Source organism: Ambystoma mexicanum, chromosome 4q, assembly GCF_040938575.1.
Source record: "Ambystoma mexicanum isolate Mex_15411 chromosome 4q, UKY_AmexF1_1, whole genome shotgun sequence".
Lineage (NCBI taxonomy): Eukaryota > Metazoa > Chordata > Amphibia > Caudata > Ambystomatidae > Ambystoma > Ambystoma mexicanum.
The window spans coordinates 582,095,466-582,167,554 of NC_090928.1; positions in this window are offsets into that span (position 1 = coordinate 582,095,466).

Consider the following 72,089-nt stretch of genomic DNA (forward strand, 5'->3'; position numbering starts at 1 on the left):
GAGTTGATGGCAGTTCACCAGGCCACCCTCACTGCTGTCCAACACCAATTCCACAAACTGGTCATAATCACCAATTTAGATTATGTCCAGAATGGGTTTGTGAAGCACCTGGTTAATTGGAAAACCAGAGGCATGCTGTTTGCCAAAAACAAACCACTCAAACATGGAAAGCTAATACAAAATATTGATGATCTGGTAACCTCTAAGGGGATGACCATCTATTGGAAGAAGATCAAGTGTCATTCTAGAATAGAGGGGCCAGACAAAACTGGAAACGACCTAGCTGATCAGCTGGCCAAAACCCGAGCCATCTAGGGGGATCTCCTCGAGGTTGAGTCCCTGTTGGGGGAAATCCAGGTCACTGAGGTCCCTAGGTCCCAGACAAATGTTCACAATGACCTCTCAACTGCCCTGTGGAGTAAGGAGACTCCAGTAAAAGGGGATCCAATTATTGGGAAATGTTATCAACACATTTAGGACCCTGAGTACTTTCCTTTGACGGATACAGATTACATTGGGAAGGAGGACCTCAGGGTTTTGATGAAGTGTCCCAAAATGTCCCAAATCCAAGACGGTTTGTTGGTAAGGAGACCCATATCTGGTTGTGACCAGTGGGTGGTCCCTACCTCATTCCGAAGTCTGATGCTAAGTCACGCCCATGATGCGGCCACAGCCGGTCATCGGGGGTTTCAGCCTACTCTAGAAATCTTGCAGGAGGTTGCATATTGGCCACACATGGGGCAGGACCTCGACCAATATTTAAAAGGGTTTTTGTGTGTGCACAATTTCAGCCAACTTCACTCACACCGAGCTCCCCTCCAGAAGAGGGGCATGACACTGCCTTGGTCAGATTTACAACTAGATTTCATTGGGCCCGTGATTTGCTCCTCTAGGGGGATCAAGTACATGTTAACAGTAACATGCTTGTTCAACAAATGGGTGGAATGTCTCCCGGCCTCAAACTACAAGGCAGAAACAGCAACTTCCCTGATGATCAAACACATCTTCTCCCGTTTTGGCCTACCCCAAAGGATTGAGTCAGACCGAGGTAGTCACTTCACCAGCGAAGCGATGACAAAATGTGGGAGATACTTGGGGTAAAAAGGAAACTTCACATCGCATACTGCTGCCATCTAGTGGGGAAGTCGAGAGGTACAAAAAAATAATTGTGAGCATTCTAAAAAGGTTTGTGGCACATTCTGGGCCAAGTTGGGACATCTGATTACCGCTTGTCCTGATGGCCATCAGATCTACACCATCTTCTGCGACAAAGATGTCTCCATTTGAGCTAATGACTGGACGAAGGATGGTTCTACCTCAGCATCTGCTCTATAGAACACAAGAGCAGACTCTGATAAACGCCACCACAACACATGAGTATGTTGAGAATCTAAGAAAACACCTTTAAAATGCTTTTGTGTACAATCAGCAGACTCTGGAAAAATCTGCCGAGGTGATGAAGACTCAATATTACTTGAAAACAACCAAAAAGGAATACCAAGTAGGAGTCAGGGTCTACTTGTAAAATTTACAAAAAAACCAGGCCAAGGAGCGGAAATTTCTACCAAGCTGGCGTGATCCTTTTGAAATTGCAGATAAAATCTGACCTGTCACCTATAGATTCTGCATTCCCAAAGGAGATTTGTCAGAAGAGAAATAGGTCCATATTAATCAGTTAAAGAGTTGTCACCCCTGACACACTTTGCGGCGGATTGAGCAGCCAAAATAAAGTCAAACAGAGGAGACATCTGGAGAATAAGAACACGAAAAAGAAGAACCAGAAGGGAACAGGTAGGTTTATAGGTATATTTATCTGACAGGGAGTCTTTTTTTTCATTGTCAGTGCAAAAGGATATCACCGAAATTTCTAGTAAAAAATAGTATTTATCTGTGTCTTGTGAGTGATTATTTGTCGTTAGTGTCTAAGTACTGTAATGATCGCAATGCATGTGTGTCCCACTGCTGTCAACCTTCTGGGAAGGGAGTCAGTGGGAAAATGTAGTAACCGGTTCTTATTTATTCACTAGATTCATACTGGTTCCGCCTTTCATAGTCCAAGGAGGACCTCACCAGGGACCTGGAAAGGAAAGATCGAAGAGAAATATGGGGGTGTCGCTCCACACCACAAAGGAATAGCTAAGGAAAAGCTGTGGGTGTCGCTCCACACTCCAACGAGAGACAACGGGAGGATCATGGCGTACTGCTCACTGATGGAAGAAGGACTCCACCCGATGAACAGCACTTTGCCCTACTGATGAGTTGGTGGGGGGGATTTGTGGGATACATTGACCCACTCATCAGAATTCCTCCCCATAACCAAGGTGCACTTCAGCAGAACCAGAAAAATGGCTGCACTGGCTCCTTTGATCAGCATTGCCTCACATCAAAACTGCATTTTAAAGCTACAAAATGATGGCTGCACTGCATTGCCAAGCACCTGTTGGGCAGGTTGGAACAGGGAGCACACCGAGAAAGACTGACACCGTGTTTTTTTGTGTGCACCAAAGAAGCGAATTGAAAAGCAGCGCTGTTCTGCTTCTTGCTAAAAAGTTCCCATTGAAAAGGGAATATTTCACATTGAAAAAGATGCTGCCCTGATGCTCTTTTCATCGGTTTAACATCACACTGCTTTTTATCAGTGAGACCCTGCCATGCCTATCCATATTTAGATGGTGCTCCAGCAAAACAGAGCATTATCCCTGAATGACAGGCTGTATCAGACAGATCTGGGAAATCAACAGAAAGTTTACTTTCAGCCGTACGGAAAAACTCTTGACTTTTGGGTTATGAAATGTCAAAAAGAAGCGCTTCAAAAGAAATCCTAGCTCTCTGGGCATATGTCAATTTCAGTGGACCTGTGTCTTAAACAGATTTCTGTATCACAAAAACTGACTAGGGCTGCAAAACAGTGTGGGGAATTCAGATGGAAGAGAAAACCTTTTGAAAGGGACATACCAGCAGACTTCACCACGTGTTAAAATGTGCTTTGGTAAATAAGAAAAATACCTGTTTTAAAAGTGTAATGTTGGATAAGGCCCTATCCTTGCTTAGCAATGTAAAGGCGGTTTTGCTGGGAATCGTATATGGGATGTTTTATTTCAACAGGCTTGCTTCTGATTCAGAACAAAATAAAGAAATAAATGTATTGGCTGTACTGGCAAATTAGCCAAACGTGGTCCCCAGTATGGCTAAAGGGACATGTGGGGGCTCACAACAGAAGTGGCCTTCCTCCAACAGGAGCCACAATGGATTTCTGGGACACCCACGTGTTAATTGTACCCTTTGAAACTCTAAATAGACCAAAAGGCATATCATACGCTTATCATACGCTCGTCAGACTTCGGTCTGTGCTCCAGGTTGACACAATAGATTCTGGGCCAACTCCAGAGCAGCCTTGGAAGTTATGCCCTTATTTGGTAGATAATGCAGGCCATCTGGCACCAAAGGCTATTTTATTAATACATTTCAAGACTATTTATCTCTGAAATTGGACAAAGCAGTAATACAAATGTTTCACAATCTAGATGCAATTTTGGTGGCTTTAATTCAAGACGTGGCAGCCTTAACTGGCAGAATGGGGGGACAGAAATGGCAGAGACTTGGATATTCTGAGGAAAGTGTATTTGGTGCCACTTTGAAATTCAATACTCACATGCCTTATGATAACATGTACACATGTATAAAGTTATAGAATTTTTGCTAAAATAATTTCATTGAAAATGATGAAAAATTATTAGACAGACGAAACGAAGTGCGACAAACTGTGTGAAATATGTAATCTGCCTATGTAATTTGCAAAAATGCCCAAACTGTATAAATGTGTGATTTATGTTAAGATTGATTTTTGGCAAAAAGGAGTGTGGGATGGCTTTGTACCTCATAAAACACAACCCAATAAATGGAGTCCCCTCCTGGAGGAGGCGACCAATATAGGCTGACCCATCCGGTTGTTGGGGGTAGGTCTAGCTTAGTTCTGCCCAACAATAAATCCTGCAATGTCACCCTCCTTATAAATAAGGGGAGGGAGCTCACAGGGGGACGGACTCTCTCCTGAATTTCCAGCGCCTGTGTATCCAGACATTCCAAATCCACCTTAGCAAGATTCCAGACTCTACTGCCAGGTCAGGGCATAGCTGACCCTATCCCAGCAAGGCAATTGATCCAGAAACCCTACTAAAAATCCCAATAAAAAGTGGGAAAAGCTGTGGTATCTTTCGGGAGTATCCTGTGACCAGATCAGCTTTTTGCCCACTACCTGCATGCCCGCTGTACCTTTGCCATCCAGTGACCAGACTTGCCCAGCTGCTTGCTGTTAGGCGAGACGCCATTCTGTGACCAGAGCCCTTTGAGTCCAAAACCTGGTCGGCTGTCCCAAATCTCAAACTCCAGCGCAGATTACGAGTATTTCCCCATCCCATAGCAACACCTAGCCTATCCAATCTTGATACTTTGTCTTTGCCCTATTCTCTAAGTGATCCTATCCATGCCCTGGTAAATTGTTAAGACTGTTACAATTCTCTGTGCATCCTGTCTTGATTTCCTGGTGTTAGCGCCATACTTTTATTCCTCCCATCTTGTAACTCCTTAGCAATGATAAATTAATTCTCCCTAAGAAAAGAGGCACACTACGTGAAGGGTTACAACTGCAGCGTAACTTTTTTATTCACGGGTGGCGTTCCCCTTTTCTGGCCATTAAATCTAGCGTAAATGAAATTTGTCTTTTTCCTTCCCAACCGATTTTCTCTTTAAACTGCTTTATTTTCCTAAACCAGAGTCTTTTTTCACCCTGAAAATCTCATCCAGTTCTTCAACTAGAGCTACTCTTTCACTTCTATATGATCCCTGTGATGTGCATCTATTCCCCAGCCTACAAACCACATTCTGATTCTGTTTATGTCACCCGTTTTTAAAAAAAAAACGTTTTGACATTTAAAACTGAAAAAAGTGTAAAATGCAACTTTTCCACGTATGATTTTGACTGCACTGGGTTCTCACTTTCAAATTGCTTTTGAACTGTATTCCTTTTGTGCTACCTTGCCTTATAGTTGCTAGTGAGATAACATCCCTGATACTGTGATAAAACATATGTACATCATTATTTAACCACACATTTAATTAATTATTTGTCAAATTCCGAGTGTCATTTTATGCAATTGCAAAGGGTTCTAATATCCCTGACTTCTTGCTGCTCCTTTCTATCTACTCAAAATTCGATTCATTTGTGTTTGAGGGAACATTGCAGGGGGAAATCTTTACCAGGTGCTATCTATCCCAATTGAAAAAGTGCTCCTATTCATTTGTGCTTTATATATGTTCTTGTAAAAGGTTAACCAAGTGTATTTCAGTAGTTTTCAGTGTAATTATCACCCCATTGGTGATTGCTGCCCCGTATAAACATTGTGTGATTTTCTTTGAAATTAAAATAAATAAATATTGTATTACCACCCACCGGCCTAGTTCATGGTCCATTGTGACCCAGGATATTTGTAAAAGGGTGTGTGAGATGGGTTGGGTACCAGCTCAATTTGTTTTGTTGAAAATAAAGAAAAAGCATTCCTATTGAGCGCTACATCCTAGGCTAAGACCAAGTGTCCTGGTCTGGTGTGTGACCCTCGATTGTAATCCTTCACACTAAAGCGACAGAAAAGGCACACCCCCCAATTCGAGAGGGACGTACATGAGGGACAAAAATGGTCTGTGACTCCAGGAACCGGAGCAGCCGTTTAGGAACATATGAGCAAAACTTACTCTGCAGGTATTATGCGCCTTGGCAGAATATATGCTAAATTGTACATCCTGAATCTCCCCTAATCTTCAGTGTGTACAATGATGTGTATTTTTCCTTGTGCTCTCCAGTCACACATTTACTATTCTTACTTTCGTTGCACTGGTCCTTTTACTGCTCAGTTACAGGTTGCTGTTAAGGTGGGTGAGACTTTGTTCAAATCCCTTTGAAATTGTTCTAAGCTCATTCTGACTGCCTGGAAGTAAAGCATCTGTAAATGCTTCTGTCAGACTACAACAAAAGCTGAGAGCAAATAATGAGTAGCAATGAAAATCCTACACCAAGAAGGAAACAGGCAATGGCAGTTTCTTTCACACTGGTGGTAATGGTTGGGTGTCCTCACAGTAACAAGTTTATCTGTAGTCACTGACATCACAGACATTCTTCACTACCCCTTTAGGTTTTGGTGCTGGACATCTGTCCAAACTGGGAGATCTTTCCTCACCGGAATCTTCACTGGAGAATTCCTCAGATAGGTCGTCTGGCAGAGGTGAGGCTCCCTTCTTGCGGGATGACTTCCAGTCCTTGAAGAGGTAAGGTCTACCTTGAGATGAAGCCGCTGTGTCCGCTGGTAAGCAATCCAGGCACGAGACTCCTTCCTCGGATAAACCAAAAACAAAGGGAAAAAGCCTTGAATGGCAGCAAAAACCCTTCAGTTGAAGTCCAGAGTAAATGTGATGTCCCTTCTAATTCCCAACGATTGGATGTGATGCAGTACGAGCAGAGAAGAATCCTTGAAAAGAAGATATATCCAAGGAATGCAACAGTGTGATCCAGAAAGCAGTAGTAAGCGGTGGAGAGAATGTAAAGTAGGGAGCCCACCGTAAATGAGAAGAGCAGGCAGAAGAAGAATGCAAGGCAATAAGAGTCAGGATGCGAGGCAAGCAGAGGCTGGAAGCGAGACAAGCTGAGGCTGGATACGAGTCGAGCAGAAGCTGGAAGTGAGACAAGCTGAGGCTGGATGCGAGTAAAGCAGAAGCTGAAAAGAGGCAAGGAAGATGCAGAAGGGACAAAATTAGGTTTGTCACATTTGGCAAAAGGGAAAGAACAATAGCGGAAGGAAACACACGGAGAGTGTGAAATTTAGCATCTTACCCAAAAAGAGAAAAAACCTGCAGGGTTGCAACGGCGTGAGCAGCTGCAGACTGGTGTTGATAAGAACGGTGGCGGCCATCTTGGAAAATTACTAGACCGGGCACAAGCGAAAAACCAGATGGAACGTCAATAGTGTCCTACATGCCAGCATTTCCATATGCTCCAGGAAGGCGTAATGTTGACAAGATCTTCCACTTGCACAATATCTTTTCGGTCCTCTTGACCCGGGAATGGAAATCTGTCATTCCCCTCAGTCTCTGGCTCAGATCTGAGATGGCCAGCCTGGAACACTCAACCAATGGCTGTTCATCCCGCTCTTGAAATGACTGATTCATTATTTAAGTTTTGGTTGGAAAAGGGCCTGATGAGGAACTTCCTGTTGAAACACCCATAGGGAACATACTACTTGGTTTTTTAACATGGCCTGCTCACATCTCACTGGTCATAATATAATCTGATGACCATTCAGAACTATTCTGTCACAAATGTGTCTTTAGAAGTGCTCCGGCCTATTTGAAAGATAGGGTGAGCATTTACCAACCTGCTAGAAAGTTGCGATCATCCGATGACTGCCTGTTAAACGTTCATCATGTCAGGCGAGCACGTGGTTACGGCGGCGTTTTTCATGTGCAGGGAGCACAGGCATGGAATGCCTTACCCGTATAGCTGCGCAGAACGGAAATTTTCTTGATTTTCAGAAAACAGCTAAAAACCACCCTATTCCAGCTGAATGAATACATCTTCCATAGTTCTCACTTCTAGCTTTTCACTCTCTGCTCTTTGGCGCCTGGAAGCCCTCGGGCAAATATAATAACATAACATAACATAACATAACAACCGTTTGCGACTATACAATGTTATTTATTTTGTGTTTACATTTGTCAAGACACCTTTATGACACACAGTTTGTTTTCTGAACAGCCTTTCTCTATTTTGGATATTACCAGTGTGGTTCTGAAATCGCAGATTGCAATCCTAATGATTGTAGGAGTTTTTTAGACATATTTTCTATCTTAACCTGCTATCTGGGAAAGGTTAAAGACGTACATCCGGACTGCTCCTCAGATCTTGTACTCTGCGGGTGATGGGCAGGTCTGGAAGCAGCAGGGCACAGAAACATCCATCCAGCTCTGCATCTCGAAGGCTGCTCTGTGTGAAGGTTTTGTGGTTACCTCCTTTGGCTTCCGTTCACAGGTGATTGCTCAGCCTGATTCCACTCATTCTCTCCCCAACCATGACTTAAAGTACTATAGGTTCTCAGTCTGATTTGCAGGTTATGTTTTTGGCAGTGGTCCACACCCCCACGTGTCATCAACTGATTGATAGGCCTCAGTGCACAACATAAAACATACAACCCAAAAATGAACAATGATTAAAAACAAACATAAAACAAAAACATCCAGCTGAATATCCATTTCCGCGTCCCCCTTCCGCTCTAGCATACAAATGTGACACCATTTACTCCATGCATGTGGAAATGCTGCAGATTCCTATGGAAGCCACCTGCTTTTTAAAATGGATTTCATTTTATTTCATTTATGTATTGAATATTTATAAGGCGCGTGTACAGCAATTGGTGTTTCAAGGCGCCATAGCAATCCATTGTGCATGGCAGTTGGTGCTTACTCAATTTGCACTGTGAAGTGCAAAAAGCAAGCATACAGGCAATTTCGCCTGCACTTAACACCTCCTATGACAAGTTTTGCACAGAGAGGACCAGTTTGCAGGTAAATGCAAATGTAGGCACTATCCACTCAATGCAAATTACAGGGACTTGCAAAATTAGCCCCCTTAAGCAGGATCATCTATATCTTAGAAAATTAAACAATTCTGCTGTTGAAAAGGTCGCTCAGATCTAGGCCACAAAGGACTACTTCCTGGAAGAATAGCATAATGTCACCCATGCATTCATATAACGCCAGCTCGACTCAGGGAAATCACTATGCATGGAATGATGCAAAATAGTCTGATACAAACTCTGCTTAGCCCCATCTCTGTATAATAACATTAATCCAAAATTCAGATCATCTTTAGATAAGGTTTGGGTCTATTTGAATTAATCACATTTGATCTTATTTATTTTACCTTATTTTTCAGTCTGAAATGCGGGGGGATACCACCCGCAACACCCACTCACTTCCCCTCTACCTAATCTATACCCTTACCCACCCCCATATATATATAATTACATTTGACCGATAAAATGGTCAAAAGAATTTGATCAAATGTTTTAGGTCCAATGTTATTAGGTCTGTAGAGGAGGTCCCAAATAAAGCCTGCACTCCAATCGCCCATTTTGAAGTACCAGGAACGTTCACATCAAAATACGTGATGTATAACTAGCAAATAAACCAGCAGAGAGCCGCAGTAGGGATCTGCCCAGTGCCTATTGGGAGAACAACACCTGTTGAAATACTGATACCTAGAAAGCCATAGACAGTAAGGTATCCATTGAGAAAACCCTACCAGCAAATAAGACGAAATGAAGATAGCCTAAACACTGTCCCAGAAGAAACCCAAAAGGCCTTAATGGAAGACGAATGGTGATGTCACGTGGTCCCAGACTAACGTGCAGAACCAAAAAATGACACACAGAGACGAAAACGCCATGAATAAGGATATTGTGAACCTAGAAGGAGAGATGATGTTGAAATACAAAGAAGCTTAAGCTGTAAAGCAGGATGAAGTCATTCAACCAGCTAAACGCCTGTACATATGCTTGAAACCGCAAGAAAGCTAAGAAAGCAGTGCGGCTTGCTATGCTTAGTAGAAGATAAACCGTGGCAAGCGCCACCTATACATGCCTACCTCAAAGAAGCACATTATATAAGTGTGAGTCCACTTTACACAAAAGCAGAATCAACTCAGGTTACTAGAGGCCAAACAGGACAAGATTCGTATTCCAGCTAAAACTAGAAGAGATGGCTGAATCGAAACTCAGCAGAGGCAACTGGCGCCAGGAAAGAGCCATGGTCAGACCAATAGAAGGAGCGACAGTAGCTTCGCGGAATTGAAACTTAAGAACAGAATAGCCTATCACAGGAAGGGCGAGATAAGGAGGCGTAGGCAGGTGGCAAGCCGAATAAGAACTAAATGCACAAATTGAGGGAAACTAGGCAGATTCACGGTGTGAGTAGCACATGGCCATCCGAGCAAGAAGAGGCACTCGTTCACACCTACGCTTGGAGCAGCCCAGACAGAGATATCATAACTTTTCCTAACAAGAAGATACAGTTTTGAGGCCAACCACAGCCAACTAATAGACACATAGCCACTAAAGTAATGATTGATTGAAGGAAGGCCGGGTGAATCGTGGGGCACCCTGCACCTGGCTGACCATTCTGCGTGCTGCTAAGTAAAGTGTACATTTATGCATGGGGTTGAAGCCAACCCAATCACAATGGACCAAATAATCTAGGGTCCTATAGATAGAAGAACCAATGGGATGTCGTACTCTTAGTGACGTCTACAAGAGTAATGTTAGAAGGAAGGGCTTAGACGCCCACCTGATAGTGTTTATCCAATCCTCTCACTCCGTTACCATATACAGATATAGTACCTATAGTAAAGTTACCTTTTCCTAACCAATGGACTGGGATGTTAACTTTTGAGTGTTACACGTCAATGATGACAAGTTTTGAGTATAAATGTTGTTGTTTGAATGAAGTTCAGGGAATCGAAGCGAGATGGGCTATCGCATCACTGTCGATTTCCATGACTCCCCGTTTTTTGTACTTGTCATTAAACAAACTCCCTTTGCCAAACCATTGAGTTGTTCTTATTGATTGGTGTTGGTGTAGAAAACCTGCACCCCATCCATCTCAAAACTGCAGCTATCTTGTCTTAAAGTACTCTTGAGTCCTCGACTCTATGGGCCGGCCGGTGGTCTCCCCAGTACACTTAGTAGCAGAGGATGGTTATCGACTATTGATTATTGACTAAAGTAAGACACCTATGACCGTCGACCTAAAGTAGCTCTAGGTCTTCGGCAATATCACAAGTCCTTTGCCATTCAGCTGAGTAGACTGTGAAGCTCCCCGTAGACAAAGGTAGCGTAAGAGGTATCTGCAGAAAGGGCCTGAAGGGACCTGTTTTCCCCACACATCCCTTCCCATTCCTATGGGCAGCTGAGTGGGCGAAAAGCTGAAGGAGGCGGTAACAAAGGCGGTGATTCCGAGGGTCCAGAGAGGAACGATGCGACCAGTGAGTGAAACAAAAAATGTAATGTTTTGGCAAATGATGCATGCCTTAAAACAAGGAAAGGAAAAGGTAACGGAGGGAGGAGGGAAAACAAAATATAGTTAGAAGTAGAGAAGACTGTATATATATATAAGGGGATAATGACTCGAGAGTAATAAAAGTAGAGAGAGGTAACCGGGGTAGTACAGATACAGAACCACCTCAAGAAAAACAAACTACTAGGACTCAGACAATCAGGCTTCCATCCTAAACACAGCACTGAGACTGTGCTAATTGACCTCAAGACACAAATGGACAACATCAAAGACAAAGACAAACTTGTACTACTCCTTCTCCTCGACCTGTCAGCTGCCTTCGACCTTGTCAGTCAAGACATCCTCTGTAAACCTCTAACCTCAGTTGCCAAATTCTCAGACAAAGCCAATGCTTGGATCCAGTCCTTTTTGAACAACAGATCCATGAGAGTTTTTGCACCCACAGCCTCTGCCAAACCTGGCCCAGTCACATGCGGTGTCCCACAGGGCTCCTGCGTTTTCCCCACACTATACAATGTATTTACATTTTTACTTTGACATACTGGACCGCTTGGGTGTCATTTACACAAACTACGCAGATGACACCCAAATACTTATCCCACTGACAGGTGACTATTCCACTGACAGCACAGTTCTCAACAACATTTACTCCATTATTCAAGAATGGATGGACAAGCATGGCCTTTGTCTCAACGATGACAAGACGGACATACTTCTCCTAGGCTCCCAACCCAGACTCAACAAACTAGACAATTCATACCAGTCATTCACCATAGACGGCAACAACATCCCCGTTTCCAATACCATCTAAACCCTTGGGTTCTACCTCGACTCATCCCTCACACTGACAAGACAGATTAATGCCATCTCATCTGCCACCGCTTACACCTGCAAGCTTATCAACGCCAGTAGACCGTACCTCTCACCTTCCAACTGCATCACACTGGCTAGAGCACTAGTTCTCTCCAAAGTCGATTACTGTAACGCTCTATATCTGGGTACCAGCCAAAAATACATTAACAAGCTGCAAGTTTATCCAAAAGAATGCACTGCGAGCAGCTCTTAACATACCTAAACATGAACATATCTCTGATACCAGACGATCTTGCCAATTGCTCTCTATACCTCAGAGAATTGAACTCAAAACACTCTCGCTCACACACAAGTGCTTATCCAACCAAGCACCCAGGTACCTATCAAACAACTTCACATACCACATCCCAGCTCGCCCAATCAGATCTGCCCAAACACACTGTCTAACGATCCCCTTATACAAATTCCAAAAAGCAGGTGGATCAAGCTTCCCCGTGCTCGCCTCTAAATTGTGGAACTCACTACCATTGGACCCTAGATCTGAACCATCCTTTCACCGGTTCAGACACAGTGCTAAATCCTGGTTACTGACCAAAGAAGTCTAAAATTCCAAATCCTACACTGTTAGCATGCCCACTTCCTGCCAACATTTACATTTTACTGTATTAAAAATTCACTTGCGTGTGCCACATCTTTGTACATTACCTGTAACTGCCTTTTGTACATTACCTGTAACTGCCTGACAATTTATAACTTTCTGTATTGCTCACACACGGACCTGTTTTATTACTCTGAAATGTTGTAATTTTTTTTCAAAGCGCCTGGATGACCCAGTGCCAGGTGGTGCTATTCAAATAATAAACTAAACTAAACTAAACACCCGAGAAGAGAGAGGTTACCCGGGTAGACACCCGAGAAGAGAGAGGTTACCGGGGCAGACACCTGAGAAGTGAGAGGATTTGCCTTATTCCTGCGCTTTAAATATAGCGGCTAGAAGAAACGTGTACCCAGAGTCCCACATAATGGGGAACAATTAGACTACCACAACGTTTAAAAATTTTGTGAAAAGGGTACGTATACACTCCATGAAGGGGTAATGATTAGAGGCAGAGATATCTGTGTCCAGCTGGTGTCCGTCTAGTCTGTCAAGCGTCTAACTTACATGTTTCTCTATTGTGAGGTCATATGGATTGACATTTTTTGAGAGAACTGATTTAAAATTTCATGCGATTTGATAGCTGAGACAAAATTGCACATTAATTGATGTTTTTTGAATAAAATGTAAGAAGCTGTTTTAAGCCGTACGAAAACATTGACAAGTGTTATATGAGAAGAAAGGGAACAGATTTAAACATGGAAGACATAACTCCATTGGCACACTTATGCAAACAGTTGTCAAAGCATGCACCCAAGCTAAAGAAATATAGTACCAAGTGGGTAAATGGTACCGCCCACAAGATGTTTATGCCGTGGCCACAAAATGGGTCTTTATCTAAAGTCGTTTTACAACATATGACGACATATTTGCATGCCTCATATGCAGGCAAGAAGTTAGAAAAATGCCTTGCTGTTCTTGAGTTGTGGAAAATGTATGAAGAGGGGAAGGAGGGAAGGGGGAAGGAGAAAGAACCATCAACAGATTGGATACTTAATGTATGCACAGAGGGGGGTGAGACGCCGACCGCGCCACCTGCCACACCCGAAGCAAAAGTCGAAGAAAGTAAGGATGATGGATTATGCCCATTGAGGAAACTCTAAGCAGCCACAGGGTACAGCAACCCCACATATGAGTCACCTACACATAGTAGTGATGAAAATCAAGGGAAGGATAAGGACAAGAATATTACCTCCACAGTACCAAGGGACAAGGGGAGACGCGATGACGAAAGAAAAGATCAGGCACAGATGGGTGCATCTCTCGCCAAAGAGAGAGAAGGGAAGAGATGGAAAGGGAGCGAAGACAGAAATGACGAGATAGCATTCGCAAAAGACGAATGGATGGGAGGACACATTTTATTAAAACTCGATGGGAAAGGCATTGATGACGCGAAACAAAAGGAGAGGTTAGATGTGACAAAGAGGAAGGAGAAAGGAAAGGAGTTAAGAGACAAAAGGATAAGAAGAAAAGACAGACAAAGGCGAGAACAGCTATATCGCGAAGAGCAAGAAAGATAGCTCGGTCACAACCCAAGAGCAGCCTATGATCAAGACAGACAGAAACAGCAAAGGTTAGAAGAAGAGCAAAGAATCAGTGAAAAGAGGATAAGGAGATGAAGAGATGAGGAAATTCGAAAGGCAGATGAATGTAGAAATAAAAACAGAAAGGAAGAAGATAGGGTCAGAGAAGAGGCGAGGAAGCGCAAAGAATTTGATGATGATATAGAACGTAAGCGAAGACAAAGAGCACGCAATCTTAAATATCTGGGGAGAGAGGTTAAAAAAACCTGCTCCAATTGTAGACTGGGAAGACATCGAGGATTTTTTCCCGCATACGATTCAGTACCAAGCATGTCTAGAACAAATACTGATGATGACTTTGACACCAGAAGCATCGGAGAAAAGATTGACTGAATATATGATGAGATGGGGCTAGAACAAATACCCCAAGGGGAGGGGGAAGATTAGCACCTGGAAAGCACGCAGCTGTATGACATTGAGGAAGTCACCCGAAGTAGTGGGGATAGAATGCTTTCCCTGGATATATTGGAAATAAGCAGGAACAAAGAGGATACGGGAAGTCTCACTTGTTGGGGACAACCAATGTCTGACTCCGAAAGGGAGGTGCATGAGGAAATGAGGAAGAGGTACGGAGCGAAAGACGACTCCCAAGAGAAAAATGAGTAAGGTGGTTAGACAATAGCAAACCTATACCGAGAACATCAGAGTCCGCCACACAGCCTGACCGATATGAAGAAGTATCTCACAGTCAGAGGGGGGTGTCTTCACTGTCCTTTACCAGGTAGACAGTGATTCAGGAATATTACCCCTTTGATAGACAGGAGAACAATGAGAGAAGAGAAAGAGGGCCACACATTCCAATATCCGTTGCTCGAGAAGGGGGGAATAAGACCACAATATATTCCATGGACACACATGGATCGAGAACATTTAAAAAACAAGCTTCCAATGTTGACATCGGGAGCCGGAAAGTGGATACATGAGTTAGAAAAGATGATAGGAGAAAACACGTTAGCTATAGGGGATATCAAATGTCTCCTGATCGCCATACTTGGTGAGAGAGCAGACTATGTGTGGGCACGAGCAGGCTACCCCGGCGTAACCACAATGAATAGAGCGCATGATGGAGCGTCTTTTAACAATTGTAGAGCCGCAGTATGGAAAGCACTACGAGTACTTTACCCACATACTTCTGATATGAGAGCTATAATGACTCGAAAAATGAAGGAGTCTGAAGATCCGTTAATTTATATACAGAATTTCCAAGACGCATGGGTGCTCGAGACTCATGAATCGGAGACAAAATCGATACCTGTGTTTTACCATATCCTGTGCCAAGGGCTGCCAGATCTGGTGCAGAAACAACTCAAGAAATTGATGGTAATCGAAGCCAAACCTTGGGCTGAAATACAGTTGACAATCGCACATTAGGAAGCGACCTGTAAGGGTGAGGAAGCGAAATTGGTGCAAAAGAAATTGTCAAAATATGCTCTTGAGGGAGCCATGATAACGTGTACAGCTGCACCAAGCATGCAGCAGGTGGCTAGTCCGCAGCAAAATAACCAGGGCAATACGGGATTTTATCCAAGGGGAAGAGGATGGCAGAGCAATCAGGGAGGTTTCCAAAAGAATTAAGGAGGCTTTCAAAATATGCAAAAATGGTAACCAAGATATGTCAAATGGACAAATGATCAGACTACCGCCAGTTTGTTGGCTGTGTGGAATGACAGGGCATTTGGCGTGCACAGGCAGAAGTCAAGGCATGATGCAGAATGGCCAAGGAACAGGAGCAGGCATGACAAATCCACCTGCAGTTTTACAGCAGGGTGGTGCACAGAATCACACGGTGCAACAACAGGCACAAGGAGTGCAGCAAGGGTTGCAATGGCAAAACATGGGTAATTTTCCACAAGGACAATCCCAACAGGCACTGCTGCAACTATCACAGACCATGGTAACAATGGGAATGGGGGAAATCCACCAGCACACAGTGGGCCGAATTTATATATAAGCTAGGACAGCTCACTGGCAACCCTGATGTGTTCTATTCTATCGGTGACACCAGACCCTTACAAGGATCCCAGGGTGGATGTCGTCACAGGGGATAAAGAATATTCCTTCCTAGTTGACACGGGTGCGACACGCTCGTGCATACGTGAAGGCAAATTTTCCTTGTCCAGCAAGGCCATAGATACTCGGAGTTCTACAGGAGTGACCAGTCGAGTTCCCTTTACAAAGGCACTTCCAGTCTCTATAGGGGATTGCAAAATGAACGTGCCCCTACTATATTCTCGACAGACCCCAGTAAATATTTTGGGTCGAGACTTAATGACAAAGTTGAACATGACAATCTCGTTTACGGAGGAGGGCATAGTATGTTCCACTCCAGGAATGCACTATTCAAATGTATGCGAAATGGTTAGAGCATACTCAGGACACGTAGCCATGAGGGCCATACCATTAGAGCCAGAAATATTTGCATATTGCATGTGTTTACTTATGGCAGGATTTGTAGAAAAAAGGGGTGCCTGGTCAACTCTGGTCCTCCAGGCTACTAACAATACCAAAATCAACAAAGTGGACCAGTAGGTTTAGGGAACAGAATAAATTATTACATTTATCTTTTTATCAAATACTAATAAATGTCACTCATTAGATTCAAATTCATTTTATTATACTCAGCATATAAAAAATAACAATTTAATAAAAAACCACAAATCACAAAATATTTATTACACCAAATCAACTCACTCTCAGTCATACCTACCATTCATTCTATCTACAATTTTAAAATTATCTAAATCACATCTACTTTCGTTAACCCCTTGGTCAACAGGTCGCCTATTCCTATATGTTAAAGTCCTCCACTTCAGTGGCAGATGGTCCTTTCTGTGTTTTAAACAGATACACAGAATATATAGTCTACATATGTTTCAGTTGACTCATCGGATATTACAAATTTGTCCTCTTGTTGACGCAACTTTCTTCAGGACTATAAATGGGGATTTCTATCAATCCCCTTCAACCAAGTAGCGTGAGTTTCAACAGCTATAAAAATAATACAACAAATTAGTGATCTATGAGATGTAACCATTCCCTAAATTATTTCAATCAGTTTACAATTAATGTAAAAATCTGAAATCTACATCAAGTAGTCAGTTATTTCTCATTTCTGCAATACTCATAATTTATAAAGCAGAGACAAGGGATAGTTGGATTTAATCCTAATCACACCCTTATTAAACGAGATTCACAAAACTCACTCCCTCCTAAGGATGCAAAAAACAGCATTATTATATTATTTAAATCGAGTACTATAACTAAAATACTTACTAGCCAAGGCGTCAAGGCAGCGTCTCTGCTATCCTTGTCATGCTTGTTTAAGAATGTCATATCTTTCATCAAGAGTAGAGGGTTTCTTCTCAGCCTGACAATTACTATTTCACATCTGGGTATCTAATTAGGGCCCATCTCTTGAAAGTCCTAGACAGGGCATAAAATAAAATCATAACTATGGGTGCCTCTATGGCCACATGTATGCTGTACACTAAAGTTCTATTGCATTAATGCTAGTACTTACATCTTCACGATTATAGCCACAGAGTGAATCTCTCCATTTTGTTGATGGCACTCCTCAGGGCACAACCTTCTGCATCTAGGGCACCTCCTTTGCCTCAAGCATACTGTGTCCATGGCTGACCTATGGTAATACACCAGAAAAATATCCTTGTTCCCTAGTGAACATTTATTTGGCATTTTTAAATTATGATTTGTATATTCCAGGGAGCCCCATCTCTCTTAGTAACACCTATTTCGCTGTTACCAACTCTTAGATTCCCATTCGTTCCCAATCGGGTTAAAAAAGGCAACATTTCCTTTATTTCGTTATATTCTTTAACAGAACCACAGCACTAATCGGGCATCCCCAGGCGCATGGTATCAACTCAATCCTGCCATTAAATGCGAGTGCCAGTTGTCCAACTAGAGATGTCAGTGCAAATACCCGCAAAGTCCCAGAGCCTGAGGTAAACCTCACAACGCTCGTATCTATCGTAACGCACACATCGCAATGCTCGTATCTATGCGGGCAAGACAACTATTTACTTACCTCTAGTTTCCTTTGTCCATATCGTCTCACATACGGTCTTCAATTATGCCGACGCCGTCGTATCTGAATGACAGACAGCGCGTTCCTCAACATCTTATGGCAGGATTGCCAGGCCTAGCAGACAGAATCATGAGAACTCCTGATGAGTTTTTATTCAGACAAAGAATACCGATGCATGAGGAGAAGGGACAAGTATTTCCCGTGATGATACACACAGCTGCGATACGAGGGAAAGTGGTCTTGGTTGATGGTTACAATGGCGAGGGCAGACAATGGTGTGTGATAATTGCCATTGAAGAAGGATATCAAGTGACTGACGTCACCAATGATGATCTGTTTGGAGAACAAGCAGAAATGGAAGAGACGATGGTGGGAGTGAGTCTCACCTTTTGGGTAAAGATGATTAAAAGAGAAGTACCATAGAGAATGATGTTGGCACTAAAATGTCCTGAATATTTTGATGACGACATAGCTAAGGTGCCTGTCTCAGTGTGGAGTACAGAACCCTAAGACGTGGGTCTCTTGAAGGGGGTTGGCGAAGTAGAGATTAAACTGAAACCAGGAGCAATTCTACCAAGAGACCGACAATATCCCATGTCCAGAGAGGCAGATGAGGGGATATTCAAGACAACTTCTGCCATGATGGACCAGGGCATCTTAGTGACATCAGAGTCACCATGTAATACGTCAGTGTATCCTGTGAAAAAAGTAAAGGGGGATCTTGGATGCTTATACAGGACCTAAGGCCAATAAACAATATTGTTGAGGCCGAGTTCCCTCTAGTCCCTAACGCGTCTACAATCCTATGTAATAAACCTGTTGCGGCAAGATATTTCACGGTGATTGACTTGAAAAATGCATTTTTCTCAATCCCGTTGCACCGAGACTCTCAAGATCTGACATCATTTACGTTCAGACAGATGCGTCTGAAAAGCACGAGGCTGCCACAGGGGTACTGTGAGTCTCCTTCTATTTTTAACAGAGTCCTGCAGATGGACTTAAGCAATGTTGCATTAAAAAGTGTCGTCCTGCAGTATGTGGATGATATCTTAATCTGCAGCACAACAGAAGAGCAGTGTAGGCACGATTCTGTTCATCTACTGACTATACTGGCTGAGAAAGGATATAAGGTTGACAAGGAAAAGTTACAATACTGTCAACAAGAAGTGCTGTACATAGGCCAGCTGATCTCACATGAAGGAAAGAAAGTGACCCCAGAAAGGGCTGAAGTCATATTGAACACGGCTAAGCCACACACGATAAAGCAGATGCAGAGCTTTTAAGGCCTATGCAACTATGTCAGGGCATGGGTCTTCGACTACAGCTCTTACAATAAGCCTTTACTTCAGGTTCTAAAGAAGGCCCAATTGATGAAAGAAAAGATCGAATGGTCTGAGGCCATGGAGAAAGGGTTTGCGGAAGCTATTTGCACAGCTCCAGTTCTAGGGATCCCCAATTATGCAGACGAATTTTACCTGTTTTCACACACAAATGGCAGCGTCATGACTGCAGTGCTCGCTCAAAGACCCTCGTTGGGGTACAAGCCCCTGGCTTATTACAGCGGGACTCTGGACCCAGTAATGGGAGGCCACTTCCCATGCAAACAAAGTTTAGCTGCTGCAGCATTCGCCATAGAGAAGCGACAACCATTGTAATAGGATGCTCAATGACATTGTACGTCGGGCACTCATTATTTGCTATTTTAGAGAAACCGAAAGGCACATTGACATCTCAGAGAGCTTCTGCTTATGAAGTGATCATATTGAATACCTCAATAATAATAGTGCGATGTAAAATAGTGAACCCAGCCATGTTCATAGCAGAGCCAGTCACTGAGGGAGAGACCATAAATGACTGTGCAAATTATGAAGAATTCTATGATGAAATCCCCAGGGTGAAGGAAAATGCCTTGGCAGGAGGAGAGATTGTCTTTATTGACGGGTCTTCAAGGATCGATCCAAATGACGGACAAAGATATACAGGCGTCACTGTAATAAAACATATAGCAAATGGGGAATTCCGAGTACTTATTAGTGCGCGAATACCACCCCATTACTCAGCACAGGCTGCAGAATTATTGGTATTAATACTCGCCATTGAGAATCACGCAGACTAGGAAGTAACGGTGTACAGTGACTCCACCTATGTGACATCAACAGTACATGCAGGCTTAACGCGCTGGAAAAGGAGGGGCTACCTCAGAGCAGACGGAACGCCAGTGTAGCACGCAGCCCTATTGGCAGGCTGATTAAGGCACTACAGCTCCCAGTGGGCATGGCGGTCGTGAAATGCGCCTACCATACGAAAGGGACAGATTTTATCTCACGAGGAAACCAAGCAGCAGACACAGGAGCCAAGTGTATGGCATCCAAAACTGAGACGATTATGGAAGTGGAAGTCGCCTGTACCAATAAAAGGATGATGGTTGCGCGAACAACAGCCGAAGCCTATAGCAGACTTGGGCAAACACAGCTAATGGAACTGCAAGGGGAGGCACCACAGGAAGAGATAAACCTGTGGAAACGTTGAGGGTGTTCTTTAAACCCCTCTGACAGCTTGTGGTGACAAGACAGCACTGGTAAACCAGTAATGCCTGTAGTCCTATTGAAAATAGCACGGGAGAAGTTACATTACCCGGCGCATATGACAAAGGAGAATCTAGCAGCAACGCTCGCAGAAGACTACTTCATACCGAATTTAGTTGAGCATGTTGCATTCTTTATGGTGAACTTCATTCCAGGCCAGGTCACAGTACATAGATATCCCTGGTATCCCCTGTTACTCTTGTGTTGTGGAACTGCATAATCTGCCAGAAATTCACCGCTGAGCACACACTAAAAGTAATGAAAGGAGTCATCCCCAGGCCAAATGAGCCTTTTCAGCACTTCTATGTTGATTACGTCGACATGATTCAAGTATGTAACGGGTACAGATACTTAATTGTTGTGGTGTGTCCATTCTCTAGATGGATAGAGGCAGGTCCATGAACACACCCAAACTCTACCTGTGCAGCCAAATTGTTTGTGAGGGAAGTGTTCCCACGGTGGGGGTTATGCAAAGTCATGAGATCAGATAATGGCCCTCACTTTGTAAATTCAATATTTGAACAGATTAGCTTGCTGGTTGGTATAAAGCACAAGTTCTCGTTGGCTTATCGTCCGAAAGGTAATGGAATCTGTGAGAAGCTCAACGTCTTCTTGAAGGAGAGAATAGCCAAATTGAAGCTTATTCTAAGGAAGGGATGGTTGCACTGACTTCCATTGGCACTGTATACACTTCGGAACCAACCAGGCTCCCACCATCATTTTACGCCACACGAAGAAGAATGAGAACTCCCCTGACAACCCGAGATAGAGCTAGATGTGATGCCAAGTCAACAGGAGAGGTTTTGGGGTCTGAAATGCAAAATTACCTGAACTGCATGTCATCCTGCCTTACTGTAATTTCATACCAGCTGCAGCAACGATGAAAAGGGTGCAGCGCAGCACAGAACACATAAGCAGACATTGCAACAGACCCAGTTCAAGGTCTACGTGTTCCACTCGTCTTCCCTGGAGATGTCGTCCTTGTGAAAAACCATACAAGTAAAAGGTGGGACGAGCCAAGATTCAACGGTCCTTTTATCGTAGAGGACTGCACTCTGTCCGCTGTGAAGCTACAGCGCAGGAGAGCATGGATTTTTCTCAGTGATATCAAACCCTACATCGGTGAAGGCCCCCTGCCTGCACCCCAATGAAAAGAATCAACGAGCGACGGGAAGAACAGCACTTGCAGACGAGATCCATGACGAGGAAGAAGGATGCATGACCAGCAAAGTAAAGACAACAACATTTTTGCAAGTTGTGGCTTAAATTGGACACTTCTTCTAAGCAAAAAAGGGGATAAGGACATAATAAACGGACACTGTGTGCATCCTAGTTGCAGGGGGAAGAAGAAAACTTGCACGCATAAACCACAATATAATCTGTTGACTTTGAACCTTGGACTGAGGCACACCTAAGCCTTGATGAGAAAAGAATATGCCAAATTCTGATCGAGGACATTTGCATTGGAAGCAAACACAGTATCCCGACTCGTTCCACATCGGAACCCTATTCGGAATCACTTATGGTGTCCCACAGTAGAAACATCACAAAGGACCTAGCCACCTATTTCGACCTAGTACTGAGGTCATACCCATCACTGGTAGGGAGGCTCACCAGTGTCACAGACTTTTTACAAGATCATGAAAACGAAAAGACAATAAGACAACTCCTCACTGTCATTGCCAAACAACTTATCCTACTCCCTGAGTACAGTGAGAAAGAATCAACTGTTCCCAACACAGGCGGAAATAAATGAGCTTGTCAACGCACTGTTCTTTCGCATAATCGAAGACTGCCCAACTCTTATTGGAAGAAAGACAGACACACTCTCATTTCTTCGAGACCCAGCAAACACTGAACATTTAAGCCATCTTTTAAATAAGATCAGAATTCTAGTCGCACTCCACGCGACTGGACAGTGCAGACATTGTTTACATCAAGGAAAAAACATACAATCCTGAACCCAGCAAGACAGGACAGATGTCCCTGTCACAAGAAGACAGCAGATTGGCACACAATGTCCTCTTTCGCCTAGTCACTGACTTTCCAGGGCTAGTAGGGAGACCTATCAATGTTGACGTCCTCACATTCATCAGAGATCCAGCTAATGTCACACAGATGGGAATGCTCCTGCACAGAATCATACTCCAAGTGGAACTTTCCAACCATCAGAGAGACTATCTGAGGAGTTTCTAAGAAAGCCTTCCGCCGAGGGACAGATCAAGGAAGCAGAGTCAAGAACTTAATTTGTTATATTTGTTGTCATTTTTTCCCTATTTCTTCATACTGATTAGTGTCCAATATGTCCTCAGGACTGAAGCAGATTCAAAGAGTGGACTGGGAGCTTACTTACTTTGAATATGCACAGTGAAGGAACTCACTGAAGCGTTATTTTATTTGATTTTTCTTCCCATAGTCTAGCAAAGGAACTGCACCCTGAAATAAGAGACAATTTGTCATTCACAAGAAAGGGGACACTTTTGAAGCACCTGGCACTCTTAAACACAGAACTTGAAAGACAATATTGGGTGAGGGAAAAATAACAGTGACATTTATTGAATGACTAAAATGGGGGTCCGGAGCAGCAACCTGGTCCTTCCACAAGCAGAGAGGCACCCCCGCCTCTCTGGAAGGAAATGCTGTCGCTAAACGCGTAGAACCATAATGTACTTATGCATCATATTTATCCTTATTTTACTGTCATTAACGATCAGAACTGCATTCTTTATTGGTGCACGAAGCATTCCAATTTCAGTGCACCCGCCTAATGATACACGTATGAAACCCACAAAGCACCAAGGTGAATGACCTCGAAATGAATGTGATTAGCAATGATACACAAACACTTGAGGTAAGGAATGAAAAGAAAAGCCAGAGACAGGGTTGGCATGAGAGGAAGGAAGTGAAATTACTGACAACTACACGCACACAAACACTGAATGCACTTGAAACAGGCCTAGTATCAATGACTACAGAACCTCGAACCAAAGCAGTAGAGAAGCAGAGACTGCCTGCCATAAAAACCTTCACAAAAGATATTGTAAGAAAACAAGAAGAATTAAGAGAAAAACCAACAGGAGCAGTCATATTAGAAACTCTTGAGAAAATAAAAGCCAACTCAGAGAAACTCGCTGTACAGACACAACTGATAGTAGACTTGTTATTCCCATACATAGGCAGAGCGAGGAAACTACAAGAGGAACTGAAGAACAAAACCACAGAGACTGTATTGCCAAGCACACAGGTCCCCCTAATTCTGCCAACTACGTGTCCCCAGACAACTCCCCCTCCATTTTGACCCCTCTTTCCTCTGCCCGCATCCCTCCCGCAGCCCGCGTCCGTTCCCCGCTTTCCTGGTTGCCTACACCCTGCCTCCCGACTGCCCCCCTTGCCCTGATTGGCCACCCGGCCTTGTGTGTTGCTTGTACTCGGCCCGCGGCCCTGTCCTGAACCTCACTATCCTCGAGGTTACATCCGGTGAGTGCCCCCCTAATTCTGCCAATTACGTGCACCCAGACAACTTCCCCTTCATTTTGACCCCTCTCTCCTCTGCCCGCATCCCTCCCGCAGCCCGCGTCCGTTCCCCGCTTCCTAATTACCTACAGCCCGACTCCCGACCCGCCCCCCTTGCCCTGATTGGCCACCCAGCCTTGTGTGTTGCTTGTACTCAGCCCGCGGCCGTGTCCTGAACCTCACTTCCCTCGAGGTTCCATCCGGTGAGTGCCCCCCTAATTCTGCCAACTACGTGCGCCCAGACAACCCCCCCTCCATTTTGACCCCTCTTTCCTCTGCCCGCATCACTCCCGCAGCCCGCGTCCGTTCCCCGCTTCCTGGTTGCCTACACCCCGCCTCCGACCCGCCCACCTTGCCCTGATTGGCCACCTGGCCTTGTGTGTTGCTTGTACTCGGCCCGCGGCCGTGTCCTGAACCTCACTTCCCTCGAGGTTCCATCCGGTGAGTGCCCCCCTAATTCTGCCAACTACGTGCGCCCAGACAACTCCCCCTCCATTTTGACCCCTATCTCCTCTGCCCGCATCCCTCCCGAGGCCCGCGTCTGTTCCCCGCTTCCTGGTTGCCTACAGCCCGCCTCCCAACCCGCCCACCTTGCCCTGATTGGCCACCCGGCCTTGTGTGTTGCTTGTACTCGGCCCGCGGCCGTGTCCTGAACTTCACTTCCCTCGAGGTTCCATCCGGTGAGTGCCCCCCTAATTCTGCCAACTACGTGCGCCCAGACAACTCCTACTCCATTTTGACCCCTCTTTCCTCTGCCTGCATCCCTCCCGCAGCCCGCGTCCGTTCCCCGCTTCTTGGTTGCCTACAGCCCGCCTCCCGACCCGCCCACCTTGCCCTGATTGGCCACCTGGCCTTGTGTGTTGCTTGTACTCGGCCCGCGGCCGTGTCCTGAACCTCACTTCCCTCGAGGTTCCATCCAGTGAGTGCCCCCCTAATTCTGCCAACTACGTGCGCCCAGACAACTCCCCCTCCATTTTGACCCCTATCTCCTCTGCCCGCATCCCTCCCGCAGCCCGCGTCCGTTCCCCGCTTCCTGGTTGCCTACAGCCCGCCTCCCAACCCGCCCACCTTGCCCTGATTGGCCACCCGGCCTTTTATGTTGCTTGTACTCGGCCCGCGGCCGTGTCCTGAACCTCACTTCCCTCGAGGTTCCATCCGGTGAGTGCCCCCCTAATTCTGCCAACTACGTGTGCCCAGACAACTCCCCCTCCATTTTGACCCCTCTTTCTTCTGCCCGCGTCCCTCCCGCAGCCCGCGTCCGTTCCCCGCTTCCTGGTTGCTTACAGCCCGCCTCCCGACCCGCCCACCTTGCCCTGATTGGCCACCCGGCCTTGTGTGTTGCTTGTACTCGGCCCACGGCCGTGTCCTGAACCTCACTTCCCTCGAGGTTCCATCCGGTGAGTGCCCCCCTAATTCTGCCAACTACGTGCGCCCAGACAACTCCCCCTCCATTTTGACCCCTCTTTCCTCTGCCCGCATCCCTCCCGCAGCCCGCGTGCGTTCCCCACTTCCTGGTTGCCTACAGCCCGCCTCCCGACCCGCCCACCTTGCGCTGATTGGCCACCCGGCCTCCTGTCTCAGGCCATTACTGCCATTACTGCTCCTACGGTGACGGCTCCAGATCGTATCTGCAGGTATCCGTAAGGAGAAGCAAGAAGCCAACAAGTAAGTGTAGCAAGGGCGGGGCCAGAAGCAACTACTTCAGGCCATACTACCCTACCACTCCTCTAACAAAGCACCTCCACCGTAAATTCATTATGATTGTATTCAGAAACTCTGTCATATACATGTGAAAATTGTGCCCAATAGCCTCTCTGTGAAAGTTGCATTAGAACTGTGCCCTATAGCCTGTCTACAAATTTGGAAGTGTGCCCAACTGCCTCGCTGTGGGAAGCTGAATTTAGAAGTACATTTAGAAGCTGCAATTAGAAGTGTGCCCAATAGCCTGTCTGTGAAACTTGAATTAAGAAGTGCTGCCAAAAATTGCAATTAGAAGTGTGCCCAATAGCCTTGCTGCATCTAGAACTGTGCTCATTAGCCTCTCTGTGGAAAGTTGAATTAAGAACTGCTGTTAGATGTTGCATTTAGAAATGTGCTCAATAGCCTCTCTGTGAAAAGTTGAAATAAGAAGTGCTGCTAGAAATTGCATTTAGAAGTGTGCCCAATAGCCTCGCTGCATCTAGAACTGTGCTCATTAGCCTCTCTGTGGAAAGTTGATTTAAGAACTGCTGTTAGATGTTGCATTTAGAAATGTGCCCAATAGCCTCTCTGTGAAAAGTTGATATAAGAAGTGCTGCTAGAAATTGCATTTAGAAATTTGCCCAATAACCTCGCTGCATCTAGAACTGTGCTCATTAGCCTCTCTGTGGAAAGTTGAATTAAGAACTGCTGTTAGATGTTGCATTTAGAAATGTGCCCAATAGCCTCTCTGTGAACGTTGAATTAAGAAGTTCTTTTAGAAGTTGCATTTAGAAATGTGCCCTATAGCCTCCCTGTGAAAAGTTGAAATAAGAGGTGCAGCTTGAGATTGCATTTAGAAGTGTGCCCAATAGCCTCGCTGAATCTAGAACTGTGCTCAATAGCCTCTCTGTGGAAAGTTTGAATTAAGAACTGCAGTTAGATGTTGCATTTAGAAATGTGCCCAATAGCCTCTCTGTGAAAGTTGCATTAGAAGTGTGCCCTATAGCCTGTCTATAAATTTGGAAGTGTGCCCAACTGCCTCACTGTGGGAAGTTGAATTTAGAAGTACATTTAGAAGCTGCAATTAGAAGTGTGCCCAATAGCCTCTCTGTGAAAGTTGAATTAAGAACTGCTGTTAGACGTTGCATTTAGAAATGTACCCAATAGCCTCTCTGTGAAAAGTTGAAATAAGAAGTGCTGCTAGAAATTGCATTTTGAAGTGTGCCCAATAGCCTTGCTGCATCTAGAACTGTGCTCATTAGCCTCTCTGTGGAAAGTTGAATTAAGAACTGCTGTTAGATGTTGCATTTAGAAATGTGCCCAATAGCCTCTCTGTGAAAAGTTGAAATAAGAAGTGCTGCTAGAAATTGCATTTAGAGGTTTGCCCAATAGCCTCGCTGCATCTAGAACTGCGCTCATTAGCCTCTCTGTGGAAAGTTGAATTAAGAACTGCTGTTAGATGTTGCATTTAGAAATGTGCCCAATAGCCTCTCTGTGAAAAGTTGAAATAAGAAGTGCTGCTAGAAATTGCATTTAGATGTTTGCCCAATAGCCTCGCTGCATCTAGAACTGTGCTCATTAGCCTCTGTGTGGAAAGTTGAATTAAGAACTGCTGTTAGATGTTGCAGTTAGAAATGTGCCCAATAGCCTCTCTGTGAAAGTTGAATTAAGAAGTTCTTTTAGAAGTTGCATTTAGAAATGTGCCCTATAGCCTCTCTGTGAAAAGTTGAAATAAGAAGTGCAGCTTGAAATTGCATTTAGAAGTGTGCCCAATAGCCTCGCTGAATCTAGAACTGTGCTCAATAGCCTCTCTGTGAAAAGTTGAAATAAGAAGTGCTGCTAGAAATTGCATTTAGAAGTTTGCCCAATAGCCTCGCTGCATCTAGAACTGTGCTCATTAGCCTCTCTGTGGAAAAATGCAACATCTAACTGCTGTTAGATGTTGCATTTAGAAATGTGCCCAATAGCCTCTCTGTGAAAGTTGCATTAGAAATGTGCCATATAGCCTGTCTATAAATTTATTAGTGTGCCCATAGCCTGTCTATAAATTTATAAGTAGGGCCAACTGCCTATCGGTGTTAGTTGAATAAGAAGTGTGCTCAACAACCTCTCTGTGAAACTAAGATTTTGAAATAACTAACAGTATAGCTGTGTAATGTAGAATCTAAAACGGTGACTAATAATCTAATTACAAAGTTGATTTAGACCCATGCCTAATACCCTCCCTGTATAATGGTGAATTGAAAGAAGTCCACCACTACCGTGCCCTATTGAATACCATTGGTATAACTAGCAGTATAGCTGTGTAATATAGAATCTAAAGTGTGACTAATAAATCTAATCCCCCCGCTAAGCAAATTGAATCTAGAGGCCGACCAAATATCTTCTCTGTGTACAGGTCAGGTGAACTTAGAAGTGTACACAATAAACTAAAATCATCTCTGTCTACAATTATATCTAGAAACCACCAAATAGTCTAGTATCGCCTTGAGCAGTTGAACCTTGAAGTATGCTTAAAAGCGTATCACCACCGACCCTAGAACTACTATCAGAAAGCCCTCCTAAAATCAACCTAAAAGCTCGCACCAATTATGAGTGCACCCACTCCGCCAGAGTCTGTCAGAAACAATCCCCGTGGGCCACCCCCACTCTCCGACCTGCTTTCCCTCCCGTCCCCCCCTCCCAAACCTCCCCACCCTTCTCCGCACTCCCTGCCATTCCCCTCTCCAAACACCAAGCCAGGGGAGCGCAATGGCGAGCCACCCACCCTAAGACCACTCATCCCCTGAACCCCACCCCCGACCCACCAACATTACCCATACCCACTCCCCTCACTATCACACCTGGCACACCCCACCCTGCAATCACCCACCCCCCACCCTCCCCTCATACTCCTGCCACCACCCCCCTGACCACACCCTTTCCCCTCCCTAAAATCTGCACGCCTAGCCCTAGCAAGAACCGAAGCTGCCTCCCTCTCCCCCTTCGACACCCCTACTCTCTCTCACACACGAATAGCAGCAAAGAAACTAAAGAGGAAACGTTCCTGGTCCCCCTCAATCTCTCAGCACTCCTCGCCTCCCCTCTCTCGACCCATCACCTCTATCCCGCAATTCCCTCCTTCCCCAGTGGCTTCTCCCTACCTGAAACCCCACTCCCTCGATTTCTCATCAACTGCAACTGAAACCCCTAACCGCCAACACCCCTCCTTCAAATCCCCCAACCCAAACCCGATCATCCTATCACCCTCACCCACCCAACCCCAACCGAAGCCTGCCAATCTCTCAGCTCGCCCACTATTCCCATCTAACATCACCCATCCTACCCCGCTCCCTCCACTCTCTCCGCCACCGCCCCATCCCGCTCCAGCACCGAGACCATCCTTGGCTGCCGATGTGAACTGTATCCTATTTAACGCCCGATCCGTAGCAAACAACAGACATCATTGCATCTTTGACCTCCTCGCCTCTGTCAAACCAGACCTAGTTTTCATCACTGAAACCTGGTTCTCTGACTACTTTGGTCCAATCGCTAATGAAGCCTTTCCCCCTGACTACTCCCTCATCCCACTGAACCGTCCGTCCAGGGGAGGGGGGGTAGCATTCGTCTTCAAATCCCTCTTCCGCGCCTCAATCATGGACAACCAACCCTCCATTCCATCCTGCAAATCTCTCCTCATTAAACTATCCCTCTCCCCGTCGCTGTCACACAGCTTCCTAATAATATACAGGCCCCCTGGCTACGATAGACACTTCGCAAACAACCTTTGCGATTCTATTGCCACCCTCCAACTAAACCGTCCCAACCTCACCCTTCTTGGAGACTTCAACATATGGCTCGACATCCCCACCAACCCAATGACACACTCACTAGTTGACGGTTTAGATGCAATTAATCTCCAACCCCACATAAACGGCCCGACTCACTATAAAGGACACACTCTTGATGCCATCTTTAGCTCCAACACCCTGATTCATCTAAAGCCGCCCACCCCTATCATCTGGTCCGATCATTTCATTCTCTCGTTCACCATCCACTCACCCGACCCCCTTCCCGTACTCGTATCTAGTCCTCCGAATATACGCAAATACTGGAAGAAACTAATAATCACTCCGGACCTAGCCGAGTCACTCCTCCAGTCCCCTCCACCAACCTGCCGACCCAACAACCAACTAACCCCTGAGGCCTTTGATTCATGGCTCAACGCATCTCTGATGCGGCTCACCCCCTCGTGCAAACCATCAACCCGCCGTGGCCTTTTCCCCAGATGGTTTACTCCCGAGTTGAAGACCACTAAACGAAAATACAAATACCTAGTCCACCATTGGACCCTTGCCCAGCCACAACCCTTAAAGAAATTTTTGCTTCCACCTGCGCAGGAGAACACGCAAGATCTATCATAAATACCTCCCTTTCTTCCGGCATCTTTCCAAACGCATTCAAAATGGTGCACGTCAAACATCTAATTAAAAAACCTTCGCTCGACCTTCTCGAGCCCAAAAACTACCGCCCCATCTCAAACACCAGGTTCCTTGCCAAACTCATTGACCGAACCGCCTACTCCCAACTAAATGCCTTTGCTGAAGCCAACAATCTCCTAGACCCCGCCCAATCAGGGTTCAGAACTCTTCACGGAACTGAAACCACCCTAACCTCGATCTGGGATGACCTTAAAATGACAGCTGACTCCGCGGGATGCGCCGCACTAATCCTTCTTGACCTATCGGCCGCCTTTGACACGATCAATCACTCAATCCTCCTTGACCGCCTCCACTCCCGAGGAATACATGGAACCGCCCTTAAATGGATAGCTTCATTCCTCAGAGACAGACACCAAATAACGACACTCTCCAACTTTACCTCCCAAGCCCGACCAGTCGACACAGGAGTCCCACAAGGAGCATGTCTATCCGCCCTCCTGTTCAATCTCTACCTGATCACCCTCCCACCAATAAACCGCTCACACAACATCCTGTGTTACAACTACGCCGATGACACTCAACTAATTCTAAAATTCTTGAACGCGAAACCTAACTCCCGACCTGACCTAGCATCCTGCCTCCTCAACATAGAACGCTGGATGACCCAAAGCCACCTCTTGTTAAACCCCTCCAAAACAGAAATCATGGTTTGTGGCAACTCCGATCTTCACACGCACCCACTACCCTGGCCACCCGCCATGGGCAATTCACCGACACCCTCCAACACAGTGAAAAATCTTGGTTGCACCCTGGACTCTGACCTAACACTCTTGCGCCAAGTCAACAATGTCTCAAAGTCCTGCCACTACCACCTCAAAAACCTTAGGCGCATCTTTCCATATCTCTCATTTCCCAACAGACTCTCCGCGGTCCAATTAATCGTTATATCAAGACTGGACTACTCAAACCCCCAATACCTCGGAACACATGCCTACCAACTGAATAAACTCCAAAGGGCACAAAAAGCAGCGGCCAAAATGCTAATTGCGCTCGGTCCAAAAGACCACGTATCCCCAGCCCTTAACACACTGCACTGGCTTCCAGTAGCCCGTAGGGTGGCTTTCAAAACCCTATGCCTCTCCCATCGAGCACTGCATAAAAATGGACCTCAATATCTTCAAGACAAACTAATACCTTATCATCCCACTTGCACCCTAAGATCAAGCTCAGCCGGCCTCCTAGTAATTCCTAAGACAAACTCAGTCAGGTTAGGCGGATCTTCATTCACAACCTTAGCCCCAACCCTATGGAACTCCCTCCCACCCCACATCCGCCTTACTGAGGATTTAACGTCCTTCCGCAAACTACTGAAAACCTGGCTCTTCCCCTAAAACCAACCAGTTTCCAAACTACCATCATCACAATAACCACCGACCCAACAAACTACCTGAAGCGAGAAATTGACAGCTAATAAACTCGAATGTAAACTAATAAAGACAAACAGATCTAAACGAGTAATGTAGATCAAAACAATGAAGTGGTTAATAGGAATAAATCAGTGTGAAAATAGGAGATCTAAACTGATGAAATGGACACAATAAATGAGGTGGGACGTAGTAGGAAGATGAAATAGTTAGAATGGATGAAGTGGATAGAACAGATGAATGCGCTAAATGTAAGAGCGCATGGATGGAAGAACAGACTACTAGGAAGACCAAATGAGTATGGAGATCGGATGGAATAGATGAACTTACTAAAGCCAATAAGTGTGTAGAGTGGTTGGTGTGTGTAGGGCAGACCAGCGTGTGGAGTTGTTGAGTACGTGCAGAGTTGATGAATACGCAAACACAGAGAAGAAATTACAACGCAGAAGGGCGTAGAACTGATGACTACACTGAACGCACGAACGTATCAACCATATGAACGTCTTGACCAGACGAACGTGTAAGAGCGAACAAACATGTAGAAAGGATGAGCGTGGAGAGCGGATGAGTGTGAGAGCAGACGAGTATGCAGTACATACGAGTGTGGAGTACGTACCAGTGTGGAGTGCGTACGAGTGTGGGGTGTGTGCGAGTGTGGAGTGCGTACGAGTGTGGAGTGCATACGAATGTGGAGTGCGTACGAGTGTAGAGTGCGTACGAGTGTGGAGTGCGGACGAGTGTGGAATGCGGGCGAGTGTGGAGTGCGGACGAGTGTGGAGTGCGGATGAGTGTGGAGTGCGGACGAGTGTGGAGTGCGTTTTGAGTGTAGAGTGCGTTTTGAGTGTGGAGTGCATTTGAGTGTGGAGTGCGTTTGAGTGTGGAGTGCATTTGAGTGTGGAATGTGTTTGAGTGTGGAGTACGTTTGAGTGTGGAATGCATTTCAGTGTGGAGTACGTTTGAGTGTGGAGTGCGTTTGAGTGTGGAGTGCGTTTGTGTGTGGAGTGCGTTTGAGTGTGGAGTGCATTTGAGGGTGGAGTGCGTTTGAGGGTGGAGTGCATTTGAGGACGGGATGCGTTTGAGGGTGGAGTGCGTTTGAGGGTGGAGTGCGTTTGAGTGTGGAGTGCGTTTGAGTGCTAAGAGCAGACAAGTGTGGAGAACGGACGAGTGTGGAGAGCGGACGAGTGTGGGGAACGGACGAGGGTGGGGAGCGGACGAGGGTGGGGAGCGGAGGACTGCGGGGAGCGGACGAGTGGGGGGAGCGGCTGAGTGTGGGGGGAGCGCCTGAGTGTAGCGAGCAGACGAATATATGTGGAGCGGACGAGGGTGTGGAACGGATGAGTGTATATGGAGCAGATGAGCGTATATAGAGCTGATGAGTGTATGTGATACAGATGGATGTGTGAAGCAGATGAGTGTATGGAGCAGATGAGCGTATGGAGCAGATAAGTGTGTGGAGCGGACTTCCGCATGGAACGAACGAATGTTTGGAGCAGATGGGCATGTAGAGCGGATGAGTACATTGAACGGATGAGTATGTTGAACGGATGAACAACACATATAGCGGACAAGTATGTTGGGCGGATGAGTGTGTGGTAGGATGAATATGTATACCAGATGAGTGTGTAGACCGGATGAAGGTAAAGAGCGGAGGAGCGTACAGAACAGAGGAGTATACAGATCGGACAAGTATACAGTGCGGATGAGTGCGTAGGCAGACGGGAGTACATGCGCGTGGTAGACTGGAGTGCACGCGCGGGGAGGACAAGAATGCATAGCGCACGCTTGTGGAATCCATGAGAGCACACGCAGCGGCACACTGGAGAATGAGAGATAGACCAGTTCACGCAAGGCGCACTTGAGAGTGTAAGTATGTCAAGCAGACTGATGTGTGTAGGACAATCTTGAACGCCTGAAGTGAATAAAATCCACAGATCGAACATGATCGCATAGAATTGCGTGACGTACATATTATGTTTTGGAATGCATGGAACATTTGAACGAGCATATATCATACCACACCCCACGGTTACTCTCTTCTTTACACCACCACTCAAATAGAACACAGGGATACTATGACACCATTCGGTATAACTGTTCTCATATCAACATCTCCCGCTCTCCCCCCATCACTCTAAGTAAACACTGCTGGCTCCACACCCCCAGGTAGGCAACCACTCTCGGTCGGGATAAATCCCGTCAGAGCGAACACATGCTCCCGATCTCTCCACCACCACACCTACCGCTAAGAAGCAGCTACCACAAGAACTCCGCACCAGCTGCACACATACCTGGTGCGCACACGCACCATTGGACTCTCTCTGCTCTCTCTCTACTGACTCGAACTTCGGTTCCCAAGGGCGTTCAACCTACCAGCGCCTTCAGACCATACCAATGGTATATAAGGCGCTATATAAATGCAAAATAACAATAACAATAACACAAGGGACAAGTACCAGGTCTACAATACAGCCATACACCGGACCGGCATGAGGCTGGTTGGCATAGCTATTTGCGCGCAGCAGAGAAAAGATGCATGAGGACCAGGAAAGAGCTGCCAGACTCCTGTCCACTCAAATGGTGCAGATGAGGAGACCTGCACCATGGACAAGGATACCTGAGAGTCCTCCAGCAAGAAAAAGCCATACAGAAGCATTTAGGGATGTAGTCATAGCCAACTACAGGAAAACACTAAGAATCAAGAGAAGCATGCATGGAGGTGACAATGAACTGAACGACTACCTGGACAGCACAGTACATCTGGGAAACAACATTTGGTACCAGCACATGAAGGAGGTTGGGAGATAACATTCTGGAGGAGAATGCTTTGTTTGTGCACGCCGCTGCACAGCATGGGGAAGTCTACGATATTCGTAGCTGTAGAAATTGATGTCCCGACAGCACACTGTCTCTCACACGTAGCAATGTGCAAGACCAGAGGCCAGTTCATGGCTAGTGATGATATTGCTAGGATTTTGTGTCATCAAGATAATAATCTTGCAATGCCAGAAAACTGCGAAGAAAGCCATAGGGATGAAGATTATGATTGATGTCAAGCCAGGATGGAGGCCTAGAGATATCACTGATGATGAAATAAGAGACTTTTTGAATGCCAGCGAGCACGCGCCAGAAGGTACAACATTTCTTTATCCCAGGAAGTGCAGAAATTATGAGGGAAAATGGATTTACTGCAGCCCAAATGGACAATGCCAATTAATGACATGCAATAAAGACAAACATGTAAGAACAGCAGGAAGCCTAAAAGGAGTAATAAAAATATGGACTCCAAAGAGACACTTCTTCAAACCATCATTTACAAACCCAGAAGATGAAGAAGGAATGAACCCAGACGATGGAGTGAAGATGAATACAGAGGAACCAAGTAAACTGAATCCAGAGGAGGAAGTAGAAGTGGTCTATAAATCGTCCAGAGGGGGTAGTGTAGAGGAGGTCCCAAATAAAGCCTGCACTCCCATCACCCATTTTGAAGTACCAGGAACGTTCACACCAAAATATGTGACGTATGACGAGCAAATAAACCAGTAGAGAGCTGCAGTAGGGCTCTACGCAGTGCCTATCCAGAGAACAACACCTGTTGAAATACCGATACCTAGAAAACCATGGACAGTAAGGTATCCGTTGAGAAAATCCTACCAGCAAATAAGACGAAATGAAGATAGCCTAAACACTGTCCCGGAAGAAACCCAAAAGGCCTTAATGAAAGACGAATGGTGATGTCACGAGCACCCGGACTAACGTGCAGAACCAAAAAATTACACACAGAGAGGAAACGCCATGAATAAGGATATTGTGAACCTAGAAGGAGAGACGATGTTGAAATACAAAGAAGCTTAAGCTGTAAAGCAGGATGAAGTCATTCAACCAGCTAAACGCCTGTACATATGCTTGAAACCGCAAGAAAGCTAAGAAAGCAGTGCGGCTTCCTATGCTTAGTAGAAGATAGACCGCGGCAAGTACCACCTATACATATCTACCTGTCCGAACTTGCTTCCCTGTTCTGTTCCGGGCGCACGCATGCGCTGCGGTACACGGAGACCAACGGTTTGTGTGTCAAGCCTCGTTTTTGCCCCCAGTAGGGCCGCAGCGCATGTGTGGGCCGGCCTGCGTCTCAAGCCCCGGCTTCATGCCTTGGACTTTAAATAGCGGTCGAGTGCAGGAACAGATCGTGTCTTAACGCGGTTTGTTCCTGACTCGCTGTTGTTTTTTCGCTTTGTTTGCCTGCACCTGCTGCCTTACCTGGATCCTGCACTCCCCAGCTTCCTTTGGCTTCAGTCCTTGCCTGATCTGGGTTCCTGATTCTCCCCTCCTTGGTTTTCCCAGCTTCCCTTGGGAGGGTCTCTCTCTCCTTTTGGGATTCTTTCCCTGTGGCCCCTCTCTGATTACCTGCCTGGGGTTTCCCTTGCTGTCAGTTAGACCTGGGTACCAGCACTGCCTGTTGCCTTACTTTTGGCCTTGCTTCACTGGGCTCCAGCCTTGGCCTCTCCATCTGATTCTCCTCACCTGCTCTTCCCGGATTCCAACGCCTGGACTTCTTTTCACCAGTTGTCATCAGCTCCTACAGATTTCAGTTATCGACTTTGCACTTTGCTCTGTATTGGACTGTGTGTGCCTATTCCACCGCAAGATACTGAGATCAACCTCCTCCACCTTCTACTTGAATGCTGAGGTCCTTGGACGTACCGTGAAGAGCACACCTTCCCTGTCAGTGTCTGCACTGTCTTGGCGTCACATAAATCCGCAGGGAAGAGAGTGCATGGCGTCAGGAGGTGGTCTGCATCCACCCCTGTCTATCAGGGCTGGGCTGGGGCTGCTTCCTAGCGTCACATTTTTCATCAATGGCTCCTGACCTACCAGACTGGCCTCTCCAGCACGGACGTCTTCCAGAAACCCAGGTACAACACGATCACGTGACACAAAGCTTAACACTACCACAACGAAGCACATTAAATAAGTGTGAGTCCACTTTACACAAAAGCAAAATCAACGAGGCCAAACAGGACAAGATTTGTATTCCAGCTAAAACTAGAAGAGATGGCTGAATCGAAACTCAGCAGAGGCAACTTGCGCCAGGAAAGAGCCACGGTCAGACCAATAGAAGGAGCGAACAGGAGCTTTGCGGAATTGAAATTTAAGAACAGAATAGCCTATCTCAGGAAGGTCGAGATAAGGAGGCGTAGGCAGGTGGCAAGCTGAATAATAACTAAATGCACAGATTGAGGGAAACTAGGCAGATTTACGATGTGAGTAGCATGTGACCATCCGAGCAAGAAGAGGCACAGGTTCACACCTATGCTTGACAGCCGCCCAGACAGAGGTATCTAACTTTTCCTGACAAGAAGATACAGTTTCGAGGCCAACCATAGCCAACTAATTGACACATAGCCACTAAAGTAATGATTGATTGAAGGAAGGCCGGGTGAATCGTGGGGCACCCTGTACCTGGCTGACCATTCTGCGTGCTGCTAAGTAAAGTGGAAATGTATGCATGGGGTTGAAACAAACCCAATCACAATGGACCAAATAATCTAGGGTCCCTTTCGATAGTAGAACCAATGGGAGGTCGTACTCTTAGTGACGTCTACAAGAGTAATGTTAGAGGGAAGGGCTTAGACGCCCACCTGACAGTGTTTATGCAATCCTCTCACTCCGTTACCATATACAGATAGAGTACCTATTGTAAAGTTACCTTTTCCTAACCAATAGAATGGCATGTTAACTTTTGAGTGTTACACGTCAATGATGACAGGTTTTGAGTATAAATGTTGCTGTTTGAATGAAGTTCAGGGAGTCGAAGCGAGACGGGCTATCGCATCACTGTCAATTTCCATGACTCCCCGTTTTTTGTACTTGTCATTAAACAGACTCCCTTTGCCAAACCATTGAGTTGTCCTTATTGATTGGTGTTGGAGTAGAAAACCTGCACTCCCACCCATGCAGCTATCTTGTCTTAAAGTACTTTGGAGCAAACCCTGACCATATGGGCCGGCCGGGGGTCTCCCCAGTATAGGTCAATTATGCTAATACCGTAGATAAGACTTTTCGTGTCTTCTCTCATCTCTTTTAGAGTCTTTGGTAGTTCCCCTAGATCCCGAGATTTGCAAGAAACTTGTTTCCTTATTGATGGTTTCACCACACAGGGCAGAAGGTTGCACCAAAACAGCTCACATGTACTCCACCAAGACAACTGTATTGGATTTCCTGTCATTAAACAAGCTGGTCCCGTGGTGGGATATGACTATGTCTGTACATTTCTCCCTGTGAGGAGCTACTCAGGACTTCCAGTTCTTGATGGGCGTGGGTAGACAGTGCCCTGTACAACAAATGCCTCACCTTGCTATGTGTGGTACTCAACGCAAGCAGGTAGGCAGGCGGAAGTCACCGCCCCAACCCTAGGTGGCAGCAGAAGATTTCCTCAATGTTCTGTTAGGTGAAGGCAACTTCATTTTAGCCTATAGCCTTCCTGTTGTTGCAAGTCCAACCCTGATTCCTCTACTAAACTATCTGAGTGGTGATAGTTCGACCAAGTTTCCACAACTAGAACTTCACAGTGCGTCTTTCAGGAAATGAACGTGGGTGATGCGGCCAGGCAGGGGTGGACTGGGAAGCAAAAGGTGCCCTGGAAATAATTTCCTAAATGGCTCCATATCACACATTTTTATCAAGTCCAACCATTTTCCTATAGGAAAATTTGGAAATACCACATAAAAGAAGCCTAGGGCGTAAGGCCCTACCGGGGCATCTCCAAAGTTCCCTTTAGGCCAGTCCACCCTTGCGGGCTGGCGGCATGGGAGGGACGGAATGTACATGCCCTCTGCTAGGACTTTTGTTAACTTCTAAGCCACAGATTAAACTCCCACAGAGGTGACACAGGTGGGAAAATTGGCTGCAGACTGAGTTGCAGTGTCACTCACTACTGATGAGCAACTTGCAACATCCGTAGAGAGCAGAATCAAAGGACGTCTCTCGGGTGCTTTCTTTAATCAGCTAACAGTTTGCAACAGTTCGTTATTATAAAATGTTATTTATTTTGGGGTTGCTATTGAAGAGGGCGCCATGGGAGGAACAGTTGCCATGCTCTCTCTGGACAGCATTTCCCCATTGTGAATGTAATCAGTTTGCTTCTGCAATCTCAGGCCCCTTTCCTCGGGCTCTGTCTTGACTTTAAAGTGAACCAGGATATTTTTAAACACATGTTCTCTCTGAAACCACTCCCCGACAGCGTTTAAAGACACGCCAATGTCTTTTGCGTGAAACACTGAAGTGTCTGCTTAAGTGGCAGACATCTGGACTCTTCTCCAGATGTTTCCCTCTCCAATCCAGTCCTGCTGCTAAAATGGCTGTAAATAGAACTGAACCCCTGGAGACAAAGGGGGCTGTTCTCAGTTAAGTATTTTTTGGAGACAAAAGTAAAGGGTGATCACCTGTTAAAAACAGTTCTGGGTTTATTACTTGATTATTTATTTGATTATTTTTACATTTATATCAGCGCACAAGTCCCTGAGGCATCTAGGCGCTAGTTACAGTACAAGTGCGGTAGCAAGGCCCTTAGATAGTAGGACCAAGTAAATAGTTAAAACAAGAGTGTAGTTCGAGAAAGCACAATCCGGTAAATCCTTGCCTCATGGTGAGCGGTGGGGGGAGTACAGCGGAAGCACAGGGGGCTACATCGGGAGTACATGTAGGTATAATAGGAAACATTTCTATAAATGCATAAACCTGTAAAGCCTAGCCTCATGATGCAGAGGGGGGGGGGGGGTACATAGGGAGTACGTGTAGGTGTAATAAGAACCATTTTTATAAATGCACAATCCGGTTAAGGCCTCGCCTTATGGTGCAGGGGCTACATAGGGAGTACATCTAGATGTAATAGGAAACATTTCTATAAATGCATTAACCGCTAAGGGAGGGGGCTACATAGGGAGTACATGTAGGTATAATAGGAAACATGGGAGCTAACATGAATCTCGAGCACCATACCCGGCAGCCATGCAGATTTCACTGGTAGGCATGTCTTGTCTTATTTCAAACGCTGGGCACCTCACTCCTGCACTCAGTGGAGTAACTTTGCTGAAAATGTTGGGGGGGACAAGGGTGGGGTGGAGGGAAGGCGGGTGCTGGCTCTTGGGGATCATTTTGGCCAAATTGTTCGATACAATTTGGTTGAATGATAGATTTGACTAAATTCTAAAGAAGAGCTAGGGTTGCGGGGGTGTCCCCCAGCCCTCATGTTCAGTATTTTTACTTCCTGCTTCCTCAGCATTGGTGGCAGGGAACCTAACAAAAAAAAAAGAAGAAAAAGGGACCCTGCAGCGTCAGATACGACCCGCGTTAAATGGATGGATCGGATGCTGAAGTGAAAAGAAGAGCGGCGGATGGAGAAAAGGCAAGTAACAGGGTTTATGGTTGTACTGGCGGTTTGGGGGGACATGGGTTTGTTTTATTGTAACCAGGTAAAACGTATTCGCAGCAAAAATGACTACGGGCAATTTTGCTGTGATTTTGTACCTCAGTCAAACAACCTAAATCCCTGAGGGATAACACTAGACTACTACACCACAAGAGTCCATTACTGATGCTCTGCTCTGTTATAACTTTCATAAGACTGGTGGCCAATCTTTAAAAATCCATTGGGCCCTCACACTTCTCTAGCCGGCCTGCCATGCACGCAGTGATACAACATAACATTCATAAACTTAATTCCAATGGAACATACAAACAATGCATTATTTATCATTCATTCAGACACAAAAGTCAACACACATATGCTTGCATACACTCTCACTCACACACAAATGCACCCAGCACCTCCATTGACATATACTGTGTGCACACAACTTTTATTTGTACATATACAATAACACATGGAAACAGTGGCGCAATGTTCAGATTCACTGAAATGTCAGCAATTCCCTTGATTTTTCCTTTCATTCAAAGGCAGAAGCCATCGGTTAATGCAGTGCAGTGGTTGCCCAAGTATACTTGGTATCAATTTTTAAATGCCATATATTTCCAAACGTGGATTCTGCAAAGCACCTTCTATGTGTATGTGCTGATTGATGTTTTCTACAAGATTCTGACAGATTAAAATTAAGGTATGTTTTCCTGTGCTCAAATGGCTCCAAGCAGCGGAGTACCAAGTGGGAGAGGCGGGGTGGAAGGGGAAGCTGCCCCTGTGGATCTTTTAAGAGCCAGATTGCGACATTTGTCATTGGGACACCTCTCCTGTTCGGCACATCAAAGAGGGTGCCCGATGGCAAAGGTGTCGATGGCAGGACAATGTGTGCTGAGCAATTCCTGCTCAGCACGCTCATTGTCCTGGCAGCAGGACACCTTACCCGATCCGAATGGTAGAGGTGTCCTGCTGCCAGGACAATGTCCCAGGGAGCACGGGGCAGCAGAGGGTCCTCAGATTGCTCTGTATCAACATAGCATTATAATGAGAGTGATTAGGCACTGATGGAAGGGAGGGGGAGTACTATTAGCAGGGACGTGTGTCCCTTTAGAAATGTGAATGGGAGGGAGTGATCAGAAGTGAGAAGGGTGCATAATGTTGCATGCTTTATGAAATAATTACTATGGTTTAAAACCCAAGGGGGATTTCTTAGGCTCAAATTAATCTACATGATGCTGTTGTGACTTTGCATGCAGGATGGGGAGAATAAAACTAAAGCCATACTCCCATTGCTCAACATATGTCTATGACAATGTATATAGTGTATGGTTAGTTTACTATGAAAGGCTAGTTTAATATGTAATGTGGTTTGCTTCCAAGACATTGCTATAAATAATTATTTAAGCACATGAAATGTAAAGCAAGACCTTAATAAATATCTATATCAACTAAACCTGGAAAGATGTGCACGGTCGCTTAAATTGTCCACATCCCAGTTTCACCATTTAACCAAGCCTGTGATCCTGAGCAAATCATTTAATCACATGGTGCCTTATCTGCAGCTCTGAAAGTGACTCTGAATCATTTCAAAGCTTATGTTAATGTATCATGGTATTATAATGCAAAAGCCTAATGACTATAGAGTTGCTCCACATATAACAAAAGTGCAATTTAGGTAGTTTGCACCACAAAGTTATTTGTCACTTGGCTTTTTCATGGCCACTTATTCTAAAGTCACTTCCATGGTGCCTCCAAGTATTAAAGACTGATGATGCACCTTGCAATGTCCTTTTCCTTTTCTGTGAAGTCACTTCTGCTGGTGCAATACATATAATAATTAGGAAGTTTTGCATGTATTTTGCCTCAAAGGGCTTGGACAGAGCTCTAATAGATGAGTTTCCTGCATCTGAAATGATCCTGCAGTTTTACTTTTGATGTTGTGTGTTACAATGCCATCTTCCACTAATGTTACCAAAAAAGTAGATTGGGGCAGGGGTGGATGGTTTGGGGGTGCCAATGAGACCATGTGGAGATCCACACACTGCATTTCGTTGCTCACTCCTCCCCCAGTCACTTTAAAAATTCTGGATTCTACCCTGCTTAGTTTGGTAAGTGATGCAGTTTTTTGGTGGCCTGTAACCTGAATCATGACACCCATATACTAATTTGCACCAAACCGTCCTGAAAAAGTGTCTGCAAAACCCAAAATACATTTTGCCAGTTTGGTGAAGAATATTTTTGGCGGCGGGGGAAAAGTTATACAGGGCTCCTAAAAGTGTACTTTTAACACAAAATTAGATACGGTTCCTTCTGCGCACCTAGAGCATAAACTGCTTAACAAAAGTTCACCATGATTGGAATGCGTATAGCACTCAAATTCACAGAATTTGTAGAGTACAACAGTTTTGGGTCACAGGTTTTCTCAGCTTGACCATTTCCACTCTACTTGTGGAGGGTGAACATTCCGCTAACTTCTTTTTGAAATTAGGATGGTGGTGCTTTAGTAGCATCTGAAAAGTGGCAAGACTAATTTTAGAGGCATTGCAGAGCTGTGGCTTGCACCAGAGAATACATTTGTTATTGTTAGTGTGTCTTCATATCTGGGACCTTATTGTGTACTGTGAGCTCTGCTCACATTGTCCAAATGTGACACGTCCCTCACTAGGGTCAGCCCACATCCCAGCCCCCCAACCAACATACACAAACACAATTAAAAATTATTTTAAAAAAATAAAAATACCTCTGCTCAGCTTTTAAATGACACCCGGGCCACATCTCATGTTACACTGACCTAACTTCTTCGCACTCACGCACCTCCAGACAGAAACCAGAAAGCTGAATGAGCTTCCTAGTTCCTGTCTGTGTGTTGCACGAATACAAAGCCGGAAAGCGATTCTCTGCACTGCAGCCCCTGGAAGTGCTGCTGCTAGTGTGGCAGCACAGTCACTAGGTCCTGGAACACACACAGTTCAGCACCCTGGCTGCTGACTTTGAGTCAGGCCAGCCAGGGTGAGGGACTGAGCCATACAGGGCATCCCAGCCCTGGATGTGTTGCAGGGCGGCTGCCAGGCATCTCAGCATTATGTAATGAGACAGCGCCTCCCTTGCTAATGTCCCTCTGCTGCTGCGACTGATCACCTGGTCCCTTATAAGTCTTAAAGGGGCCAGGCCCTCCTCGATCAGTCTTCCCCAGCACCCCTATAGCCAGCACTTCCCCTCAGGCACCATTCTCTGACTAGCCACTGAGTCTGGTCCACCCCTACTTGGATAATTGACCCCTACCCATTGTTCCCCAGGAACCTGCCCTCCTCGGCTCCCCTTAGCACTTGCCCAGCCCCTTGAGCCCTCTCCCTTTTGCACTTCTCCTCGTCCCCCTTTCCATTATACTGTCCCTTCCGCCCTGATCTTTCCCCTCCCCCCCTGCACGTTTTGTCACTGCACTTGCATGATCCGAATGTCACAAGGCCTAGTAGGACCGTTATTGTGGTTTTTCTCCTCTGTCGCCTCTCGCCCTTTTTGCCCTGTGGCACTTGGAAACACTTTTTTCTGTATAGGCGCCAAACAAATGCTCAATAAATAAAATAAAATAAACACTCATACACAAGCCACATCTGTTGGTTTTACCAATGCTTGTTTTCAAGAGGACTTCAGTGAAGGATGTGCATAGTGCTTATCGTATTGTATTAAATTATATTGTATTGGTCATTTATATAGCGCCTATGAGAAATTTGACCATTCGCACGGTGGGTGGGATCTCGCCTGGGTTTGTGTACATTTTAAAAGAAATTGAATGATAGCAGATGAACCTCGGGACAGTGTGTCGGGCCAATCCGCACACATTTTCCTATGCTCACTGCATGACATACACATAGGCACGTGTAATCTGGGTGGACACAGCTTACAGGTGCTGTCCCCCCTCTCATATTTAGTTGGGATATGACAGCCAAGAGTACATCAAGGCATCTTGGAAGGGGGAGGGCAAACCCTTCCTCCTGTCATGGCCAGCCTAATTAACAAGACTCCATGGATCTGCCTTGTCCTTTTGTTAGCTCTGCTGGTGGCATCTTTGCATACTAATCAGAGTAAATTCAAACAGGCCCCTGCGGCACCTGGCTGCAGGCCTAATAAAGGAGACAGGAAAACTCCACCAACGGTTTATATGCACTGTGTCAACCTGAAGCCAGCTCCTGCCTCTTACTATCAAGGGCAGTGAACTGTCATGACTGGGAAAGCTGTTTACAGTAGTCAGCCCCGCAGGGGACCCCATTCAGAAGGTATGAGAATGTGGTTTGCAGAAGTCAGAAAGTCTGGTGCCGCTGCAGCTTCAAGGGAGACCTGCCGCTTTAATCAGGGACCACAGAGAGCTCCATCAACAAGAGAGACTCTTCGATCTACAACAGACAGGAAGATGGGTGGGACTTAATATGACATGTTTTCACCCCTTTACCTTTTCTGTTGCAAAACACTCTGGTTATGACCTCATGCATACAGGAAATTGTTGGTGGGGACCCAGGATTTGTTAATTAAGGTAGGCATAGCCTACACTTATCACTGTGGCCCACTTGGCTTTAAAAGAGGGTCAAACCCCTCTTTTGGGCAGATCATCTGAAGACTTTGCAAGGAGTAACAAGAAGAACTCAGCATTGGACTCTGGCTGAAGGTATAGTCTTCCTTACATCTTCTGCCAGTGAAAGTAGGCCACAACCTCCAAGAGGGATGAGAGATCCCCCCTAAACATCTCTTGGAGAACAGAGAAAGATACTGAATCCAGAGGACTCTCCAGCAGCTCCAGAACTGGTTCCCAGCCAGCACACAGCGTGCCCTGCTATGCTCTGCAGCAGGCTTCCTAGGCCATAGAGTCTCTGAACCACACTAAGGACAAGGCAGCTGCTTGCAACACTCTCCTCAGATTTGGGCCATCCGCCTTAAAGGACGACACAAGCCCAGTGATGAAGCTAGGAAGAGAGCATCGACAAGCATCTACCAATGTCCATCTTAAAGGACATTTTTGTGCCAATCGAATCTCTTGAGCTACAACCGACTGCACCACTGGCTGTTGTTATGCCTGCAGTCACTAAGCCTGTCTGAGATGCCTCGACCAGTGCTTCAGACCCACCGTACAGCACTGAGACAATGATTATTGACCCCGAGCCACTGTGCAGGCCAGCCTGCAGCCGTCCGTCCAACCTCGCTCGCCGAACTGCCTGCCGCCTAATACATGCAGCTGTCTTTCATCTTGAACTCTGTCACAGAAGCTGCAAAGTGCCCTGGAACCAACTCTACACTATTGAGCACCAAGAACATCTACAACACAAAGGTACACTGTGGTTCTGTCCCCCTGGTCCTTCTCCGAAGGGCCCTAGTGAACTTTTACTACCCATTTCTCCATTTGTGTTGAAACCAACTATCTTTGAACTATTGCGATTAATTACTTTACCGTCTGCCCTCCTGTCAGTATCCAGAGTGCATCCATTTTCCTTCTTTGAAAACAGTCTGTCCTCTGCATTCCTAGAGAGGGTGTGTTGTATTTTGTAATGTGCTAGAACTGTCTGTTGTGATAATAATAAAGTAGAGATTGTATACAACCTTGACTGGACAGTCCCTTTTATCATTGGGTAATAATTGTACTTTTGCTGTGTTGCAACTAACCAATGATCCACGACCTTGCAGAGATAAGCCTCCATTCTGTCCACGATACCAAAATTGGACAATGAGGTTTATAATTTGATTGTGTCTATAATCTGTTTGGATCCCTTCTGGTGTACTAGAGGTGTGGGGCTGATCGATGGTTTAGAAACCAATATTCTTCCCTGGACCACTGGTGCCCCGGAGGTTCATTAGTCACAGCGCCCTTTCCCCATTTCTATGGCGTCAATGTGCTTTGTGGATGGATTGCCCTTGGTGACGCAGTCCATGTGTAGGAGGTTCTAAGTATACTAATGGCAGAGGTGTTGATGTACGTCAGCGGTTCCAGTGTGGACGGCTATGTGTACTGCTAGACCGGAATAGAATAGCCATAGCTGCATTCTAGAGTGCATGGATGGGTGGCCGTGCCTGTGGCCTGTGTCCACAGATGTGGTGTAAGGTATACGCACCGTAGGTTTGGATGGAGTTCCACTGCAGTGTTAATTTTTCTTGGGCCAATGCAATTGGCTGGTCTTGTTATTCGTGGTCTCCCTGGAATGAAAGTCTGAGCAGTGGGAAAGGGGCCTGCAGGGAAAGGGGTGGGGGTAAGTGGAGGATGATAGTTTGTTAGGGTGTGCCTCTGCAAACACCGCCAACATCTGTGGTTTATTGGTTGGTGGGAGTGTTGTTGTGTTTGAGGAGGACGGTAGTTTATTATGGTGTGGCTCTGCGAACGCTGCCGGCATCCCTGCGGTATTGATGGGTAGGAGTGTTGGTGTGTCTGGGGAGGACGAGATTGTCACAGTGTGCTGCTGCGAGTGCTGCCGGCATCCATGGGTTATTGGTGGATAGGAGTGTTGTGTTTGGGTCAGCGTTTTTGTGCCCCTATCGAGAGTGTAGAGTGGGGAGTTTTTCAAAAGAAGGGGGGGGGGCTAGATTATGAGGGTCTTTCTGAATGCCAGGTGATTGTCAATATTGCGAATGTGCAGGGGTAGGAAGTTCCAGATGATCAGCGCTTGGATGGAGAAAGAGGGTCCGCACAGTCTGGAGGAATTGTAATGTGGGACCACTAGGAGAGATGCTGTGCAGGATCTGAGAGTCCTTGAGGGGTGGTAGCAGGTGACTTTGTCTTGAAGGAATCAGGCCCAGTGTTGTGGATGGCCCGGTGGGAGATGCACATGGCTTTAAAGGTAGTGCGTCGACCAATAGGGAGCCAATGGAGGACTTAGTGTAGAGCTGATGTGTTCTCTGAGTGGTAGGTTAATGAGCAGGCACGCTGCAATGTTGTGGATTCTTTGCAGTTTCCTTAGCTGAAATGCTGGTGCACCTAGGTAAAGGCAGTTTGCATAGTCTAAGCGGAAGAGGATGATGGAGATGATGGCAGAGAAACGGTGGGGATAGGTGAGGTACGGGAAGATACGCCTGAGGATGCGTAGGTGGAAGAAACAGGTTCTGGAAACAGAGTTGAAGTGTTTGGAGAGGGATGAATGTGTGTCCAGTGTGCATCCAAGGTTTTTAACTAAGGTGGAGGTTGCCGGTGGGGGGGCCTAGTGATTGTGGCCAGGGAATAGGTTGAAGAGGAGCAATGTTTTCCTGCAGACTAGGATTTCAGTTTTCCCAGGATTGAGGATGAGGTGGTTGGTCGTCGTCCAGTAGTCAATATCCGAGGGGCATGATGACAGATTTGGACGGTTGGCGCCTAGCAATTTGGGAATTTTAAGGATGATCTGCGTGTCTTCTGCATAGCTGTAGAATATAAGATTGTGGGAGCAGATGAGTGCAGGCAGAGGGTTTAGACAGAATTTGAAGAGAAGGGGAGATAGGGATGCTCCTTATCGGACCCCTTTTGTTACTAGTTGTGAGGTGGAGGTGAATGGGTGGAGGAGCATGATTTGTGACCTATTAGAGATAAAAGAGCAAATCCAAGAGGAGATCCAAGAGAGGGATGTGTCTTTGATTCCTAGTGAGTGTAACCTGTCAAGGAGGATGGTGTGATAGATGGCATCGAAGGCGGCAGAGAGATCAAGAAGGATGAGTACAGCGGAGCCTTCTGCATCAGCTGTTCTTTTTAGTTCATACCAGATGGACACTAGGGCGGATTCAGTTCCTCAGAGCGGTCTGAAGCCATCTGTGCAGGGTCCAGGAGGTTATTGGCTTCAGTGAAAAGGCCAAGCTGGTTCTATGCTGCGTAGTCCATGAGTTTGGCCATGAAGCAGGTGTTGGAGATTGGCCTGTAGTTCTGGGGAATGAGTTGAGTGTAAGTTGTTTGAGGAGGGGTTTGATGTAGGAGGTTTTTGGGGCTTCAGGGAAGGTTCCTGATGCTAGAGAGTGCTTGAGGATTGAGTGTGCAATACTGCCTGCAGAGGTTGAGTCTAGGATGTTTTTGAGGAGGGTGGTTGGGTAGGGCGTGGGGGCATGTGTTCCAATTTAGAGATGATGGTCGAGTGTCTGTCTATAGCGTCATTGTGGAAGTTTTATGATAAGCTGTCACATAGAGATTGGGCGATGGGTGTGGGGGGGGGGGGTGTAGAGCAGGTCTGGGAGTTGAATTCGGAAATTATTCTATGCAGTTCCTTGTTCAGGGTTTAAGATTGTGTTTCCATAGAATGCTTTATTGGATTTTCTGATCTCCAGTCTGTATGCTCTGGTTAGTCTTGCTAGGGTGGTTTTGTTCTGGGCTGTAGGGATGATTCTCCAGGTCCGTTCCAGATGGTGCTTGAGGAATTTTAGTGATTTGAGGTTGGCATTGTACCACCTGGTTGTGGGTCCTGATCTCTGAAAAGTCCATTTTGTTGGAGTGAGGGGTGTAAGGGCTTGAAATGTTTTGATGTGGGGTGGCCCTCCCTGGCGGGATAGTGTTGGGAGAGAGGTGAGGAGGGAGTTGGCTAGATCTGGGGTGATAATTACTTTATTCCATAGCAGAATGAGAGGTGTGGGGGTTGGTGGAGGTTGGGCGCAAGCTTGGGCACTAGCTGCGATGGTTAGTGGTACTGAGAAGAAGATTGCCGAGTGATCAGTCCAGGATAGGTGGCGTGGGGGCAGTGTGGATATGTTTGCGGTGCAGAAGATCGCATTAAGGGTGTGACCTACGATGAGGGTGGGTGTGGAGATGCGTTGTGCCAGGTTGAATGCTTCTAGGTTGTCTGTGAGAGATCGGTCATAGGGTTTGAGGGTGAGTCAAACCAGATGTTGAAAACTCCTAGGATGGTAAGTGTTGGATGGAGGTCGAGGTTGGTTGTCAGAGCATCGCAGAGCGTGTCTGCAAAGTTTTTGTTATAGCCAGGGGGTCTGATAGAGTGGTTGAAGGCAGACCAGGTTAAGACATTTCTATTACACCAGTAGCACGTTTACAACACCAATTAAATCATTAACTCTCAGAAGACTGCTTTGAAAAAACACTGGCAGACACTTCCACTGTAACGTTTGATGGTAAGGCTTACTTAAGAGTGAGCCCAAAGAGTTACCACCAGGAGGTATTTTGGACGGGGAGGGGTACGAACTGGGTGGTTATGGTCATAGGAATTAGCATGTGCATGGGCAAGCAATGGGTGGGTAAATAACCAAACAACACCTACAAAGAGTGTGTCCCTCCTCATATGGCATTTCTCCCTGGCTGTACTCTAATGCAATCATTTTGTCTTATATGTGGTGTTTTATAGCGAAATCTAAAAAAGGGCCATCATCGCCTTTACTCGTCTGGCAAGGAAGTCCTCAAGGATAACCACAGTTTCATACACTAGGTTCTGTGAAGCATTTCCCTGGGGTATTTGTCCTATTATAATAATGCACTTTTTCCTTGTGGATATCCAAATATTCTTATGCTGTAGATGTTTCCATCAGAAAGGTGTAGCAGAGCAGTGTTAATACCACAAGACATAGTCACTACGATTGCCACCAATCATGCACAAATCAGGCTCATTGGTGGCCTTTGTCTTTTTTTTAGGGCACCAAAAAATGAAAGGACCGACATTTCAAAAATGTTTGCTCAATTCGAGGTGCCTGTTGGTCCGCTTATAACATCATGGCACTGCCAGCAAGATTCATGCCGGGGTCAGCAGCTCTCAAAGGACACGCGAGGTTTTGAAACCGAGGAGATGCGGCTACAGGGCCTTTCTAGGAATGGCAACCACTCCACAGGACTGCTTTATGTTGGTGCCTGGTCACTCCTCAGGCACCACCACACATTGTATGCCAGGGGCACCCTTACTTAAGAGCTGCTGGATTTTGGTGCCCAGTCACTCTGCAGGCACCACCCCACAGTGTGTGCCAGGCGCCCCCTGACCTAAGGACTGTTTTATGTTGGTGCCTGGTCACTCTGCAGGCACCACCCCACATTGTATGCCAGGTGCACCCTGACCTAAGGGCTGCTGGATGTTGGTGCCCAGTCACTCCGTAGGCAGCACCCCACAGTGTGTGCCAGGCGCCCCCTGACCTAAGGACTGTTTTATGTTGGTGCCTGTCACTCTGCAAGCACCACCCCACATTGTATGCCAGGTGCCCCCTGACATAAGGGCTGCTGGATGTTGGTGCCCAGTCACTCCGCAGGCACCACCCCACATTGGATGCCAGGGAAACCCTGACCTAAGGAATGCTGGATGTTGGTGCCCAGTCACTCCGCAGGCACAACCACACATTGTATGCCAGGGGCACCCTTACTTAAGAGCTGCTGGATTTTGGTGCCCAGTCACTCTGCAGGCACCACCCCACATTGTATGCCAGGTGCACCCTGACCTAAGGGCTGCTAGAAGTTGATGCCCAGTCACTCGGCAGGCTGCACCCCACAGTGTGTGCCAGGCGCCCCCTGACCTAAGGACTGTTTTATGTTGGTGCCTGGTCACTCTGCAGGCACCACCCCACATTGTATGCCAGGTGCCCCTTGACATAAGGGCTGCTGGAGGTTGGTGCCCAGACACTCCGCAGGCACCACCCCACATTGGATGCCAGGGCCACCCTGACCTAAGGGCTGCTGGATGTTGGTGTCCAGTCACTCCGCAGGCACCACCCCACATTGGATGCCAGGGCCACCCTGAACTAAGGGCTGCTGGATGTTGGTGCCAGTCACTCCGCAGGCACCACCCCACATTGGATGCCAGGGCCACCCTGACCTAAGGGCTGCTGGATGTTGGTGCCGCGCTGTAGTAAACCCGAGCCTGTTCCTTCCTTTTAGTGGCCACAGCCATTACTCCGACTGGGTCATACCAATGGCTGCCCCATCGCACATTCCCTTTCAGAGTATTTTCTTCTCTGGGTGTCTCTTTGCTGCCTAGCAGTCATTTCACTCTGGAAGCTGGGGATGAGCACACACCCCCTATACTGCCATGGACCTGGTACCCACCAGGATCCCATTTGTTGTAGATTATATTTTTATCATGGTTCTCTAAAAAGTGGCTTCTTTGATGTTTTACTTGTTTCTTTTGTATTAGGGGGTGGACATTTCAATTGGTGTCAATTGAATGTGTGTCTCCAATAGACACAGTTTGCCTCTTTTCCCTTTCCAAAGAAACTCACAGGAAATAGAAACATTAACTTACATTTTGCATGTGAGCTAGCTGCTCTGCCAGGCAGAGAGAGAGATAAAACCAGAGATGGCACGTTTGAAAGCTGGCCAATGGCACTGGAAAAGGCCGCCGACATTCAAAAGTGTTGGCTTTTGTATAGTGAATTGATTTCTGTGTTAGCAGGTAGCAGGCATTGTCGTCACAATTAGAGAAACTGACAGCATACAGCAGGTAATGACTTAATTTTCAAGATACTACAATCACACGCCATGCATTTGTATCAAATACACCAGTGTACATATCATGATAGGTATTCCTGTTTAAGGACTGGCACTCATATCAAATGCCAGCTGTTGCCATGAAAGGACAAGAACAAAGATTCATCAGATGCCAACCGTTGCCATTAAACACACAGGCACTTACCTTATTTCCCAGATTCTTCCATGAAATGTATAACAGGCAAGACTACCTCGAGGCTAAAGTGTCTAGGAACGTTCGAGTCAGGTGACCAGGGGGATAGCACACAATGAAGCCCTTAGCTTGGACATGAGGCCAGGCTGCACTTCGCAATTTGAATGCTGGATCTATGTCCATTGGCAACAAAGAAAAGGCCGACCTTTGATTTGTGGGTGAAAAAGCCACACCTGCAAGGGTAGTTTTGTATATGGCCCGCTCCCGGTACATTTTGGGTAGGGGGCCCCAGGCCCACTTTTGCTGCCTGACCACCCCCACCCCTTACCTGCCCTCCCACCCCACTTAACTGATATGCTCCGCTGGCTGTTGGTTTCACGCTTCCGGCTCCCATTTAGTCTGTACCCCCTACAGGCCTTTGTAAGGGAGGTGGCCTCATGTTTATGGCCTTCCGTATGTCGGCCTCTAGGTTGCGCAGCCTATGGACTGGGAACGGAATCCTGGCAGGGCTCACTTAGCGCCTAATGAGTATGAGTAGCATTAACTAGGTAATAATAATAACCATCATTACATCACTGATAACTGTGACTAGGAATACCACATGTAAACACTTGATATTATTGTACCAACATTGTGAGAGCCCCTCGAATAAGAATGAGCAAAGCCAAACCCAATTATAAGCATATCGACTTTTGCACAGATGGCCTTTCTGATGGGGAGAGGGAACGAGGGGGCGGCCGTGTACTCGACGACTTGATGTAGGATATTAGCGGAAGTCCCTGTAAAGTGTTAATTTGCACTCATACAGACTCACTGCTGTCTGTGCAGGTAACTCCCTGTGTCATTGCACAGTGCCTGTCCTGAAAACATTACTCGGTCGATTGTCACTATCACACTATAAGGAGGTCCTGTACTTCACATTCCGGGCTCATACTTCACTAAACACTTAAACCATTTGGGAACCCTGAGCATGTCAGGAACTCTATTCCTAGACCATCTTAAGATCCCTGGTAAACTTCTACGTTGCAAATTCAACGCAGACTTCTGAGTCAGCCAGGATCTCGCCTACAAGTTCACCTTCATGTTTAAGTAACATCGTTTTTCTGACAATCTTCCTTAAAGTTGTTGATGCTCAGTGTTAGAATGGATTTCTAAACTCTGCTCTAGTGAATAGATATTTAGGTGGCCACCCTTGTTAGTGAAACAGGGGCCCCTTCTGGGAAGATAGCCAGATCAATTCATGGTAGCTTGGAGAGCAGTCAAGGCTAAGTCACAGGAGGAGTGGGGGTGATCTGAGGTCTTTGATGAACACACACAGTGAGACACCAAGAATTACCCTTAGACAGTAATATACGAAAATACACAATTTATTAGACCCAAGAATAAACACAAGTGAATAAGAAAAAGCACAATAAAATCACCACTCAAACAACACACTTTGTAAAATATATACAGTCACTTTGGTCAATGCAGTAAAGTGCGGAATCCCGCTGAAACTTTATAACATTGACAATCTTCAGAGATGGATAACTCTAACTTTATAAGTTCAGCCCTACGATGAATGGAGCCTTGTCTCAATGTTAGATGTTTGCGTGAAAGTGCTTGGTCGTGCGTAAAGTCACAAAGTACAATACCTAAGGAGCTGGCAGAGTTAGAGACAGGATACTGAAATGTGGAAAAAAAGGTTCCAAGATTCAGGGGAGGATCTGCTGCTATGAACAAAGTTATTCCCAAATTTCCGAGGACTTTAGGAAGCAGAGACCACCCAAGTCAAGGAAAGGAGCACAAGGGATCCTTTGTGCGTAAAATTACAATGGATGAGCCAGAGGCCACCAGTGAGTGCTTTCAGTACCTATCATCCTTACCTCAGTCCGGGTCCAAACTTGGCAGGTTTGGAGAGGGTCACCAGAGGTATGATTTCCCACCCTTGATTCGGCTTCAAAGTGCACAGCCGCTGTGGGTGCAGATGCTGGTCTGGTTTACACCAGGAGCTATATCTCTCGTCTCTGTTACAGGACAAAGAAAACACCAATGCAGCTGGTCTCAGGGCACTTGAGTAAATGCTGGAAAGTCACCTTCAGTGACTGTCACTCTTGCACAGTGATGCAGGGGCACACAGCTCTCGTGGTTTGATGCATGCTTCTCTCGCGTAGGCCAAAGCAGCTGGGATGATGAAATTTGGCAAGAAGGTGCTTTTCAGTGCTAGGATTCCCCAAAGGCTCAAGGCAAAATTCAACAGGACAATGCTCCTGCATGGGTGCCAAGGTTCCAGCTGGACAGTGCACTGGATGGCCCAAGGACACTTCTGAAAAGGCTCTTTCGCAGGACAACCAGGAGATGTCAAGAGTGATTGCTCCCACCACTCCAAGGGGTTGAAGCACCTTCACAGGTCTTTGGAGGTTGAGAACAAAGCAGGGCTCTACCAGGACATCAGCGTGCCCAGGGTGCCAATCTTCTTCTGCAGGGTTCTGTATAGTCCTTGGGTCTGCTCAGCTCTTCTGGATACATGGCTCTGTCTACAGGTTGATTTGGACCTGTTGCTGATCTGCAGGTCTGCATTCAGGACCCCTCCTCATATTCACAAGTCCAGTGAGTGCTTGCACCCAGCCGGCCAATGAGAAGCTCTGCCCCATTCATGCACGCCAGCAGTGGTCCAATCAGGCATCACTGCTGCTCTCATACCGTCGTGCACACCACACATCCTGGCACTTGTAATGTGGATTGGGACCAGATAGTCCCAACCCACTTCCTGGGTAACTACACAAGTGTCCTGCAGTAGCCCGCAAATGGATGCAGCTTTCGTGGCAACTGTATGCCCAAATAAGGAATTTCAGGGTCACAAAGACCAGGCCAAAGGAGTTGACAAAAGACCTTGTGGCACAGCCATGACGGGCACTAGCCACAGTCATGAGCCAAACGCAGTAAGCGCGGTATGGCTCGGTAAAAAGTTATAAAAATACATGACAAAGCTTCTGCTGCCGCCACCAGTCCACTCCTAGGCACCTTGTCCAGTTTACAAAAAATCCTTACTGGATGACTAGGGCTCAAAAACTCAAACACCACATAGCATGGTACAGTAATGTACTTTGCACAATTAAATAAAGTTGCTGAAAGTGGCAACAAAGTCAAAAGACTAATTGAAACAAAGTTTCTCAGTACTGACAGCCTGAAGGACATGTCCATTTACCCATAACGATGAGCAAAAGCCGAGAGGAGCACAGCTGAAGGCTGAAGGCTGTGCTCCACTGGCAACAGTCAGGACAGGATGCTGCAACAAAAGCAAAACGTTTGGGGGGGTCCAGAAATATAGAGGCAAATTAACACTGAGAGAAATTTGCCCTAATATTCAGTATGCCAAACCTTTGCTTATCTTTGTTTTATGCCACTCTATGAACATATTCTGAGCACTCAACACTGGATATGTATATCCAACTTGATAAGGCACGCAGGCTTCTTCTCTTTAGAAATATGAAGTGAAAGGGGCTTCTGTGAAGGATCAAATGCAAAACTAAATTGTAAATCCTACCAAGTTCCTTAGGATTAGCATTCTGGGTAGATGTGTTGCCCATTCCCATTAGTTGGTTGGAATACAGGCTTAATTAGCCAGTTTAAGCCTCCGCTCCACCATGGGCTGTCGACACCTCTCCCCTCTCTATCATTTTTTTTCTTGCCCGCTCTCCCACTGCCCTCTGCCTCTGGGCCCATATATGCAGTCACCCACCCTCCCTTCCTCTCCTCAACCTCACTTACCTTCTGCCCACTGTGTGGTCCCTCACCAACTGCTAAATCTTCTTGTGACAGCTGACAACAGCATAGAAAAAAGGACTTACACCCTATTCTACGTTCCATGGCGGCCATCTTGATTTATTTTGTAAAAAGGCCCGGCCTTGTGCTGTTGGTCCACAGCGGATTCTCTTTACAAAAAAGGACTGGTGCTTAGTGCTACATTAGAACATTGGAATGTTGGTAGTTCCATTGCAGACATAATAGCTGGTATAGGTCTTCTGTACTAACATTCCAATGTTTTTCTTCTCTTTCCTTGTTATACATAAAACATTCTGCACTATTTGGGTGGAATGTTCTGACTGCAAAAATGCCTTCCTTTCTCTGGCCATTAGACAGTGGTAACATCCGCCGGCCAATTAACTTCAGCCACAGGCCATTATCACCTGGCAATGCATTCGGAATGTGTAATTATTATTTAATTAATTACCTGTGTTGTCAATTGAATTGGTGTCCCGCTAAGAGGAAAATACTGCTTTAATTTTTGAGTGAAATCCATACAGACCTCTCATAGTAGGGGGAAGCTCACTTCACAAAGCAATCAGATAAATTAAGGAAAGGGTGGGTGGTACAATGTTAGTAATGAAACATTCAGGTTAAAAGAAATTAGTTTATTTATTTATTTATTGGAGTTTTGTAAAATGTTACTGTTGTGTTATACACCATGGACACGAGATATGGTTTATATCTTCTTTATTCAAGTTAAACAGGAACAAACCCCCAGCACAGCTTCTCCCTTCACCACTCTCCACCAACTGATGTGCTTGGAATCCAAAACATAAGATACATTCTATATACTACATTCTATATGGAGTGTTACCAACAACACACTCCTTACAGGACAAGATACATCATAACACCTCTCCCTTTGTTTACCCAACACACCCTCTTCTGACCACTGCAATCGTGCCCTAGTTCCAGACTTGGCCACCACTCACACCCACCGCACCCTTGAGCATGGCCACTATGCGAACAGGATCGGAGTATAGCAAATCTCCCTTGCCCTTAACCACTCCTTTCTTTATTCTGACCCAATCACTGCACTCCACTCTTAATTCTTTCTTTCCTCATCTCATATTCTCTCTCATCACCCACTTATCTTTCTTTTCCTTTAAACTCCTCCTCAATTCATCCACCACACAATCTGACTCTCTCTTCCCTGCCAGGGAGGACTCACCCTGGAATTGGCTTTGAGCCCTCTTATAAATTCAAATGGACTTACACCCGTTGAGGAATGGGGTGACATGCGCAAAGCATATAATCTCTCCTGTATGGCCACTTTCTTGTCAATTCCACATGCTCCGGACATACGAATGGCATCCATTACAAATCTATTCATCCTTTCCACCATACCATTCTCTTCTGGGTGATATAAAGCAGACCTCTTATGCTTCACACCACACTTCTTCAGTTACTCCACAAAACCTCCACCTGTGAATTGTGTACCATTGTCCATAAGTATACTTCCCGGAATTCCTTCCCTAGCAAACATTTCCTGAATGAATTCCACAATACTCTCACCACAAATCTCCCTTACAATCTTGAATTCAGACCATCATGAAAATAAGTCCACCAGTAACAAAACATGCTTTCTGCGACCATAACCTCCACGGTACCTCATTTTCCAGTAATGCTAATCACCATGGGTTGACCCTTGGCTTTCACACCTTTGCCCACTTTGATACATTGAATGCAATTTGCCAGTCTTTGCTCAACATCTCTATCGAACCCTGGCCACCAGTACTCGCTCCTCAAAATGGCTTTCGTGCATGTCACGCCAACATGTCCACTATAAGCCAAGTCAACAATTTTGTTTCTAATCTTCTCAGGAACAACATCACGTTCCCACCGGAATATGATATCCACTACACTTAATTCGTCACGCACCTCCCAATACGCCTTTTCATTTTGTTGTAACTCCACCTTTTTGGGCCATACCAATTCCATAAACACCTTCACCTGCATAAGCACCAAATCTTTATTAATGGCTTCCATCCACTCCTCCTTGCTCACAATACCTTCATGATCGCCAAAAAGCATTTCTGATACAACCTCTTCTTCAGCATTTTCATTACTCCTGCCCAACCTTGACAAACAATCCGCGAGTATATTCTCCTTCCTTGGTATAACTTGCATTTCAAATCTGTGACTTTGTGATCTCGTAACCCAACTAGTTACGCGCCTAGACACCTTATCCAAACTCTTACTCTCAAAGATAGCCTTAAGTGGTTTGTGATCTGTTCTTATGATAAGATCAGTATCCCTCAAGACTTTTCTGAACCTCTCAACTGCCCAATGAACTACTAATTCTTCTTTCTCTAGAAATGAAAAGTTATTTTCTGCTCCTCTCAAACCGCTCGAAGCATGGGCAATTATCTCCTCAGCTTCAGAATTTATTGCCTGCGACAGAACAGTACAGCACCAATGCCATTGTCTCTGGCATCTACGGTGACAATGCTCATTCTATGTGTATTAAAACTCCCCAAAGGTCGGGCCAAATCAATTTCCTCCTTAATTGTATTAAACTCCTCCTCACACTTTCCATTCCATTTAAAATCCTCACCTTTCTTCAGCAATTTTCTCATTTTACCAGCCTTGTCAGCATAATTCTTAACAAATTTCTGATAGAATTCTATCATCCCCAGAAATGAATGTAGTTCTTTCGATTTTAGCCTTTCCACCACCTTTATGGCATACGCCATAATGCTCTTGGGTTGCACACCATTCACAGATGCCTCATGTCCAAGATACTCAACTTTATCCACTTTAAACAAACATTTCTGCTCCCTCATGGTTACTCCCTTTGCTTCCAGAATACTGAGTACTTCATTAAAAATTCTGTCATGTTCTCCTTCCGACTCACCAGAGACCAACACGTCATCCTGGAAACAGACCACTCTCTTCACCCCTTTGAAAAATGTACCCATTACCTTTTGGAATACAGAAGACGCGGAAACTAAACCAAAGGGCATCCTTCGAAATTGGAATACTCCCTCATGTGTTATGAATGCTGTCAACTTCCTACGTCCTCCTTCAAGCTCAATCTGATGATAGGCTGAAGCCATGTTCAATTTAGAAAATACACGCCCTTGACCCAACCCAGCCAACATTTCCCCCATGTTGGGTAATTGGTGGTGATCTATCATAACGCATCTATTCAATTCAAGCAGATCTACACAGAATCGCAATTCACGCTATGATTTCATCACTACAACCAAAGGGGACGTCCACCAAACACCACCTGCCCTTTCAATGATGCCCATTTGTAATAAATAGTTTAACTCCTTTTTCACACCTTTCCTTAGGGCTGAGGGAACAGGCCATAATCTTGCTGCAACGGGCACATTCCCTTTCTTTAACACAATTTGATGTTGCATGCCACTCACTTTTCCCACTCCCTTCTTGAAAATATTTATGAATTTCCCGCTAACTGTGGACTCCACATGAAGAACCTGATCATCAATATTGGGATCCCCCTTATCATAAGCTTTTTCTGATCGCTACATCCCAACAGTGTCACCCTTTCTTGGTCACATATACCTTTCCTTGTGCACATCTCCCTTTGAACTCTAACTACGCTTCAAAGTAACCAGGTAGCTCTATCTTGTCTTGATCATATCCCCCAGTATTAACATCAGGCTCCAACAAATTCCTAATATCACCTTGCATATCGTGCTCAAACACCATATTTTCTAACCAGAATCTGCCTGTAACAAACATCCTCCTCTTCAGAAGATCTATGCCCTTCTAACTCATTCACATATAACACTTTTTTTTGGTTAAACTGAAAGTTGTTGCAACAGTTTGCAAAATGTCCACGTCTTTTGCATTTTGCACACGTCACCCTTCTTCCAGGACATGACATTGATCCGGCAAAGTGAGAATTACTAGCACACCGGAAGCATAAACATTCTTCTCTCCTCTCTCCTCTTGCTCTATTGTTCTTGGTAATGCTGTACCCTTTCACCACCGGCTTATCTTTCGTTTTCTTTTTTGCTTCCCGTCTGCTACACTCAGCACCTCCACTTTGACTTCAGCACTCCTTTTTTCCGACAATTTCTCAATGCACACTAATGAGTGTTCAACCCGCTTGGCAATTTCTAGCACTTCATCCAATGTGGGTTCATCTTTCAACCATAGTTCTTCTCTGATGTTATTGCAGTTGCGGTGGATCATAAATTGATCTCAAATATGTTCATCAAACAGCTCTCTGAATTTGCATGACAGTGCTAGATGTCGTAGGGGTGTCACGTACTCCTCAACACTCTCACCTTCTCTTGTAGGTGGATGCCAAAATTATAGCTCTCTAATATAGTGCTAGTTTTGGGGTTAAAGTTCAAGTCCAATTTGAGAAATGCATTATCTAGTTCATTTGCACTGTCGCCACTACCCTCGTTGGCTACGGGAGGTAAACTGTCGAAAATACATTGCCCCTCATATCCTAAGAAATGCATTAATAGCGAAGGTTTTCTATAATTAGAATAGGAATTTCCACAGGCAGCATTGATGTAGTGAATACATCCTTTCTTCAACTGTGCCCATTTTACACTTGCAGGTCCTGGGGATGCCATAAACACAGGTGTGGGTGAGCCAAACCTGGCATCGCCATTTCTGTTTCCTGCTAAAACGTTCAGTGCCTATAACGTTCCTTTCGCCCTTGAAAGCCCTTATTTAGTTTCTCTTCTTTTTGTTTTCTGGCATTTTGCTTGCATGGAAAAAAAACTACCAATTTCTTGTTTGTTGTTTCTTTTTTGCGCCACTCTGCCTGTCCTTGCTACTCAGACAATTTTGAACTTATGAGAGGGCACAAAGCCAACACCAGGCTCTGTCCTCCCTGGATGGGAAGAGAGAGAGAGTCGGATTGTGTGGTGGATGAATTGAGGAGGAGTTTAAATGAAAAGAAAGAGAAATGGGTGATGAGAGAGACTATGAGATGTGGAAAGAAATAATTAAGAGTGGAGTGCAGTGATGGGATCAGAATAAAGAAAGGAGTGGTTACGAGGAAGGGAGATTTGCTATACTCCGATCCTGCTTGCGTAGTGGCCGTGGTCAAGGGTGCGGTGCATGTGAGTGGTGGCCAAGTACAGAACAAGGGCAGAATTGTGGTGGTGAGAAGAGGGTGTGTTGGGTAAACGACCATTGATGGGTGTTGATGCTTACACCTCTAGCTCACAGGTTGCTGAAGGCAGCCTCGCTGGGCGCATCGAATCGCTGTGAGGGAAAACAAGCGGAGAGGCAGCACGCTTCTCTTGGTTGAATCCAGGGGTCTGTCGGCAATGTTGTGTTATAAACAATGGACACAATATATGGTTTATATCTTCTTTATTCAAGTTAAACAGGAACAAACCGTCAGCACAGCTTCTCCCTTCACCACTCTCCACCAACCGCTGTGCTTGGAATCCAAAACATAAGATACATTCTATATACTACATTCTATATGGAGTGTTGCCAGCAGCAGACTCCTTACAGGGCAAGATACATCATAACAGTTACATTGTAATAAAACAAAGCGCTTCAAAGCATAGCGGTGAGTGAGATCAAGATCATACAAAGTTCGACTCGAGCTGTATTCTCAAAACCAACTAGTGTGAAGATCGAGCGGATAGAGAAAAGACCTCAAAGATGAGGGGCATGATAATTCACAGGTAATTTGTGGACTACATACTTAAAACTGGCAGCAAACAGAACCGAAGGGGCAGAGCAAGGGCTCAAGGGGAAGCACAATATCATTCACGAGTAAGCCTGGGGTTGAATTCCTGAATATTACCAAGGAATTGGATTGAGAGGGAAAGACAGGGAAAGCTCATACGGGAAAAGATACTTCACAGATCCATCTGAGGGCCACATTCCAATACCCAATAAAACTGCACTCTGAACCTGATGGCATCATATAATAATAATAATAATAATAATAATAATAATAATAATAATAATAATAATAATAATAACAACAATAATTATTATTATTATTATTATTATTATTATTATTATTATTATTATTATTATTATTATTTCTGTTCTTGAATAGTGTTTCACACTAGATCCTCACCACTCCTAAGTGCTGTAATGACAGATGCTAACATCACTTTGTAGAGGAGGTCCCAAATAAAGCCTGCACTCCAGTCGCCCATTTTGAAGTACCAGAAACGTTCACACCGAAATATGTAACGTATGATGAGCAGATAAACCAGCAGAGAGCCGCAGTAGGGCTCTGCCCAGTACCTATCAGAAGAGCAACACCAATTTAAGTACCCGTACCCAGAAAACCATGGACAGTAAGGTATCCATTGAGAAAACCCTACCAGCAAATGAGATTAAATTAAGATTGCCTAAGTGTCATCCCGGAAGAAACCAAAAAGGCCTTAATGGAAGACGAATGGTGACGTCACAAGGACTCGGACGGACTCGCAGTTAGAAGAAATGACAACCCAAGGATGACACAAAGAGACGAAACGCTATTAATAAGGATATCGTGAACCTAGAAGAAGCGAACGATGTTGAAATACAAAGAAGCTTAAGCTGTAAGCAGGATGAAGATAGTCAACCAGCTAACACCTGTACATATGCTTGGAACCGCAAGAAAGCTATGAAAACAGTACAGCTTGCTATGCTAAGTAGAAGAATTGCGCGGCAAGCGCCATTATACATAAGCTACCTCAAAACGAAGCACTGTGTTATAAGTGTGATTCCACCTTGCACGAAAAGCAGAATCAACTCAGGTTACTAGAGAGGCCAAACAAAACAAGATTCATATTCTAGTAAAACGAGACGAGACGGCTGAATCGAAACTCGGCAGATGCAATTCGTGCCAGGAGAGCCAAGGTCATACCAATAGAAGGAACGAACAGTAGCTATATTTGATTGAAATTTAAGAACAGAATATCCTGTGTTTGAAAGGACGAGATAAGGAGGCATAGGCAGATGGCAAGCTGAATAAAAATTAAATGCACAAATTGAGAGAAACTAGACAAATTCACGGTGTAGGTAGCACGTGACCAGCCGAGCAAGAAGGAGCACGGGTTCACACTTACCCTTGGCAGCCTCCCAAGCAAAGATATCAGAACTTTTCCAGACATAAGATGCAGTTTCGAGGCCAACCACAGTAAAATAATTGACACATAGTTGCTGAAGTGATGATTGATTGTAACCTTAATTGGAGGAAGACCGGGTAGCTGAGGGGCACCCTGCGCCTGGCTGACGTTCTGCGTGCTGCTAAGCAAAGTGGAAATGTGTGCATGGGGTTGATGCCAACCCAATCACAATGGACCAAATAATCTAGGGTCCTATAGTTAGTAGAACCAATGGGACGTCGTACTTTTAGTGATGTGTACAGTAGTAATTTTTAAAGGAAGGGATTAGACGCCCACCTGACAGTGTTTACCCAATCCCCTCACTCCGTTACCATATACAGATATAGTACCTATATTAAAGTTACCTTTTCCTAACCAATAGAATTGCATGTTAACTTTTGAGTGTTACACGTCAATTATGACGAGTTTTGAGTATAAATGTCACTGCTTGTAAGAGGTTCGTTGGAGTTGAAGCGAGACGGACTATCGCATCACTGCTGATTTGCATGACTCCCCATTTTTGTACTTGACATTAAACGGACTCCCTTTGCCAAACCATTGAGTTGTCCTCATTGATTGGTGTTGGAGTAATGAATCTGCACCCCCATCTATCTCAAAGGTGCAGCTATCTCGTCTTAAAGTACTTCGGAGCAAACCTCGGCACTATGGGCCGGCCGGGGGTCTCCGTAGTACAACTTAATGTAATGATACTCAATGAATCGACTTTGGAAGGATGAAGGACGCAGTCTTCTTGTTGAGTGAAGTTGAGGCTGGACCCATTTCTGAGCTGAGCACTTGACCTGTAATCTATCCACTTGGATCTAAGGGATTGAGAGTGGATTGAAGGGAATGGTCAGGATCATTCACACCTAATTCCGGTGCTCATATTCCTGACCCTCGCAGGGAAAAGGATACATGAGGCTAAATGTGGGAGGGCTGGGCCAGATAACCAGTAAACTGGATGACGGAATGTACATTGCTGAGGTGGAGTGGGCGATCAAGAGGATGAGAGAGTATAAAGGAGGGACCAACCAACAAAAAAGCACAGGTCCATGAAGCAGAGATGATCTACATAGATGGCAGAAGGGGGAAGAGAAGGAAAGTGAATTGCTCAACTTGCACATAGCACCAATTTACACAGTCCAACTACAAAACATTATGATGTGACCACAAGGTCTGGCCTGTCTGCAATAAGAGGAGTATAAAAGAGGGGTGTCAAGTGCGCCTTTGGTGGTGTCATTTGCTGGACTATAGTGACTCAAACAATGGGCAGGAAAGAGCTGACTATGGAGTGCTGCCAGAAGGCAAACCCAAGGCCGTGGCTGGAGTAGACAGTAGACATGAAATAAACAGGGGATGGTTGCACCATCAAGATTCAAGGCGTGGAAATGCGTATTTTTGTCACTCGAGTCGAGAGGCACTGCAGTAATACGAAATGACTGACATGTATCAGAGGTGACTTCAATGTGATACATGATTCTGCATGAGAGCCGGTAGCCACAAAAGGACAGCACCAGCCAGGTTTGCACTCAGGGAACTGATGGATAGACTTGAGTTCATAGATGTTTTGAGACACACAGATCACAGACTGATCTGAACTTTTACTTTAGCCCACAAATCTCAAACTCTATAGTATATAGTGGCTGGATTCTTTAATCATTGCTAGTAAAATGGGATATGCTGCCCAATATGGCATGTGGCACCTTGGATCATGTCATGGTTGCCCAATTGATCAAATACTAACTCACGTCCTGGCAGAATCTATGTTGCAGGGTTAACCTAGCTATGCTGAGTTTCAATGGCATGAGGAGAACTTGGAGAAGGCAATGTCACAAATTCCAGGTAATTAGTCATGATCCATGAGTGTCTATAATCATGTGTTGGGACTCCCTCAAGGCCCTCATAAGGGGTTAGCATAGCTCACTGTGGTCTTGGAAATTAAAAAGATAAGGTAGTGTGAAAACATCTCTTTCTGCTAAAAATCAAATGTATCAAATCAAAGCACTAAAGGTTTCGGAATCAAAGAGTGATCGCAGAATTGAACAAAACAAGAACACATCTTAAAGAGGTTACCACCATGAAAGGTGAACAATATTTTACAAAAGGCACTCAACCATGCCTTGAAGCCTGTCAGTTTTGACAGTTCTTAGGCTATAAGGCCAACACAGACATACAATGGAAGTTGCCTCAAACAGAGGCTACATTTGGCATACTCTATTATGGTAGCACCAGATGGCAGTAAACGGCCATATGCATGTCACTGCCCCTGGCCTATGTTCGTTCTACTGTGTGTGTACCCCTGTCATAACATGACCCCCTTCATGACATATCAAGACAGAACCCTGATTAAAATGTGGTTGGTTTCTAAAAATGTCTTATGGCTGTTTTATTATTAGTTTGGTATGTTCTGAAATGTAAGACTATCTATCGTTTTACACCCATCAGTCACGTCAAGTGCTGATATCAGGGTTAAATGTCATGTGATGTTATTCCATCAGAGTCAACAGTCATATGGCATCACTTCCTGTGATGTCATCAAGTGTGCGATTTCACTTCCGCTACCCCTGGCATTTTGGTGAAGTGAGGCATGTGGACTAAACCATCACATTTTCCTCTCTCTTTTCAGTTATTGCCCAGGATATCTCAGTGCTGATAGGTTTGGGTGTTAAATATGCACTGACTGGCTTCCCCTATTGCTGCCTGGGTGACCCTGCCACCCCACCACAGTGAGTGCTTTGGTAGCGTGTCTCTCTATCATAGAGTTCTTATGTCATGGAAGTGCCTCCCTGTGCAGACAGGCTGCAGAGTGTATGTTGATACCTGTGTCTAGCACAACACCCTCTCTGCAAATGCTCTGAGTGTTCTCCACACCAAAAACACATCACATTCCACGGACTTCCCCAGTGGTGGTCCTAAATATTCCACTGAGCCCGATTCCTCAAAATGGAAATAAAGATAAACCCAAACTACAAGTCCTTTCTCTGGCCCGCTGAAATGAAGCAGAAGTTTAATTAATCGTGACACAAGTGACAGCTCAACTACACAGTGGTGATCAGGGAAATAATGTATTACATTAGTAAAACTTCTCAACCAATGAGCGCATTTTCTAAAAAAGTTGTATAGGGTCTTAATATCAGATGATGTGTTTGTCTGTGAGGCATCTTTGCCTTTGAGGCTCAAGCCAGTTTTAATTAGGTTGGGTGAGGTAAACGGCTTGAGTATGACCATGCGCCATTACTTACTAGCCTGGGTAGAAGAATAAGGGACACCCCCAACACACCAAACGAGGAATGCTGCTGTTCATCAAACATATGCCCTTGATAGAATTGTGTTGGAGGTGACTTCAATCCTGGGAACTAACAAGACTGAAGAGCAGGCGTCTGTAAACGTTGGCTCTCCGAATGTTTTGCACTATGACTCCTATGATCTTTGCCACACTTACTGTACTGGCTGCGGTTGGTGGGAGTTGTAGTCCAAAACATCTAGCAATCCGACGGTTGCAGACCCCTGCTTCAGAGGATGTTGTTGAAGGACCACCATCAGGGCTACACTGGGAATGTTCCTTTTCAATGTCACTGATATAAGGACTTAACTCTTAGGATGCCCTCTGTGAAAGTACTCCACGCTTTGCAAGCATAATCACCCGCTTACCCAGCAAATTACCTCCCTTGTCTTCAGTGGTATTGTTCTCCTAAGAAACCTATAAAACTCTTCCAAACAGAATTAGCCTTACTTCCTATTATTGTGTGTTTATCGCGCACCTTCAGTCGCATCGGGGAGACCGCCCTGGTAGAGGTGTGCTACTATGAGGCTACATATCAGATCATTCAGCCTATGGGGAATGCATTCGCCAAAAGAAATTCAAAATGAGTAATTCTCAAGAGTACCACAATGCTCCCAAAATTCTGCTGAAAAGGCAGTTTAGTCATTTAATTAGTCTGAAGTACAAAGCAGTGACTATATATATCTGAGAGCCGATGCCCAGTGTTCCCCAAACACAGACACACTACAATGAAGCAGCCCCCAATGTAAGAGCTCACTTTCCATCAGGGGAGCACAGTGAGGCCATCAGCAGTGCAAAACTCTCGTTAGTTTGGAAGCTCCAGACCTCTACTTCAAGTCATATCAAAAGCCGCACAATGTCCAGTTTGTGGCGTTAGATTCCCTACTTCTCACCAGTGCACCAGATCCTGCGGTGGTCTGACTGATTATAGGAGAGTATTACTTTTCCTCCCATTTTAAATTACAAAGGAGATCTTTACAGATGCCGCACATGGTTTAAGTGTCTCTAGGAAATTCGATTGGGTCAAAATGAACCTTTCCCTAATTCCTAATTAGCATACATGGGAGGAATTAGTCTGCGTACAGACATAGGATAAAACTATTTTTTGATTTTGAGGAACTTTTTTGTACAGATATCATGTACTTGTACCTTTGCGACCTATTTTGAAAATGCTCCTTGTACTTTTTGATTCCTCCCTTAATGTATTTCTTTATTATATTGATGTTTGTCACATGAGTGTAGGCCAACACGGAGACACTGAGTTTCTCTACTCCGTCTGAGAATCTTGGGAAAAAACGCACACCTGTGCCTGCACTGCTTTGTGCCAGAATACGTGAAAGGTTGATTCCAAACAAGTCTCTGGTTAGTGTGTTTTTATTTTGTTAAAGGTTTTAGCCCTTTGTGGATGACACGTGTTTCGGCGTCTATACTTCACCTTTTTCAAATCCGGGCTATTCATAATCATGCCAAAAGAAAAAGAAACAAATACACAATACAAAAATAAGGTTCATGTATAACATACTAATCTGTTATTCAGCACTTAATAAAGAATGTGACTTCATTGTGTTTGAAACCTACACCATGACTCTATGAAAACAATTTTGCAAAAAGCATCACACCTCGTGCACCTTATGTAACCCTTATTGAAAAAACCATGTGTCAGTGTTCTGGAGCTGGGAGAGAGGGGGTGGGGAGATAAGGTGCTCTTGCCTTGTTTATATAGTCACAACCCATATATCTAGTAAGTGTGTTACATAAATGACACCCTAAATGTAAAGCAAAATGACTGTGACCTACTTATTTTGTGCCCATTGTAATGGCATCACTTACCCTTTGTAAGCTTGCGATTCGCCCACTGTATAGTCTGATTCTAGAAAGTCTTGGGTTCAATCCCACCTACACAGAAAAAAGATGTATGTTTGAGTACAAGCATAGGTTAAATTAGAGTTTAGTCTAATCAGATTCAAAAGAATTGGCTTAGCAACTTGTCCATGTGCTCTTTAAAGTAAGCTGTTTATGTTAATATTGCATAGCTGGCTAGTGTATCTTTCCTGATATCACATGTTATGTTATTTGTAGATGTTAGGCATCTGCAAATTACACGTACATTTCTCATTTGTTCTTATTGTACCTCCCTTAAATTACAAAGCAGAATAATGTATTAATGGACGTGTTTTAACATTATGAAAGCTCATTACTGCCAACTTGTAAACACAGTGTCCCTTTCATGTCACACGTATTAGAAATCTGCGTGCATTTCCCTTCTGTCCTTGTTAATTTGCCCTTTATCGTTCGTGCGGCACGATTTTTAAACGTGCCTGTAGCCGATGGTGGGCTTCCCACCTAACCCCAGGGCTTACCTGCAAATTCTATTTCTCGTGCTCCAAGCGTCGGGTTCCTTCTCTCCTAAGGTCCCTGATTGTTATCAGCATTCGTTTTCCCTGAGTCCCTCCTCACTTTCCTCACCTCCAAAGGTGGCGGCCATTTTTTGGGATACCTTCCCATGTTTTACTTAAAAACGGGTTATCTTAGCCCCTCTCTTCCTGTATTCACTCGTTGTGAGTGCATTTCTTTACATTAAGTAATGTTACTCAATAAACGTATATCCTTGCCGAAAAATGTTATTTTGATGTTGGTCACAGTTATCAGAAATTATATTTATAAGAATCCCTTGCATTGTTTGTATTGTTTATTTTTCGTATGAGGGTCTATTCTAATGTGAAGTCCATTGCAGAGAATTCTGCGTAATGTAGTTCCATCTTCAAAAAGTGATGTATTGATTTTCTTTACAGTTGTGATGCAAGTGGTTAGTATCACGAGTGTTAGTATGAGGATCTATTCTGATGTGGAGTCCATTGAGAAGAATTCTGGGTAATGTAGTTCCATCCTTAAAAAGTGATGTATTGACTTTCATTACAGCCGTGATTCAAGTGGTTAGCACATCATTCAAAAACCGACTTCTACATGGGTCAGGTCCTACCCTTAGAACTATTATCCCCCTGATTTGAAGGCCATTGTACAAATTCAAATCTTTACTTTCGTTATATTGTGTTTGTAAGAGTTGTGACTATTATAGTGTGTGTAGATGTCTGTGTCACTGATAGAAAAAACTTTTTCTTTAGAAATACAGGACATTGCTCAATCTTGATAAGTAGCTTTAGAAATACAAAACATAGTTCAATACCATAATACACATTGTCCATTTGTCTATTTGTCATCTTGATACATGTACGATTTTAGGAATGTTCACACTTATTGTTTCAAAGAAAATGAATCATTTCATTGTCCGAATTCAAACCTTGTTCCACAGTTTTAAAACGGCAAATAAGTCTGGCTTCTTCCTGCCGCAATCGTAATTCTTGATCACCTTCACGTTTGCTCATTTTTATTTTCTTAAGACCCACAAATTTGATGTCTTTTTTGTTCTGTAATTGATGATGGTTTTGCCAATGTTGGGACAATGGAAGGTTTTTGTCTTGGCTTCCAATTATAGATAGATGTTCCCTAATTCTTGTTCTTAGTTCTCGAATGGTACTTCCAATATATATTGAATTGCAAACACATATTATCGCATAGATGACATATTTGGATCTGCAGTTTATTTGTTCATGAATCCGAGTTTTCACCCCGTCCTGATTTGAGAACACATCTGTGTCTGGTACCGCATACTGGCATATTGTGCAGAAACCACACTTCCTAAAGCCCGTCACTGGTTGTTGTAACCATGTCTGTGGTCTCATCTCTTCTTTTTCTGGCAGCATTGATGGGTTTAACATCATTTTCAAAGTTTTTGCTTTTCTGTAAACTATCGTCGGATATTCTTGGATATGTTTACTTACATGTGGATCCAGTTTCAGTAAATACCAATTTCGTTTGAGAACTCTCTTGATCTCCTTGTTATTTGCACAGTAAGTGGTAATGAATTGAATCATATTGTCTGATTGTACTTGTCTAGACCTTTGAAGTAATGTTGATTGCCTTGACGTACTTTGTGCTTTTCTCCAAGTAATTGCAATTGCTTTGCGAGGGTACCCTCTAGCCGTGAAGCGATCCGATAGTAAGTTGCATTCTTTATCAAAATTTGATGGTTCAGTACAATTCCTCCTTGCACGAATAAATTCTCCTTTAGGGATATTCAAAATAACTGGTTGGTGGTGGCAACTAGTTGCAAAAAGTGTGGAGTTGACTTCTGTTTCTTTCCTGTACGTTTTTGTGTAAAGTTGGTTGTTGGATACATAGATGGTTAGGTCCAAAAAGTTTATTTCTGACCGGCTGCTTTGTCCAGTAAACTCTAAACCATATTGGTTTCGATTGGCTTGATGTAGTAGGGAGTCTAATTCTTCCGATGTTCCATTCCAAACAATAAATACATCATCAATGTATCTTGACCATTGTATTACCTTCTCTTTAAATTCTTGCAACTGGTAAATAAACACGTCCTCACACATTCCCATCACTAAGTTGGCTAGGGCTGGGGCGTATTTAACACCCATCGCAATCCCACGTACCTGGCAAAAGAATTGGTTATCAAAAATGAAAATATTGTTCTCCAAAGTGGCCATAAGCATTTCTTTCAACATGCAGACATAATTGAAATGAGAGGCAGACTTGTCCTTGAAAGTATAGTCTATTGCATCAAGAGCTAATTGGTGTCCAATCGATGTATATAGTGCTCTGACATCCCAGGTGGCTAATATGTAATTATCTTGCCAATTAATTTCTTCCAAAATTTTGATGGCAGCAGTTGTATCCTTTATGTACGCCTTAATTTTGGTTACTTCTGGTCTAATCGCATTATCAATATATTCCGCCAATGGTTCTGTCGCCCATCCTATGCCACTCATGATTGGCCTACCTTCCGGGATGGTATCAAAGATTTTATGTACTTTAGGCAGAAAGTATATAGTTGGAATTACAGGTTTAGTTACACGAAGATGTAATTTTTCTTCATCTGAGATTAATCCTTGCTGATACCAGGCATCTATTAAGCTTGCTAAATCATGTACTACTTTTACTGTTGGATTGGTTGGCAATTTTTTGTAGCAATTCGGAGTCTCTAGATGGTTTTTGGCCATCATGATATAATACTCTCGATTCATTACTATGATGTTACCACCTTTGTCCGCTTCTTTTATGACCAAGTTTTTGTTTAATTGTAGGTTCCGCATAGCTATTATTTCCTTTTTAGTAAGGTTGTTCGAAGGACTTCTGCCTCTTGACTTGGGTTTTGTTCTTAATTGATATAAATCCTGTGGGACCGCTTTATAGAATGCATCCACCATATTATCTAGTGATAGTTGTGGTGTAAATTTTGATTTTGGTTTAAGTTCTTTACTGGTTAGGCTAGCCGGTTGTATTTGTAGCTCCTGTATTGTTTGATGCATTGGGTAGTCTCCTGTTTCTTGTAGAGATCTTATTAAATGCACATTGCTCAATTCTTCAATAGTTATATCCCTTTTAGTCATGCTCTCTGATATTGGTTTCCTCTTATCTACTTGCGTTGCAAAGAACTTTTTCAACTTGTTTCCGAACAAATTTGAAAAGATCTACATGAATGTCAATAGGTTCGAAAAAGGTTGTTGGGGCAAATGATAAGCCTTTGTTAAGTAAGCTTATTTCATCCTCTGTTAAGGGTTGGTTCAATATGTTCATCACTAGCTTGTTCATTTCTGTTTTTTTCTGCTTCCCGTGATGCTGCTCTGGTCAGGCGCCAATAGGCATCTAGGCCGTCTGGATTTTCTACATCCTCCTGTTCCTCTCCTGCCTCTACTCCGACTGTATTCTGTGAGGTGTCTGGTGCTTTGTTGCTCTGAAAACGTACTTGTTTTGTTGGGACATTTCTATTTCCTTTTTTGAAGCATCTAATTTGATTCAAAAAGCCCTGTCCTTTTGGCTTGCTTGTCCCGTGTGCCGCATCTATATTTTCCTCCGGTTCTGTTTCTGCCTCCAAGCTTGCTGATGAGGTATTGGGAGTGCTCTCTCTAGACACTAGTTTTCTGATTTTGTTATACTTTTCCTGGAAAGTGTAAACTCTATCATCTTGATAGTCTCTATTGTCACGGTAAAATTTTCTTAGTTTCCGTAGTTTTATATCGTCTTGGTATTCCTTAAGAATTTCATACATTTTCTGAAAGTTCTTCTCTTTTGTAACCTCTAGAGCGTTGGCTTCCTT